Source organism: Patagioenas fasciata, chromosome 5 (assembly GCF_037038585.1).
Source record: "Patagioenas fasciata isolate bPatFas1 chromosome 5, bPatFas1.hap1, whole genome shotgun sequence".
NCBI lineage: Eukaryota > Metazoa > Chordata > Aves > Columbiformes > Columbidae > Patagioenas > Patagioenas fasciata.
The window spans coordinates 70,869,008-70,940,765 of record NC_092524.1 but is presented as its reverse complement, the minus strand read 5'-3'; the positions used below and the strand labels follow the sequence as shown (position 1 = coordinate 70,940,765).

At 49.2% G+C, this 71,758-nt stretch overlaps 2 long non-coding RNA genes across 6 annotated transcripts; one reads left to right on the top strand and one right to left on the bottom strand.

Annotated features, from left to right (window-relative positions):
- Window positions 1–4,853: 4,853 nt before the first annotated feature.
- On the top strand, window positions 4,854–9,211 carry LOC139828158 (uncharacterized). Its single transcript, XR_011739494.1, has 3 exons — window positions 4,854–8,485; window positions 8,886–9,047; window positions 9,146–9,211. It is a non-coding gene; the product is annotated as an uncharacterized lncRNA (long non-coding RNA).
- Window positions 9,212–27,013: 17,802 nt separating this feature from the next.
- On the bottom strand, window positions 27,014–49,655 carry LOC136102528 (uncharacterized). Of its 5 annotated transcripts, XR_011739491.1 has the most exons (12): window positions 49,560–49,655; window positions 48,671–48,736; window positions 47,089–47,215; window positions 46,909–46,982; window positions 43,158–43,283; window positions 41,211–41,356; window positions 40,668–40,774; window positions 35,784–35,872; window positions 34,409–35,124; window positions 31,405–31,567; window positions 27,738–28,305; window positions 27,014–27,447 (listed from the first exon to the last, which is right to left on the bottom strand). It is a non-coding gene; the product is annotated as an uncharacterized lncRNA (long non-coding RNA). The 5 variants fall into 5 exon arrangements; XR_010651448.2 differs by having other exon boundaries at window positions 27,014–28,305; window positions 40,668–40,777; XR_011739490.1 differs by having other exon boundaries at window positions 27,014–28,305.
- Between the last annotated feature and the right edge of the window lie 22,103 nt (window positions 49,656–71,758).

The following is a 71,758-nucleotide window of genomic DNA, read 5'->3' as shown; positions in this document are numbered from 1 at the left end:
TTCAGAGACATCTAATTCATACAGCAAACCGTACTTGAAAGGACCTTGAACCGTTTTGGTCTAACCCAAAAGGAAGCAGCTTTTTTATTTCTTCCGTTGAAGTGAGGGGAAGAGGTGGTTGGAGTGGGGGATATATGACAAATAATTGTCAGCAGATATGCAGGATGTGCATTGAAATGTATTTAGCATTAATGAGATACAACATAGGTCTTCAAATCTGGTAGAAAGGAAATAAAATGTCTTTGTATGTGCCAAAGAAGGGTCTTGAACCCCGCTTTCACTCAGGGCCATCCCAGAGATGAATATTCTTCCCGTTTCGCTCCACAGGAACTCATTTTATCTGCCAAACTGTGTTTCAGAGCAGGGAATGTAAGACAGGCAACAATGAATCAGAAATTTCACTGCTGAGATGCCATTTCCAATGGTCCAGATCCAAGAAATAGTATGTTTTAAATGGTGATCAGTGCAGTTGGGCAATGGCATAGCTCCAGAGGAAAATGGAAATACAAGTAATTAATTACAAGTTCTGCTCTCCATTCAAGTACAGGCAAATAGTCACTCAGTTAACCGTGATATTACTACAGTCAGTCCTCTTATAATAGCCCTGCTATGCCCTTGATCCTTTTAATTAATGGTGTATTTGCTCACTAATTGTGCCCTAGACTGCAGTTAAATTCTCAAGTAGAGTATTTCTATTTTAATCTTTCTTAGAGCCCTGTCAGGTTTGGAGTGTCAACCTCTGTTTTAAAATTAGTTCTGAAATCCCAGTGTTATATTGCATGAGTATGACATGGGAGAACATAAAGGGTAATCTGTACCCGCGGTGTCTCTCACATGTCCGTGCATGCAGGGGCTATGGTAGCTGCAAACCTCCCTTCCTCTCCCTCCTTCACTTCTGAAGGTCTGTTCAAAACTTTTCTCTGGCGTATTGTTAATCTGTTGTTTTCCTAAGATTTCAGTTTCATGGGTGGTTTAAAAGTCATGTTTACTGTACATCAAAGAAAAGGAACCATGCAGAAGGCCGAGCACTCCTGAGATTCAGTGGATCTTTGCTTTGATTTGGTCCAAGAGCTTTTGGAAATGTTCACCCTGGGCCAAGCACAGGAATGCTATTGCGGAAGGACTGACGGGTGTCTCCAGGGCTGGGACAGCCCTGGCTCTGCAGGTCAGCTGCAAATGCCCTACAGAGCTCAGAAGTATGAGCCAGGGAAGAGATGGAGAATGTGTTATACCTGTACTGTGTGTCTGTACCTGTACTGTGTACCTGTACTGTGTGTCTGTACCTGTACTGTGTACCTGTACTGTGTACCTGTACTTTATACTTGTACTGTGTACCTGTACCTGTACTGTGTCCCTGTACTGTGTGTCTGTACCTGTACTGTGTACCTGTACTTTATACTTGTACTGTGTACCTGTACTGTGTACCTGTATTGTGTACCTGTACCTGTACTGTGTCCCTGTACTGTGTGTCTGTACCTGTACTGTGTACCTGTACTGTGTACCTGTACTTTATACTTGTACTGTCTACCTGTACCTGTACTGTGTCCCTGTACTGTGTGTCTGTACCTGTACTGCGTATCTGTACTTTATACTTGTACTGTGTCCCTGTGCTGTGTCCCTGTGCTGTGTGTCTGTCCCTGTAGCTGCCTCTGAGCCCGCAGAGTCCTCGCTGCCCCGTGAAGCCCTGCTGAAATGCAGGGTAGGCACAGAAAGGGATGCAAGCACTGACAGACCGTTTCCAAAGGCTTTGCAAATGCCATTTCAGGAGTAAAGGGCAGCTCCTCTTGGTACATTTGAAGGGCACGTGCTTGGCTTCTGGGGTGCATTCTGCAAGGGCGTCCTGCTGGTGCCTTCTCCCTGGGACAGCGTAACCGCATCCACCCGAAGCACAGCATCCCCAAGGCTGGGACCGTGGTGGCTTCATCTCCACCCACAGTGCGGGGTGAGAGCTGGGACACCAGCCAGGGCTCCTCTGGAGCCGATGGCTACAGACACAGAGCGGCCGCTGCGCATCCGCCGCTCCTTCCGGGTAAAACAGACCTTTGGAATTCCTCCCTGCACAAAAGGTCATTGCCAGCGATTTGTTTTGCCGTAGCCCTGTTTTCCTCTGCCTTCTGATTACAGCACCCAGGGGATGAACAAAGTATGTTCTTACTGCCAAAAAAATGCTCGTCTTCATGTCTTTCAAGGACTCTCTAACTATTTTTATTGCATTACCACACTCAAGCGCTGTACCTGTTCTTCAACATCTGCTGCCAATGTTTGCAGTACACTGAAGAGAAGATGCATAAGGCTTATGAAAGATCAGCTCGTAGAGGGAATACAAATGATATGAGCTTGATATTTATTAAGCTAATTATTCAATGGAACTGGTTCTTCCCTTAAGAATTTCATTTAATCTTCACAGCACAATTTCCTTCAGAAAACACAATGATCTTAATGAGTCAAATCTGAAGTCTTCTGTTCTTTTCAGGTGAGCAGGTTAATCTTCTATGTAATTAGTTAATTGCAAGAACTTGAGCTATTGATAGCAAGTTGGAGGGAAATCAGTACACCACCTTGAACGTATCTCTTGAGGTAAATTGTGTAAGAAGAGGTTGACACTGTATAGATTACAGAAATTTTGAAGGTCTTTGGCACAGAGGCACCCCAAAACAACCCCAAGCAAACAGTAAGCTTAAACTGACTTTAGGTTGAAGAGCATGAAATGTCACTTTTTCTTTGTGCCAATAATGGCCGGAGGCAACAACAGCAGCAGTGTCCTCATTTGGATGCGGCGTTTTCAACAGTTATTTTAACAGGTCAGAAGTGCCAGATCAGAACAGAATTTAACTCATTTCAGTATTGCTGTTGCAGAAATTATTAATGTTGCAGTTCTGTATATGTACAGGCGAGCCCACATCCTCCCAACAGCCCTGTGAAACATGCAGCATTTATCTGAGCTAACAAACCACCACCTCAGCCAAGGGCTGACCTGACCATGGCACCGACCAGTGGCTCAAGCAAAGGAGGAGGTCCGGGACCCCCTGCACCAGTGACTCAGCTCCTAAAGGAGCCCTGGGCACAAGGACGAGCTGTCAGATGCTGTCCAGGGACTGCCCGGGGGGAAGGCAGAGAAGATGCTGGCACTTGGCTCCATGGAGGTCAGCATCTTCGTCCTCCCACCCAGCCCTTGCCCATCACCCTGCAGCTCCACACTCCAGACCAGCCCTTCCGAGCTGGGTTCAGCGCCATCTGCTTAAACAAACCGCTGACCCGTGAGTGCAAACGCCACTGTGAGCGCAAACCCTCAGTGATGTCCCCGCTCCTCAGCGACATGGGAGATGTGGGTGGGAGGCTGGGCAGGTCAGCATCGCACGCTCCGCAGTGCACACAGTGTGTGCTATTCCTGCATGCAGTGTGATATTCCTGCATGCAGCGCGCATTATTCCTGCATGCAGTGTGTGATATTCCTGCATGCAGTGTGTGTTATTCCCGCATGCAGTGTGTTATTCCCAGATGCAGGGTGCGATATTCTTGCATGCAGTGTGTGTTATTCCTGGATGCAGTGTGTGTTATTCCTGCATGCAGTGTGTTATTCCTGCATGCAGTGTGCGATATTCCTGCATGCAGTGTGATATTCCCAGATGCAGTGTGTGTTATTCCTGCATGCAGTGAGTTATTCCCAGATGCAGTGTGCGATATTCCTGCATGCAGTGTGATATTCCCAGATGCAGTGTGTGTTATTCCTGCATGCAGTGTGATATTCCCGGATGCAGTGTGCGATATTCCTGCATGCAGTGTGATATTCCTGGATGCAGTGTGTGTTATTCCTGCATGCAGTGTGATATTCCCGGATGCAGTGTGTGTTATTCCTGCATGCGGTGTGTGTTATTCCTGCATGCAGTGTGTGTTATTCCTGCATGCAGTGTGTGTTATTCCTGCATGCAGTGTGATATTCCCGGATGCAGTGTGCGATATTCCTGCATGCAGTGTGATATTCCTGGATGCAGTGTGTGTTATTCCTGCATGCAGTGTGATATTCCCGGATGCAGTGTGTGTTATTCCTGCATGCGGTGTGTGTTATTCCTGCATGCAGTGTGTGTTATTCCTGCATGCAGTGTGTTATTCCCAGATGCAGTGTCATGTTCCTGCATGCAGTGTGATATTCCCGGATGCAGTGTGCGATATTCCTGCATGCAGTGTGATATTCCTGGATGCAGTGTGTGTTATTCCTGCATGCAGTGTGATATTCCCGGATGCAGTGTGTAATATTCCTGCATGCGGTGTGTGTTATTCCTGCATGCAGTGTGTTATTCCCAGATGCAGTGTGATGTTCCTGCATGCAGTGTGATATTCCCAGATGCAGTGTGTGTTATTCCTGCATGCAGTGTGATATTCCCAGATGCAGTGTGTGTTATTCCTGCATGCAGTGTGATATTCCTGGATGCAGTGTGCAGAAGCACTCTCACAGGCTGGGCTTTTAAACCCTCTTTCCAATGTAACTCCTTATTGGCCCTGGGATATACATTCTCCAGAGGTGATATGCATAGCCCATAAGCACATATGATGAGTTTTCTTAATGGGCATGAATACTGGCATTGTAAATAGAGGCAATTCAGCGTTTACACATTTTTGCTGTAGCACTTTATTCCATACAAATATTCAAATGACAAGCAGCGCTTCTAAATGTGCTTTGATTTAATAAAAAATAAATAATAATAACCTCCCATTGAGACATTTTCAGTGCCTGAAAAATAAAAGATATTACTGAGTGATTTGAGTAAACTCTTCACCCAATTAATGTAAGCAATCATTTCATGCATTTTCTTTCTCAGCTTGGTATCAGGAAAAATCCAAATGGAAATTGTGCACAGGAGAATCTATCCCAGGACACAGGAGATCCTTACAGAAACATCAACAACTGTCGTCAGCTTTAATGTAGGCAGGAACTTGATAAAAAACCTCCTGCAGAATGACCCACCGAGGATCATCATCGTGACTGCAGATAAACCCATACAGACTGGTTCACTGATGAGAAGAGTTTACCACAATGGGCAGCAAAGGAGAAAATCTGCCCTATGGACGGTGTTGTCGTCTCTGCAAACAAGAATGTCCATTCCTGTCCTGTCCACCTGGGAAGCTTCCTTATTTTTAACCACAGCATTTTGGCAGGACTCCACGAAACTGAAGTTTTACACGTCACCTGATTTGTTCCAGTTACACACTTTAAGAAAGTGAATAGATTAAACAATGTGTAGCAAAGGGTTTCAGTAATTCTTCCAAGTGTTTGTTTTAGAAGAAGAGAAGAAAAAGCAAGTTCATCTCACTAAGAACAAGCCCTTTCTTAAGGTGGTAGTGCAAATGTAGAAGATCTTTATTTCTTTTGATGAGAAATCTCTCTTCTTCCTCGTGCTCAGGAAGGCACATTTGGGTTTTGTGTCGCATTTCCCCAGGGCTCAGTTCAGCCTTGGGGGAGCACATACACAGTTGCCCATGAGGTAGAAGCTCATGCAAGACCAGAAGTTGCCCATTATTAAGCAGTAATTGTTTCAACAGAGTGCTGTTCCACTGTATTCGGTGGTCGAGCAGTGCTACATTAATGAACTAAAGGACCTCAGGGCCTGGCACAGATTTCTTGTTTGAAAATGTTTAATTGCATTCCTAACTTTTTTCTCAAAATAATCTTTACATAGGACTCTCTCCAATTAAAAATTATGCAGAATGTGGCATTCAAACTGTTTGAAAATATCCTTTCTAATGCAGCTGAGTGGAAAGCCACGAATCTGAGAGCTTCACATAGGGACAGCTTCGTTTTCCACCCTGTCTTTTGAGAAACAGTTTCCCAAAGTGATTCTGTGCATAGAGAAAAGAAAGAATGTTGGAGAAGAAATATGTTAAGTAAAACCCAGAAGTGTTTTTACCAGGTTGTGGGGTCTTCTTGAGATGGTTACCAAGTACTGTGTGAAATGGTGTGTCCTGTCTACAGTCAGAACAGGCGGAAAACAGAAAAGGTTTCTGAACGACAACCGTAGCCATGGCACAGTTTCAGAAAACTCTGCGTGGTTATTAACCTAATGCAGAGGAAGAAGGGACGTCTGGGGGCGTATGGTCAGAGGAAGATTAGCAATAGGAGGCAGCTTAGCAAAGGAGTATCTAAATGGCCAGTATGACGCAAGGTGTGGAGGCTGCAAGCACCAAAGGGTCTGGTTGGAAACAAGACGCAAGTCCACTCAGCACATGTCCAGCAGCAAGGACAGTCGACGACAGGAATTGTATGATCTGCAACACGGCAAATTCTCCATTGTTGGAAATTACCTTTGCTGTGTGGAAAGCGCCTGTCCTTGAGAAGAGCCACGGCGGCTCAAGCACCGCGTGTCTACTGGAGGTGTCACCAGCTGCGTCCTGGCCCACCAGCCCAGCAGGTCACACAAAGCACCGGGCACGCGGTTCCTCTGAGAAATGTGCTTCCACTCATGAAGAACAAATCTCACGTTAAACACCTTCACATCTGAGTTCTCTACTTCACAGCGATGCAGTTCATCCAGAGCGTGCAGTGAAGTTGTTTCACTAAGGCGCCCGATCTGACGGGCTGAAGTTGGAGAAATTTGGATGCTGACGAAAGAAAGTGCTGCTGAACGAATTTTCACTTTAATTAAAATAACTACAAAATTGTACAGGGATGAACCCTGTCAGAACACGTTCTTTCACAAGATGGGCCTTCAAGGCGGCCAACCCAGCACGGTCAACACGGCACAGCAGGAACCGCTGCACTCAGAATTGTGCTTCTCTACAGCAACTTGCCAGTTTAGTCCATGAAATGTGAAAATGTGACCACATGCCACACGCTACGTCACTTTTCTTCAGCTGCAGATAATAAATGGAGTTCCCCGTGAGAGAATAACCTAACTCAGGTCAGCAGATGTCTGTGATCCTTCAGCAGCTCAGTGCGCTGGGCAATCCAAACTCCTTCCACCCCACAAAAGGCTGCACTGTGTGGATGGAGTCCCGGTCTCACAACAAGTTATTGATACTGGACTTCACAAACTGTGAGTTAACGTTCTTCGCAGAGACAACTCTTACCGAAAAAAAAAAAACTGATTTGTGATTTCACCTCCCCTTGTCATGACTTAATTGCTTCATGTATCCATAGTATTTTAGGACAGAAAGGTTGACACCACAGACTGCATCACCATCTAAATTAAGCACAACCATGGAGGCAGCGCTTGTGCTTTTAATCCAGGAAGATGAAGGTGAAGATGAAGAATTTTCTCTTTCCACATTCAGACTTCAACCACAGTCCCAGCACGAACAGTTGCCCGTCGCTGAAGCGCTGTCTCAATCTGGTTGCTCTCAGTACCAACACAGGTATCTCTATCTGCTTCTATGGATGCACACAAACAGACATGCGACCTTATTCTTCATGTGTAATCTGCTATAGATACCATAGTGAAATAACTCTGTTGCTTCCTGTATCTGCAAGATTGTTTGCCCATCAGAAAGAGCGTTTTTCATTGCACTCCCTTCCTCAATGCATACCAAACACAGCCAAACCCACTGTCTGCTGAACAGAGGAGACTGAGGAGCTCTTCATTGATTTTTTTTTAAATGCATTGCTGCATAGATAGGTCTAACAGCACAGTCAGCTTGGTGTCTCTGGCTCAGCTCTGTCGCCATGAATCAGCAGCCCAGGCTCGATCTCGCTCCGTGCTCAGACTCCGCAGAGCTGGCACGCGGATGCCATAGCAAAGGCTGGAGGGGATGCTGGGGAAGTTTCAGGACATCGCCAGTCATGTTTTCCAGAGATCGTGTTAATCCCACACCAGAACTGTGCTCTAGAGATCGAGGATTTTAATAGACTCCTATGCATCAATAGGATGACAGAAGTTGTGCCAGCACAGGGCAGTCGTGAGGTCACCGCTGTGCACTGAGCATTAGAAACCCTTGAGCTCACCATGGCAAATCCGGTTTCGTTTTAGCTGTCACCATCAAAGCCGCGGCAGCTGGAATTCCTCAGGAAGTAATCAAGAGTGTAGCTATGTTCCATTGCAGCATGTCTAGAGGATCCAAATCCCCCAAGTGTATGTTACAAAACATCTCTGCACCCAGCTGCTGTGTCGCTGGGTGCACTGATGGACCTTGATTGCCCCATGAGCCTCACCTGGCCAGACACACCCCCTGCTCCTGGGCTGGGAGCTCCATTTAAACCCAGGTCTGGGCACTCAGCCCCTTCCTGAGCTGTGCTGTGGGTGTCCCTGCCTGCTGGGTGGGCTTTGGATCCACGTCACAGCCTTGTCTCTGGTCCTGTCTCCAGCTCCCTCCTCTGCTCCTGGATGGACCCTGGGCTGGTTTTGTTACTGCTGTGCCAGCTGAGGTGCTGCCTGGTGATGGACAAGGTGAACTGGATCAGGATAGAAAGCTGTCCATGTCTGCTTTTTGCTGCAAGACAACAGTGTGTTGGTCTCTGAGGAGTTTTCTGTGTTTCAGTGATGGAAAGCTGAAAATGGTAAGTTTGAACATTAATTTTGCTAAGGAGAACTTCCCATGGTGGCCACCTTAACTGCTGTAGTCAGAGAGAACAAACCCATTGTTCACTCGGAGCCTGAGCTGTCAGGAAGGATTTCAATCTCTTCAGTCCTTTAACGTGCAGCACTGAAGACAAGGAGGGGGTAGAGCGCCCCGTGCCCCCGGGCAGGATCAGCTCCGGCTGGGTGGCTCCTGGGGCAGGGCTGGTTCTTGGCCCTGGTGATGAAGCTCTGCAGAGCCCGCAGGCAGCCAGAGCCAGCACTGCTTGTCCCAGCCTTACAGAGTGTCTCTGGATGTTTCTTGCCTGAGTTTACCTTTGTTATGCTTGCCCTATCCATGATGAACACAGAAAACTCATTATTTGTTATTTCTCCTCGAAGGTGAGATTTTCCAGTTTGAGTGGGTTTTTGTGTTGTCTCACGGACTGCTTGACCCACCTCTTCCTTGAAGTACAGCACCAAAACCTGATCACAAGGTGCCAGCTGATACCTTCCCAGCACCCACCAGAGTGGAGGATTTGTTGTGCTTTGTGCATCTCACAGGTAACACACCTCTTCAGAGACCACTTTTCCCCACCACACACGGTTGATCCAGTCTGTTTCAGTGATCCAGCCCTTTCCTGTGTCATATTTAAATGTAGGTTGCTCCTGCTACATATCACGCTTGCAGCATTTACCAGCTGGTAGTCTCCTACCTTTTCAGTCCACCTCATACAGCAAACCCATTCCTAGCTTGGGCTGCTCTCCCATGCATTTGCAGTCCATCTCATGTTGATGCAGTGATCTTGAAGACGTCTCCAGGCTGTTAAAGTACTGGGTTTGGCCAACCTGGGAGATGCACCCCTTCTTCTCGGTAAGAAATAGTAATAACCATTCTGGAAGTATGATTTCCAAGCAGGGTCGCATTTGTCATATATTACTATTATTTTTAAAGTATACTGTACACCTCTAAAAAAATTCTAGTAATTTTAGACCATGCTTCTCTCATTTGCCTAGGAGAGTTCCATGTGAGCTGTTTTGACTGTTATAAAGCTTTTGAAACCATATCAGCTGGCTCTTCATTAGAAATCATGAGGTCGTTACTGTCTTATGGTGAAAAAAGTAAGCTGGTTTGATGCGATTCATTAAAACCAAGCTGTTTCTAGTTTATCATGCTGACTTCCTTTGTGCATTTTCTGAGAAGTAAAACTAATTTCCCCGATTTTTACCTCCTGGTAGTTTCTCTGGCTGAAGATCTGTATAACATTGACCCTTCTCTTGTCTTCTAGTACTTTGCACCTCCACTAATTATGAACTATAATCACTAATAATCCTGAGAGTTCTCCATGGTTTTTATAGTTCTTGTCCATTTTCCCCTTTGTTTTTAAAAGGAGCAGAGATGTGATGATTCCTTTGTTCTATTAACTGTATTAGCCACCTGAGCAGTGATTTTTGTTGCTACTGATTCATTTACCAGTTGCATTCTGCTGGAAGCTTCCTTGCTCCATTGGATACTGGACCAACACTACTGGGGCCATCTTGCTTGATATATATATATATATATATATATATATATATTCCTCATTACCTTTGTTACCAATAGCTACTGTGCTCTGGTCTATGGGATTCTGAGTATGCACATCTGGTGCATTTTTCCTGTGAGCTGTTTGATTCTCTGATTTTTCATGTGGCTTCATTAGTGTGTGAAGTTTAAAAAAAATGTACCTATTTTGTCTTCTACTAAGTTTTCTCCGCTTTGGGATAGTGATTGCTCCTTGACAGCTTTGTGACCTGACTTGTTTCCTGTCAATATATCTGCTGAAGTTAATTGTAACAGGCCCGGTTCATTTTCAAGCAAGTCTAGACAGTGTAAGCTGATTAGTATTGTCAGAAATGGAGATTCCACCCAAGCTTTGCTTCCATCATAACCAAACAGAATTAGCAAACATTGTCGATGTGCCGTTCCAGAGCAGCTTCCAGAAGCAAACCTCGTTAGCTTAGAAAAGGAGAAAACAGCTGACACGGTTAAAGCTGGAAAAACAAATCTCCCTGTTGCTGCCTCCATTTCTGAAACACAGTGAGATACATCAAGCCAGGCTGATTTATGTGCAGTGCGAGGAACGTGTGGCAGGCGCTGGCAGCGGTACCGGGTCCCTAGAACAGCAATTGGCCCGGATCCCAGGGGTGCCCGCGTGTTTCGGGCACTCAGCCTTCCCGCGGGTTGGTGCTGGACCCGTGTGCTGGCGTGGTAACGCTTCATCACAAGGCAGAGGCACTGTTTGCTATCATCCAACTGAGAAAGGTTTCCTAGCAAAGGACAGAAGTGCTGGCTTTTCTTTAAGGAAAGCTCAGTATTTATTTCAGCCGTTACCTGTGTTTTCTCTGGAATTTAACAATGAAATAATCTGATTGAGGTATGTAAGCAAGATTACACTGGGTATTTACCACAGTGCTTAGAGTCTCTGTTAAATTAAAAGCGCAGAAAATCTTAAGCAAAAAGTGTCATACACCAATTTGGCATGAAGAAGTCACAATGACTGTGTAAAAGAATCAGAATTTAAACATATGAAAATCAAGAAGAAATAAAAATATAGCAACCGAATTCCTCCCTTATCCTGTTCTACTTCTTATGTGTGCTTCTCGTGTATTCCACAATCAGCATGTATAGGTTGGTGTGCTGGAACTGCATACGAGTTAATCTCATTTTGCACTGTTGAGAGGGCCTTGAAAAGGATTTTGCCCTAGGTTAGCTCACTGGAACTAAGCCGTGATAAAGAGATGTCTGAGAGGATCATTTATCTGTACTTCTGTGTCAGCTGTCATTTAAAAAATAACTATACTGAATTCCGGTGCCCAAATCTTTTAATGAAAAGCAGGGGGCTCTGCCCAGCTCGGCCAGGTCCCTCGCGGAGCCTGGCTGGGGACACGACTGTGACAGCGAAGCGGGAGAAGATCCAGCAGAGGCTCTGCTGTCAGCGAACTCTGCGTGGTGTGAGAAACATCTGGTCTGGGAAAGGGGCTTTAATGCAGAACTAGCCTTTGTGAGACCAGAAATCACAAGATTATCAAACAATAACGCTAATCAGCCTGAGGAGCAGAGGCAGAGTTGTCTGTCTACAACAGGTCTGAAAGCATCGTAGTAAGATGAGTGAAGAAGCTGAAAGCGAGATGAGACAGAGTGGTGACTCTCGCCACAGGTCCTGTGTGGACAGATAATCATGATCATAAAATCACCTGAGGAGAAGGGTTTGGGGTCTCTTCACAGTCTGACTCTGACGCATTTCAGTCTGGACTGAGAAAGGCGATGGTTCTGTTCGCAGCAGAACGAAAGGCAGGAGCGCGGGCTCTGCGCGGCGGCACGGGCTCTGTGCAGTGGCACCGCAGGCTCTGCACAGTGCTGCGGGAGCAGGGCGAGGATGATGAGGGTCCCGGTACCCAGCCAGGCTGCTCAGCCTTGGGGACACCTCAGGTGGAGCTGCGGAGATCAGTGTGGGTGCCGAAGGTTGCAATCTGCCCCCTGTACAGGTGTGGAAACCAAGGAGGATGAGTGTCTCCCTGTTCCACTGATCTGGAAAGTGGCAGTGTAGGGAATTACCGAATGTTTGTGGAAAGAGGAAAGAATACTGAAGTGTTCATGTAGGGGCTCTGCTACTGGGATAGGAGTTACTACTTCATTTGCCGAACAATTAATAGGAATGTTCGTGCAACCAGTGGGCAACACCGAGCTGCACCCGTGAGCAGGGGTGGCAGGACTTGGGTCCGTGTGCCCCTGGGGCAGGTTTTGCCATGAGCCGGGGCAGCGGTGGCTCCGTGCCTGGGCGGGAGGTACCGTGGGCAGGGAGTGACATGCGGGTACCAAGTGGAGTTGAGTATCCTAGCGAAGGGAGGTGATGAGAGCACTGCACGCAGGTAAACTCCAACCAAGCAGAGCCCTCTGATTGCAGGAGGGTGTAGAGCCTGGGGAACAAACGCGGGGAGGAAAACCAGCGCGGGCAGGCCGGCGGTTACTGCGAGAAACTGCATTAGAGGTACAATGGCAAAGCATCCTTTTGTGCGAGAAAGATGAAAAAAGAACAAGATATATTGAAAAAGGCCAATAGAGGCTGAAGTAATAAAATGTAGCCCGAATATCCACCTTTACCTCCAGTTCTGAAGAACTCGGGGGTGATGAGTAGATCTGTCAAAATATTTTTAATGGAAAAGTTGTGATTTATGAGTTTTTGTTTTTCATCACTTTTTCTCATTTTTTTGACAAATAAAAGCAAAATCTGGTTGGAGAACACTCAGGTTTTCCCATTTCTATTACTCTGAATTGGAAAGGATGTGGAAAAGTGGACGCAGTTTATATATTGATTCTTTAAATATGAGAAAACAAGCCTGCAATTTTTAATTACTAGTTAAAACTGGAAGCAAGCTTTAGTAAAATGGGTGGAAGAGAAATCAGGACCTGTTACCACTTCTGCTTGTATCATGTGGGTTGACTTTTTTGTCAGAGAAAAAATAACACATCTTTCCTGTAGGAGAGAGCTCGGCTATAGGGGAAAAAATTCCCATTTTCCAGCTAGCTCTATTCAAACAGAATCTGCAGCCCCACAGATTAATTGCATTAATTACACGCTTTCAGGCACCTTGCTGTTTCCTGTGGCAACCTGCAGAGAGAAAGCGGGGCTCTGGACCTGGAAGCCGCCTCTGGTGCGCAGTGCCAGCAGCACGGGGCTGATGGGCTCACCTTGCTCTCTGAGGAGGTTTTCTGGCTGTAGGCAGACAATAATAGATATCGTCATTAAATTATTCAGAATATTGCGTACTGGAGATCCTTGGTTTTTCTCTAGGAGTGCTTCTGTTGTCATGCTTTCTTCCTGCCGCGCGGTTGGCATCATGAGGTGTAAGAACGTGTGAGGTGCAGCACATGTTCCGTTCCCCTCTCGTTTGCTGCCACCTGCTCTGCGGACACCCTGAGCACAGACTGGCAGCCCCCGGACCTGCTCTGTGTGTGAAAAATGGGTGATTACAGAGTGCTGAGGTGGGAAGGCACCTACACCAAACCCCAGGTCCAGGACTCTGTCCAGTGGCTTTTGACTGTCCCCAAGGATAGGGAGCAACCGCTCCATGATGTGATGCTAAGACGTGCCCAGCATCCCCAGCCAGGAACCCTGGAATAAGCCAAAACCTTTTAAAACATAAACTATTCCTGGAGACAGGTTACAGGAGGAATTGCTTAGTTGTTTGAAGCTCCTTTGTAAGACACAAGCTGTAAAGAAAAGGGACGTGTGAGTAATGTAGTAGCACCAAGCCAGCACTGTAAAAGCCTCGGTAGCCATAAACCACGCCATGCGGTGTCTCTGGCTGGTGCTGTATTTTCTGGTGGGCTGAGGAGCAGCCCCCCAGTATGGGAGTGTAATTTGTGAGCACGTCTTGTCACCTGCAGGGTGATGGAGGACTCCAGAACAGCTTAAATTCCCCTCTATTCAGCACACGTTCAGGTAGTTAAAAGATGCATCCTACACCTATCCGCTGTTCAGGGAAAGATTCGACGCAAATGGCTTTCCATGAAATGTAATCACACGCTGCTGGCTGCACATGGATCTGCGCTTTATTGCTGTTCTATGAATTCCTGTCTCGGCTGCCACCGGCTGCGCGTTGCCCTGCGTGGTCCTGTGGAGTTTGATGGGACCGCAGTCCTGCGCACAGGATGAGCAGAACCTCATCTCCCGGCTCTCGCTCCCCGCATGGGCTCTGCTGAGCGAACGTGTCTGCAGCTGCTCACTGTTTCACTCTGCGGTGACAATGAACTCTTCTAGCTAAGAGCACTTATTTAATGTATTCAGATGAAGGTAATATTTGACCATGCTTCACTAGTGACCTTTTCAGTATTCTGTATTTTGTTTGAGCAGCCACTTCAGCCGGTCCCCAAAGGTTAGGGGGATGTGGTGTGTAAACACAGGGCAGTTGGAAAAGCCAAGTAATCAAAGTGCACTTTCACAGCAAAGGTCACAAGCCTATTGTACAGTGTATTATTACACACAACATTAATTTCCAGAACTTACAGACAGGAACTTGCACATAGGAGACATCTGGATGCCAAACATAAAAGTTGTCTCCATAAAGAATAACAGCGCAGAGATTACCTGTGAAATATCATGATGCTGGAGGGCGGTGAGCTGGGAGTGTGTTGGATGCTGTATAGATAATAAGACAAAACTGGTTTAAATATGATGGCAAAGATGGTCAGCACCCTCCTGGGCTGTGCTGGGTCAAGGAGGGGTCCTGCCCCTCTGCTCAGCACGGGGGAGGGACAGCCAGGGTGCTGGGACCAGTGCTGGGCTCCCAGTACAGACCTGAGCTTGCTGGAGAGTCCAGTTCAGGGCCACGAAGGAGGAACTGGAGCATCTCTCCTATGGAGAGAGCTGGGACTGCTCAGCCTGGAGAAGAGGCAGCTCAGGGCGTCTTATCCATGCGGATAAACACCGGGTGGGAAGGAGATGGAGCCAGGGTCTTCTCTTGTGTCCGGTGCCTGGACAAGAGGTAGGGACACGCGCTGAAATGCAGGAAATTCCAGCGCAACATCAAAGCCGCTCTTGCTGTGAGGGTGGTCAACACCAGCGGGCTGTCCAGGGACGCTGTGGAGTCCCCAGCCTTGGAGAGATTCAGAGCCCAACAGGTCAGCTGAGCTTTGTGAGACCTGCGAGGTTTATTGAACACCCACAGACACCTGACAGTGAGTGTGAAACACTGCGCTACAGGTGAACACTGGTTTCGAGTGAGTAACTTCAACTAACTTTGCTAATAGGACGGGTAAGAATAAAAAATCGTCTTTTAATTACATTTTCTCCGTTAAAATATTCACTTTGCTCATTCTTGCTAACAGAAAAACAACGTTGTTTTGTAAGAACTATAATAAGATGCCTCTTCTGTGTACACGGATTGTTTTTTCCCAAAGTTACTTAAAAGGCAGTGTTTTACAGACTGAACAGCTACTTTGTGTTTAGAATAAAACTAAAATCAACTTGGTTCTAAGCAGCAGGATTAATCCCACCCACTCATCCATTTGAGATGTTTTCATAGTTTTGCTTTAATTCCTTTCTTCCAGCTTATTTCTTGTTGCATGGTACTGCATCAAGAGACCACATTATACCACCTGTACGCTGCGTAGAAAACACTAATCATCGTGTAGTTTTAATGTCAAAATTGCTACTGAGGCAACGGAACCGAAGTTAAACAACTGACTTCTTGTTTCCAGAGAGCGGCTCTGAACACAAACTGAAGGCATTAATCTGCAGCAGTGGGTGCTGGAGAAGCATGGAGCCCGCCAGTGCCTCGCTGGGACCCAGGTCGGAGCCTCCACAACCTTTTCTTGTTTTTCTCCAGTCTTGTTAGCATTTGACTGCTTTTATTTTTTGAAAGCCTTTCCTTACATGTAATGGGAGCTTCCTGTGTTCCTGCTTGTGTCCATTGCCTCTTGTGCTGCTTCAAAATGAGTCTGTCTCCACCTTCTCTATGGCTTCCCATTGACTCAAGACAGCGCTAAGGTTTCCCCGTGCTTTTGTGAGGCTGAGGGGACACATTTCTCTAGTATCCGACTGCTAGGCCTGTGCTTCAGTGGGTACCAACTGTGTGTTGGTGCAGGTTTTTGTTGATTTTTGCTTTCTCAGTTGGGAAGGGACAAGCCAGATGTGCACCCAGGCTGCAGTCCAGCTAAGCCTGCGGTCCAGCCTGGCCAGTGGCATCAGGCAGGCTGGAACAGAAGACACATTGCTCAGGGATTGTCTCAGCAAAGGGGCATTACCGGGGCATGGTTGATACTGTTGACTCTGCTGTCAGTATTACCGCATTGAAGAGTTATTTGGAGCTTGTTTTTGTCAGCATTTACAATCTGTAATGATCTACCATGCTTAGCAATATCAATATCAGTGCTGTGAGAACATATTTTTATGTACTTTCTCTGCTCACACACGTTTTCCTGCAAACAGTGTTTTTCATACCATTTTTTCCTCTTGCGCACATGTGCTGAGCTATATCAAGAGCAGGACTGTGAAACAGATAAAAAACTGGCCATATGCTTTCTTTATGGTCTCGCAGTGCCTGCAGCCCCTGCAATCTGGCGTGGGCTTCTGAGCAAGTGCGAGCGGCCAAAAGGCCGGTCCGGGCTCTGCTGCGCTCCTCAGCCACCAGCATGACCAGTGCCGAGGACAAGGACACTACTGGGAGGCAACTGCTTCTCCTCAGTGGCTTCTCACCTGGGGCCATGTCATCTATTGGGGCAAGGGGTGGACATGACATCTATTGGGGTAAGGGGTGGACATGACATCTATTGGGGCAAGGGGTGGACGGACACGTCATCCATTGGAGCAAGGGGTGGACGGACACGTCACCCATTGGGGCAAGGGGTGGACGGACATGTCGTCTGTTGGGGCAAGGAGTGGACACACACGTCGCCCATTGGGGCAGAGGGTGGACAGGACAAGTCATCCGTTGGGGCAAGGGGTGGACAGAACACATTGTCCACTGAGGTAAGGGGTGGACACACACGTTGTCCACTGGTGCAGGGGGTGGGCATGTCACCCGTTGAGGCAGGGGGTGGACACACACCTCGTCCGTTGGGGCAGAGGGTGGGCATGTCACCCATTGGGGCGAGGGGTGGACATGTCACCCGTTGAGGCAGGGGGTGGACACACACCTCGTCCGTTGGGGCCAGGGGTGGCTTCAGCTGATGTTCTGCAGCCAAAGCTGCGCCTGCCGGCTCATGACTTCCACCCCCTTGCACCAGTGGAGACCAGTGCATTAGTGCAATTAGGCGAGTAGTGGTACATTTCCTTTTATTGCCATCTTTTTTTTTTTGTCTGACATTATATTGCTGCTCTTATTCTAGGAAACGCTGCATTTTTAGCAATCCAGCTAAGGGTAACTTGTCTGTTTATTTCTTCAATCCTAATGGAAAATTCTCCACATTACACTGAAACCTTCTGCCTGTTTACATTGGTTCTTAATGAAGGCTATTTTAGAGTGAAGTCCTGTTTTCGTGTTTTATTAAAAAGCATTAAAAATATTGCTCATAAAATATATACAGGTTTTTGAACTTTTGCCACTGCTGCGGGGATGGATAAATACTCCGTGTTAATAAGAGCCAAGGAGAAATAAAACAGCGGCTTCCAGCATCTCGACATCTTAGCGTGAGCCAGAAGCGTTTCCCGTCCTGTGGGTGTTTCAGCGTTCCCCCCACGGCGGGGGATGGGACACCCCACAGCGCCACCACCGCGGAGCCTTCGTGAGGAAGCACTGGGCTGATTTGTTCTCCGAGTTTGAGATGAAACAGATAAGACACTTCTAAAATGAAAATGTGAGAGCAATTACATTGTCATTTTCCTTCTCCACCTTCCTTGGAAAGAGGCTTGGAATCAAGATATAACTCTCACTAAACCCTGGTGCTGCAACGTTTGGGCAAGGAAAAGGATTCTTCTCTCAACTGTTTTGTACCAAGGCCAGACCTGCAGATATTAAATAGGATATTTGATATCATGAAGATGAGCTGCACAACTGTATGGTACTGGGGAAAAGAAGTATTAATTAAGAGGTAACTTCTAGGTCTGGGTCATCGCTCCATACACAAAAATATAATACTGAAATTAAAGAAGAGACTAAACATCCTCAGCAGCTATATAATTCTGTCTACTCTCAGCTACACCGTGTGCCCAAACTGTTGCTTCTTCAGCACTGAGATTGATATCAGTCTATTATTTTGATGTTGGCAGGAACCATCAGCAGCTCTTATAGCCGTTTCTAGCATTATAGTATGTAAACTGTGGAGTAAATATATCAAACAATACGAAAAACTTACAAATGTGCTATTTCTAAGGGTTTTTTTTCACACGTTTTAGGCCATTTGTCTGCTCTGCACAGTATTTTTTCACAGCCTATTTCCATCTGTTTCCCGTGGAACTGATAATGTTCTGCACAGCATTTCCTAATCCCATACACAGCGCAGCAATTAAATGCCACTCACAATTCACACCTAATGCCTGCTGAAAACAAATTATATATATATATATAGAACAAAGGTTGTCTTTGGCTTGTTTCTAGCCTAGGTATTTTGGGGATGTTTCTTTCTTCTCGTACTTTGCGCTTGACTTGCAGTGCGATATATTCTCTGCTTTCAGCAGTAAAAATACACTCTCACTTTTTGGGTTTTGATGAAGAAATGATAGTGTGGGGAGAAAATGTATCTGTAAGGGCAAGCATCACCCACAAAAGCCAGTGGACTACTTTGTATTCAAAATACACTGTGGAATTACAGGGTTTTGTGGTCAGCGCTGTGGTCCCTGGGGAGCAGCCGCGGTGTCCGTCCTGCGGCAGTCCAGGGTCTCTCACTGCTTTGCTGGTGCACTAACAGCGTCAGGGTGCTGAGCCAACAGTTGGCCAGCAAAACCTTCTGGAAACAGAAAACTTACCTTGGGAATGACGGTATTTCTTAAGCAACTGGTTTAGTGGGAAATTTTTATTTTGTTATCGAACAAAACTGGTTATCAATTCACCCAAATTCCAAAATCTTAATACTGAAAAATAGATTAATTTGCACCGTGCAGCTGCGTCCCTGCAGCTTGCGCGGGTTCCCGGGACGCTCTGGTCACCTTGCACTGTACCCAGGCTGCCAGAACTGCCCTTTAGGGGTAATTTGTAATGCCCACAGTATGGTATATGAATGCATACATGCATGTATATGTGTGTAAATATGCATGTGGATAACTCATCGTCACTGTCCCCAAGTCCTCCTCCTGGCAGGCCACCTGCCACCCCCTGTGCACAGTTCTTCCTCAGCAGCAGCATCACTGACGATCCTGAGCGTGGTTATATACAGCATTATTTGCCTCTCACGTCTCTCGTTCCCTGGGAACCAGGGGAGCAGCTCTTTAAATCGAGGACCCACTTACCGCTAACAACAATTGCAGCTACCACCACTGTCTTTACTTCCCTTAGCTTGCTCGGCACTCTGCTTTCTCCACTTTCTTTATGAAGCAAATGTGGCTACTTATTCTCTTAGAAGGGAGATCTCCAAATAGAAGTGGACACAGTGATTAAGTTAAGCCCTGTGCTATTTGCACACCTAGGCCTGAGGTTTGCTGAGCAGAGCTGGCTGCTCCAGGGAGCTCAGGCAGCGCTCAAGTCAACATTGACAGTGGCAGAAGCTGGGTGGGCACTGCTATCTCTGTCTCTTTTAATGATTAAATAATATACATGCGGCATCTATGCTACAGCTTTCTGGACATGTTTACTCTGCAAAAGATACATCATATTCTAAAAATAGTTTTAAGAGCAGCCTATAACTCCAGTCTCAGCTTTGCGCTGTTATTGTTTCTCCAGCGCCGGGACTGGCAGTCTTGCCTTGAATGCCATTTTCAGAATGATGGAAAATAATAGAAGCTGCAGCCATAGAGGTGTTGAGAGCACGGTAGGGTCGAACACAGAGGGCATGAGGGATCTCTTGAGAGGACAGACTTAAACAAGGAGGCTTTTACTTAGATTTTCAAAAAGTTAGCAGAAGGTTTTAGAAAAAGTGTTGTCCATGAACGAAATATTGCAGGTAATACCTTTAATACAGATGGATAAAAGAGATTATTAATAAATTGTGGGGTTTTCAGAGGACAGTGCAGAGAAACGGAGGCATTAGTGTAATAGATCCACCAGACAATTTGGGAAGGTCCATGAAAGATGTCGAGCATTCAGCACAACCTTCTTTCAAACCCATGGAAGCTTTAGTCTCCTGCTGGGTCCCGGCTAACCTTCCATCAGCTGATTGCACCATTGAGAGATTTTTCTTAAAAGTCAAGGAAAAACCATTCTGAATTTACTCCACCATCCTCAAGGTGTTTGCCATTGTGGCACACAGCTCCTCAGCCTTCAGTCTCTGGGTAACGTGATTCACTGTTCCCACGGCACAGCTCCTTTTCCTCATAGCCAGCTAGTGTTTCTGTTCCTGCAGCTTGTGTCCACTGCCTCTTCACCTTTCCCAGTCTGACCAGGTTTTGGCTCTGTCTTCTCCATAACTGCCCTTCAGGTAATCAAAGACAGTAATTAAATCACTCCTTCACCTTCTCTCTGTCCAGTTGCACAGGGCCATTCCATCCCAGGTATAAAACTGCCTTTCTCGTTGAACGTTGAAGACTTCACACCACCGAGCTCTGCCCTGTGACGCTGGCATTTCATCCATCTCCAGCCCACATCTCACCAGCTTTGGTCACAAGCCCGCTATGAGGTTGTGCCCAAAGCCTTGCAGATCTCCCAGGCAACCATGATCTGCTGCTCCCCATCATCCCAGAGCCTTTCCATGGGAGGAGGTGAGCGAGTGGGCCAGTTGGGATTTGGCTTTGTAAATCTGTGCTGGATGTGCCCACAGGCTGCTTTGTGCTGCTTCTACCTTGAAATGATAGACAGAGACAAATGTTCTGTATAATTCATGAGGCCACATGAATTCTGCACCTTCTTTATAGCCTCTTGTGTCGTTCACTCCAATGGCCTATGAACTTTCCCTATTGTGCTGTTCCTGGGATCTTCGTTTTGGTCTTTTATTCTGAGCCCACCTCATCTTGGTTTTGCCAGCTTTGCAGGCAGTTCTAAGCTCTTTTGCATACAACGACAAGGAACTCCAGAAGAACCTCCCCAAACCCAACGTGAGGGAAAAAGTGGCAAATGAGCTCCGGCAGAGACCAATGCAAGGGGGGAAAATAATTGAAACCATATCTTCTTATCTGTAAGTTACAAAATGATTTTCAATGTATTATCTTGAATTGGTTATATTACCACAATGAAATAAATATTCAAGTATTCAAATATTCATAAATATTTCTTTACCTACCGTTATTTTTGGTCTGTACGACTTTGCCCACTGGACCCGAACACGTGCAGGCTGGCAGCGCGGTCACCTCCAGCCTCGGTGCTGTGCAGCACCGCGGGGACATTGTTCCTTTAGACACCATCGTAGTCCTTCTCCATGCTGTGCACAAACTCCACGTCTGGCAGCCCCTTCCATAGCAACTTCATCTAGTGAAGTATTTGGATTTTTGGGTGGTTGGTGTTTTGTTGAGTTTGGTTGTTTGGGGGGGTGTTTGTTCGCTGTTGTGTGTGTGGTTTGTGGGTTGTTTCTTTTCAATGCTGAAATTCTCAATAGTTTGCGTTGCTGCCATTCCATCTGCTCCTGTGGACTCCAAATTCGAGCTTGCTGTGCCTTTCACCAACCAGGTTTATTTTCCCAGCGTGTACCTGGGTGCTGTGTCACCCTGCGTGTTGCCCAGTCCTTTGTTATACTGAGTCTGGAACAGGTGAATATATCTGGAATGGGGGAATATACGGATTTCTTTGCAGCAGTTCCTTATTCAGGGGAAGGACTCTTCAGGGCAGTCTCAGAAATGATGCAAAAACGGCCGCAGTTAGTAGTCCATCTGCCGGTTATGTTCTTACATATGGTTGTAATTTGCAAAGTAAAACCCACCGTTGGCTTCATCTGCCTGGTTCTCCTGGAAGTTAACAACATTTGCTTATATTTCTTCAGCAGAACTTTATGAAATAAGATTTTCAGCTTAATTAAACCATTTGGGGATTTCAGCTTCCTATCACCCAAAGATGTGTCTGAAGTGTAAGATGAGGTAATAGCCATAGAACTACAGGATGCATTTATAGAAATTTTTATAACTTCTGTATTGTTTTAAATTTCAATTCTATTTTCTTTTATGATATACTTTAAAGGGAGGGAAAATCCATGCAGCAGTTACTGGGAATTGTGAACCTGACTCCTTTAATAAAATATTAAATTGCAAGTTGTAACTGCATTACATACAGTAGAGAGTACAGTCAGGCCATGGTCATTCAAATGGCACAAACCAAGAAAACAACAGAAAACAACAAACTTCAGGCATTATGCTGGTTTATTACAGATATAAACTTACTTAATCTCCAGAAAACTCAGAGAAAAATGTCCATTTTCCTGGCTGTAAGGAGACATCGTTTAGAAGGCAAAGAGGGACGGACATCCTGGCAAAGGTGGGAGTGAGGATGCAGCGTGGGATTTACTTTGTCTTCCTGAAAAAAACCTTCAACGTGAGCCCGCAGGAAGTAAATGCCTCGGCTGAGCTTTGACGTGGGCAATTTAAAACATCAGATATATACAGAACTGCTGTTTGGAAGAGACGGGTTACCTCTCTAAGACGGTTTGTCATTGGCAGAGCTGATTTACAGCCTGCTTCACCTCAGCACCATTCCTGCTCCACCTCAGCACCGCTCCTGCCTCCACTCACACGCCACTGGCACTGTGGTGCAGAGATTTGTACACCTATCAACGGAACCTGAGCTGGAAAGAAAATATGATGTTAGCATTTATTTACATTGAGTTACCTTAATGATCCAGCTCCAGTGTGACCTCACAAACACTTTTACCAGCAGAGGGGTCACGAACTGTGTCATACAGCTGGAATGGCTGGAAATAGAGGGATTTTATTAAAACTCCTGTAAACAGACACAGTCTTTATTTGTTTCTTGTCTCAGCCATGTTCCACTTATTATTTGTAGTAAACTTTGTTCTCTAAGTGCTCAAAACAAACAGGACTGTTCTGAGATGTATACTTGTCATTATTCTACGTTTTTATATGAGTTTTCCTACATGATATTTCCGATACCTGTGCTGTGTACAGCACAGCATGGTAACAGTGTGGCTCTGTGCACAATAAGTCTTTCTGGTATAAATGAAAAGAAAAAGAAATTATAACTTTATGTATTTGTTTATATCTTCCTTAACAAAAATAGTTGAAACAGCCCATTGAAATTTGTAAAATTTTTCAGTGATGTCTCCTAACGCAAGCACAACAGAAACCGAAATATTTCTCCATACAGATGATAAAGATTCACTTATTATCCCTAGTTATTTCCCACTCGGTTAATTCAAGATCCCTTTCCCCTCGCCTCCCATGAATTAATGCTCCGACTTCCAGGGATGCCTGTGCAAATGATCCTGATCAAAACCACAATCTGTTCGCTTCGCCAGGACACATCTCCTGAGCCTGCGAGATTCATGCCTCAAACTTCGCATCTCACGTTCTATTTTTATCCTTTCTTTTAAGGAAGCATCGCTCATGTATTTCATTTATTCATGAAATGGCATCTTCTCTTGTCCTACGGTGCCACAGTAAGTTTCCGTCACGTCAGTTAACGTGCACCTCTCTCAAACACTGAACGCTTCTGAGCTGGTCGCGAATGATCAGAGCTCTCTAATAACAGATCAGCTAACCCAGCGCTCCCCGGCTCCTGGGCTCTGATGAAACAGAGTCTGCTCACAGGAGACCGAACGTTTCACAGGGTACATCTCCTGAGAAAGGTGGTTCCAGTCCCAATGCGTCTGATGGAAGGCTCTGATGAACGAGCAATAATTCACCGGGATGTATCAGTACCGTATTTCTGACATATTCATGAGTCTGGCTCTGAAAATTCAGCTTTGCCTGGAGCTGCACAAGGTTCTTCTGTTATCTTTTATACACCACACCAATAGGTGAAGTATTGCATTTTTGGGTATTTTGCCCATATCTAGATTTATTCATGTGCTTTTGCAGCTCCACAAAAGCAATGCCCGTGAAGCACGGTGGATTTCGGGTGTGTTACATCAGAGGTTTTCTGTATAGCACCCAGGTTTCCGAATGATTGAGAGAATGCTGAGGCGAATTGATTCAGACTCGTATCAGGAAATCCATCACTGCTTCAGCCAGGCTTCCTCTGCCAGCACTGGGCACCAATTTTCCATCCACGGATGTCCTATTATCTAAAATACTGTACCTTATGTCACCCTTGTGTAGGAAAGCAAGTAGTGGCAGACTTGGCAGTGTTAATGGTTAAACTCCAGGATTTTAACAGGCTTTTCCAACCAAAATTATTCTGTGACTCTATGAGCAGGACAGGAGGAGAAGCGTGGAGCTACTAAAATACTGACAGGGACGGATTCAATAAATACAAGTTTAGCAGATTATTGTGTCCTGTAATAAAGGTGATTATGGCAGTTACTACAACTGTACACCTAAATTTGAGCGTTTTTTTTCCATAGATGTCCTCATTTTTAAAAAGGTCTTGGAAATTGAGTTAAACTATTCAACTGAGTAGTTTTTTAAAGGCAGTTAATTTTTGTTTGTTTGGTTGGTTGGTTTTTTTTTTTACTCTATGAATTATTGTAGGGGCGAATAAATGACCCAGGTCCTTATTTTCAGTTTGGAACGTAGAAGCTGATGAGCAGTAAATATTTCAGTTAACTGAATGTACTCAAGTAGTGAAGAGAGATCACAAGCATGAGTACCGAATATTTGAAATGGAACATCTGGCAGAAAGACTCCGAAAAAGCTTCTTTGCTACCTCTACCTTATTCTTGTTTTTCCTAAATAGGAAATTACCCAAAATCAATAATGAGAGTTGCAAGGTCAGGAAGAAGACCAACTCAAACTCGAGTCTTAATTTCAGGGCCAATTTGCCTTGAATACCAGTAATCCGTTATTTGAGGTTTAGCAGATCTGACAGCTAATTAATTATAAAGGAAGATTGGAGAGTGGACAGCAGCAGTGGCACAAGAGGATTCATCTTTTCTGTCAACTTACTAATGTGTATCCGTTCCCTTGGCACAGCAAAGAATACTTCTAGTAAATCTTTGTCCATCTTCCATCTCCAGAAAGGAAATCAGACATGACATTAGCAATTGCCTCTGTATTCTCTGGGAAATGCACTCTTAAAACCCAGACACGGAAATATATTAACATGTCAGCATCACATATTTCTCCCCAGCTCTGTGGTTCCTGTTATATGAAAAACGTATAAATAATTTTCCAAGGAAAGCTGTGAGCGGTGTGTGGGTGGGCGGGCTGGGCGCGGGCTGTAGGGACAGAGCAGACAGAGGGCTCCGCTGCCACCGGGTCAGTCACCACGGAATTAGCAGCGCTATAAATCTATGAGCTTGACATCAATTATAAACAAGTTTTGTGCGCTGGGACAGGGCTCTTAGCAGCACCATGTCAATGGATAGAGCTATCAAAGCAGAATATTAATGTGGTGGCTGGTCACGTAACGTACTTTCACTCTGCAGGAAAATGCTGTCGGTATTTTCAAGCTCTGCAAAGCTGAGTGTGCAGAGCGTTTCACGAGCACTGTCGTGGCCAGCGTGGTCTTGGGCTTCTCACGTGTTCAGTTTCGGTCTGGACAGTGGCAGGATTGGGGCGAGCAGGGAGCACGGCGCTCGAGGAACAGCACCGTGGGTTCCTCAAACCCGAGTCTGAGCCTCACCAGTCTTAACCATTTCAGATCAAACTCTAAAGTCCCTCACACGTTCCTTCAACTTTATGAAGGATACATGACAATCCTGAGATCTCTTCTACTCATCTACCAAAAGAATATGTGGAACACCAAACTGCCAAAAAAGTGCTGCAAAAGCTCCACCAAGTGAGAATTAAAATTAAAGGAAGTGGGTGTTTCGCAAGGTGGTGTCACTGATGTTAAATGCTCCGGGGCAACCAGAACCTTTTTCTGGACTTATGGTCCCTCAGCTTGTTCACTTTGTTTGTATGCATTCCTAAATGGGAGGGAGGAAGAGAAAGCATCCTCAGCCATGCAAGTTTGGGACGAAGAACTGTCTTGCCTAGAACAGCGCGTTGTCTTCCCTAAGGCTTTTATGTGACTTGTTAGTGCCCACAAAACATCCCCGTGTCATTCCACATCCCTTGCATTGGTCTTTTGCCTTTTATCACATCCCATATGCATTTTCTTTCTAAACCTTTAATATTTCACCCGAATAAAAGAGCCTAGGAAGCACGCAGTCTCTCCATTCATAGTTCAGATGCTCTAACTGTTGGCAGGAAGAGCAGAAGCTCCGCTCTGTTTTCAGTCATACCAGCCCCCACCCCTGCCCAGCCCCACGGGGCCCAGGGCAGAGCACCCCTGGCCAAGCAGCTGCAGTTGTGCACCCCTGGCCGAGCAGCTGCAGTTGTGCACCCCTGGCCGAGCAGCTGCAGTTACGCTGTCGGTACCCGCAGCCGCCGGAGCGCGGGGCTCCAGCGCGGTCCCTGCTCACACTGCTCGCTCAGAGATGGTTATTTCCACTTTCACCACTGCTTCTCGACCCTCACCCACGGACAGTGGTGAGAGAGACTGCCAAACAGTGAGACGAGCGGCATCAGAGTCAGCATGGGGGGAAACCCGTCTGCGAGGTGCAGAGCGCGAGTCACCGATGCAGCAGCCACTGCCGAGCAGGGGCCAGTCCGGGCAGCATTGACCGCATGCGTTCAAAAATGCTGGGTAGCTGTAAGGCCTTTCTCTTTCCCTCTGTTTTGTGCTAATGCCAGTGGTGCTAGAAAGCACTGTCTAAAATGAAATGATCACCTTATAAAATATGACTGGGGAAGGTTCTAAGAATCATGAGAAAAAGAGCAACAACAACAACAAAAAAAAGAAGGAAGAAAAATAGCCCTGACATGAAAGACGGTCTAGGAAGTCAACATTTTATTTACCAAAGAAAATGAGCCATCTTGATCATCGTTTCCAGCCTCTAACAACAAATGGAGCCTGACTTGGACAGAGGATTCTCCAACTTAATAAATGGTAAAAATTATCCAGATAAGAAAGTAAGCTAAATACATCCTTGTTAAGAATAGTTTGAGGTTTGCAGGGTAAAGGCTGTTTTCTTACTTGTATGTTAAAATAATGAGGAATAACGTACAAAGAATTGTAATAAGGTATTCGTTACTTGAACTTTTAAAATGAAATGTCTATTTTTTTTTAAATAAAAAGAAGTGCTCACCTTGCAGCAGAACCATGTTCAGAGAAATCCTGCAGTCATAACTACATGGGAGGGAATGGTCGTGACCAAAATGGTTAAAGCAGCCCTTTAGTATGTGACTGATGGGCTCCGTCTCACCGTGGCCGCACTGGGATATGCTAAACTCACCAAAATCCTCAGATCCTGGATGTGAGGCAAACAAGAGATAAAGTCCCATGAGACGTGCTTTTTCTGATGGAAATTGGAGAACTTCTGCTAGGCTATTGTAACACCTCTCCCCAGCCACTCGAAATTCTAATAATACCTTGCAAGCACCAGATCGCTTTCATTTAAATACATCAGCAATGGTTTTTAAGGACTCCGATAACAACTTGGCAATACAAAATAAACCAGTATTTGATCTGCTTGACAATGTATTGGAAATCTTAAGTTGATCTTAATTCATCATTGCTATAAAGTACAGTATTTGTTACCTCTACGGATTGCTCTATGGAAATATCAAGTTCAGTTTCTATGACAACAAGAGTCATAAATGCCAAAATTCTTCCTGTTCACTTTCTTTTTTTCAGCTTGAGGATGAGTCATGTTTTTTTCATTCTCTCAAATTAACCTATTCCTTTCCCCTGGAAATCAATAATGCAGGCAGCACGTGCCTTCCCTTTTGCACTCACGACGTCCAGTTGTTTCACCACTGCCAACCCGTGCCTGCGGACTTTGAAAAAGCTCCCATCCTTTTCCCCAGGAAATACTCAGAACCTGGAAGTGCGAAGGAAGATGGCGAAGGAAAGCCCAAGGGTAACGCTGTAGAAGCAGGACTCTTCCAATGCAGGACCCTTCCAATGCAGGACCGCGTGGTGCTGAGGGCTGGGCGCTGGTGGCCGAGGACACCCCGAGTGTCCCGTGCCGGAGGCAGCACCGAGGCGTGCGCAGACACAGCTCCTGCCTCTGCGCGCTCGCAGCTCGGGGACGTTGGTGGATCAGCAGGGTGGTCGTGGCGACGGGAGCTGCCCAGAGGTTTGTAGAGAAATACCGAATTGTCACCTGTATCAGGAAAAAAACAACAAAAAATCAGGACATGTATTTTGCAGCTCTCTGTCAGAATATTGGGGTCCATAGCACTTTCAGGATCCACAGCCCCAGAACAGCAGCTCTGTGCTGGTGGACAGGTTGTCTGGCGAGGAACCAGGAGTCCAGAAAGCCAGAAATACATGGGAAAAACCCTTGGTGAACAGTTTCTCCTGTGTTATAGTGGAAATTAAACTCCTCAGACAATCTCCAAAGAGCTGTGGTTTCAGCGAGCCAGGGTGTCCCTCTCTTGATTTAGAGTCCCGATGGCCTGGTGTCTCCAGCTCTGGTAAGCTGGAGCTGGTGTCACGTAGGAATTTCATACATCAGCATTTCCAGGACACGATATTTGAACGTCTTGCTCATGGCATATTCTGGGAAATAACTCTGCGGTCCAATGTGCTGCCCTGTTGAAGATCGAGATCTTCCCTTGCTCTGAGCTGACATGGTCATTCTTATGCTGCAAGGTTTGATGTGATCCAACATTTTCAAAACCAGATTCCTCGTAAATGACAAATCCTGTCTTGGAGTGCCATCAGTGACAAGTGGGGATGCACTCTCCACAGGCCAAATGGACAGGAGGGCTCACCATCCACATCTAATGGTCACAGCACCAAGAAGGTGGTGCCACTGGCCCAGGTGGCCATCAGCCTGGGCTGCAATGAAGAATTAATAGCTCCTTCTCATGTCAAATAAAACTACAGTGGCTACAGGACAGAAGTGGGGAGGGCATGGAAAGCCACCCCAGAGCCACAGATGGGGGGAGTTTATGGTTTCCTACCAAGGAAATCGTTATACATGAGCATCCACCCACCATCCGTTAGTGGTGTCCTGTGCTGTGGGAGGTTTGCCTGAGCTGCCCCAGCACGTCCCCCACGGCCTCACCTCCCACTCCCCTCTGCCATCCGGGAACCTCGCTGCTGCCAGAACAGCAAAACCCATTTCCAGCTTAACTATACAGAAAGGTTACACAGAGTGCTGCAGCCGCACCGTTTATGAGGGTACACAGGACATACATTACATAAGTGGTGGCAGAACAGGGGCCCTTATTGCTTCTGTAGGTTGTAAATTGTAGATATCATTTTTAAATTCCTCTTATATGTCATTTTTTTCTCTCTTCTCTGCAGCCCTGTCTCATTGCAGTTCTTCTCTCTGTGCTACAAAGACATCCTGAGTATAACTGTAGTATTTCCTTGACTTTGAGCAGAATGCGTTGAGATGGGTTCTCATGAAAATGAGTCCCTTTACACGAGAGTTCTGCAATGCAAACGGACCCTGACACGGCACAAGCTCCTTTTTCCTGCAGAAAGAAGCCGTACTTTTAACAAGACCTATTATCCAACTGCTACGTATGGCAGAAGGACTCATGATGTTCAGTGCTCATGACTGAAGTAGGACGATGCTGTGGCTCATAACACAGCACTTCCACTGCACAGGGCTCTTTTTCTTCTTTTGCATCTGTTTTAGACTTGACAAGTTGGCCAGAGAGGCATTATGGCCCTAACTGTGCTTCCACCTGAACAAAGCATGTTTTAAGCTGAATTTTATGGGACAATCAGACCAAAGATGGGTACAAATGAAAATCCTCTCCACTCCGTCATTTCTCCATGACAGTCTGTACTATAAATTTGTAGGTAATAAAGGCAGCTGGTTTCACACCTGGCTATACAAAGCATGGCACATCGTTGCAGAATACCGCTTGTGAACATGGATCTGTGGAGAATTTGTCAAGCCCAAGTGGCAGTTTGCATGGGTTGGCATCACCATCAGACGTATGCGCAAGCAGGCGGAGCTGAGGAGCTCCTGAGACCTTCACTTTGGTATTTGTTGGCTCCCAAGCTTGAATACGCGATATGAATATTCATCCAGGAACAGTTCTCTGGATAAGGACAATATATTAGCTTTCGACATGTAGCATGTATCAAACTTTAAAGAGGTCACACAGCAGTGTTCAATGGAAAGAGTAAGATGTAGAATACAGTTAAATCCCTTGTAAGAAAACATCAGTAACTGAAGTAAGGCTTCTCTCATAGGAAGCTGGAACACAAAGACGTTCAATCACACCAAAGCCCCTGGTACATGCGGAGTCATCATCACCTTGAAGATGTCTCTCAGACCATGAAAAGTGGGGCTTGATACAAGGATTGGTCCTGGTACTTGGTGCATGGAGCACTGAATTGGTCCTGGCACTTGTTTTCTTCTCTGGAACTTGTTTATTGAGCCATTTCATCTGCAGCTTTTAGCTGACTATTCTTTCCCAGCACTTGTCATGGAAACATCTCTTCCCTTCTTGGTTTGTTACCTGTATTTGTGTCTCCTGGAGCCTCACAGGATCACAAACACAATGGAGAGAAACATTTTCACCATTCTGTTTTGTAAGTGAAAACATAAGATGCTTGACTTCTTGCCAATAGTTCTATTGTTAGTTGTGGAAACTTGGAAAAAACATTTTGATACTGTTTGTGTTGCTGTTTACATCTTTGCCCTTCCTTTGTACTGGCATGGTCCACTGAGGTAGTTTAATCTGAAGCCTAACAATTGTGTCTTTAAAGATTTCTTATCTCCTTACTGCGTTGAATACCCCCAGCAGACATTTGGGAATTACTGCATGAAACTAAGTTTAGCCAAAACATGGGAAATCTTCGAATCCAAATCATTTTGTTCTAAAACCCACACGCCTGATAATCTTTCACTTTACAACAGCTCCACCACAGTTTACTCCTGACGTGCTCCGTGTCTCTGGGAGGAAATCCAGGCTGGAAGCAGAAGGCTTTCAATGCAACAGCAAAGGGATGTGAGAACCCCATGTCACGGTGGGGAGAAGCCCAGTGTTGGAGAGATTGATCAGCTAAAGACAGCAATCATACACTGTGAAGGCCTTCGGTGCCAGAGGACTGGATTTTATTGTCCTCATTTTGATGTTCTGAAAAGGTTTGCCTGCCTAGAAAAGTCCAGTACATAGGAATTCATTTTATAATTTAAGGTTTTAGTCCAATTTGTGCTGAAACCTGAACTGGCGATTCCCTTCCCTCCCTTTCAGTTGCATCTTTTACACAGAACTGTGATGATGATTACCTGGCTGCAGACCTTGTCCTCTGCATAGAAGCGCAGTGGTATTGACGTTTTAGGATGGTCCCAGTGCAAAACTCCGCAGAATAAACCTCCACGAGGCTGGGGCATCAGCTGTAACGTGCTTCTCTGCAATGGGGAGGGGATGTCAGGCCTCACACGAGGGCTTCTGTAGAATAAAATTCTGTCTAAATATTTTCCAAAAGTACAACCTGTTCCCATCTTGGCACACGTAATGAGCTGGAGGGACTTAAAGGCCTTGGTTTAATTTTTTCCTGACAACGTAGGAACAGCAATTGTAAATACCTGTTCGACGTAATCAAAATGTTTAATGTCACCAGTTCACGACGAACAGTTCTCCCAAGCTGCACTGAACTCGGGTGGGTGTCCGGGACCCCGTGCCCCGCCACGCCGGGCTGGCCGGCCGCGGCTGCTGCCGGCGCGGCTGTGAGCGGCTGCTGGAGCACAGCGGAGCCACCGGGACTCGCCAGGCGCCAGCTCTCGCACGCGAGCGGATCCGGACCCGCGCACCCGCCCTGTGCTGTGTCAGCGCTGGAGCTGGGAGGCGCGTGCATGTGTGAAAACACCTGCTGTGAAAGGTATGGTTTAGTTTGCCTTATGCTACGAGTACAATAAGTGCATAAGAAATCTGAAAATACAAAACTACCTGGGAAAAAAATGAGCCAGGTCCCAGCACAGAGGTGGGAAATGTGACCGGTGGAGGCTGAGCCCAGAGAGAGCAGGGCTGGGCACGGGGAATCGGGAGATTATTATTAATATTATAAATTACATTATTAAAAAATCCTGCCTGGATTTTTCTCCTTTTCCGCCCAAAGGCAACGCTCTCCAGCCCACGAAAACAGAGAACTGAGGATCTCAGGAGCTATTTGTGTAAGTGGGCAACCCCTGGACAGGGGATAACAGGCTGAAGTACGTGGAGCTCCCGTGAATGGTGGGACCTGAGGAGGGGGAGCAGCTCTGCAGAGCCAAGAACAAGCTGAACCCCAGTGAAACCCGCGAGGAAAGGGCTGGCTTGGCAGTGACAGTGGAGATGGGAACGGCTGGGAAAGCGCTGGTGGGGAAACCTGAGCAAAACCATCACAAAGCCATCGCTCTCAGCACCTCCACAGCCTGCTCAGGGCACCCGCACTCAGCAGGGACATGAGACAAAAGTGCCTGAAATTCCAGCCCTTCACGGGAATTCAGTGCAGCATTTGCTGTGCTACGTGCACACACAGGAGATACTTCAGGAAATCTGGCTCAATTGAAAGGTTATTTGGAGGGCACGGATGACCCAGAGAAAGGCACGGCAAGACTGAGAGCGCTGCTGGCAAAGAGCAGCTGAGTCAGGCCAGAGCACACCTCTTCAATCACAGCCCGAGCGCAAGGACGGCAGCAGGGCAGGCCAATAACACCCTTAATTAACTCTGAGATAGGAGACGTAAAACGAAAAATACTTCACCCGAAAAAGTGAAATCAGATTTTGCTTTTTACAGGTCACGAGGCCTCGTTCATTTTTTAATGTAGATCTATTCTGGCAAAGAAAAAGGAGTCTGATAGGATGGCACGCTACTTCAAAATGATACATCGCCTCACATGCCCCTCACATGCATGTGCTGCATGCATATGGCACAGGATATATTTAACACGATACTGTTACTTGATGCTTTCAAACATCTGAATTCTGAATCTCACTGTGCCCGAAGTGTTAATTGCTGCAGCTGAACAGCATTTTCTGTTGATGTGCTGCAGCAGCCAGTATGCAGGAGAATTTTTATGCCGAAGGGAACCACGTGAATTAAAATTTGATTTGTGACTTGTCTGAGAAGTATTTGCTGTCCAATGTATATTTTTTTACTGTTGAAGTCGCATCCTCCGCCCTGGGGCCGGGTTTGGAGCGATGCCCCGTGCCCCGGGCGAGCTCAGGCTGGTGCAGAACATCCCATCTGTTCAGCAACAGCTCCAGCTCTGCTGTCCCTGGCCCGGTCAGCACAACAGCAGCTGTGCCTTTGGAAAGGACCAGAGTGACCGAGCATCCCGCGTCACACCCGACGTGCTAAATGCAGGCTTCGTGGAGAAACCCTGTCCAAGGACAGCGTGTTTATGAAAACACAGACAGAGGGTTCAGTGAAACATCTTTACAACAGAAAGCTGCAGTGTGTTTGTTTCCCTGAAACAATGATCCGGAAAAACAAAAAATATTTGAAAGGCTGAGGGAGCTGGGGCTCTGGAGCTGGAGAAGAGGAGACTGAGGGGGGACTCATTCCTGGGGATCGATATGGAAAGGGGCAGTGTCAGGAGGATGGAGCCAGGCTCTTCTCGGTGACAACCAGTGACAGGACAAGGGGCAATGGGTGCAAACTGGAACACAGGAGGTTCCACTTGAATTCGAGAAGAAACTTGTTGGGGGTGAGGGTGTCAGAGCCTGGCCCAGGCTGCCCAGGGAGGCTGTGGAGTCTCCTTCTCTGCAGACATTCAAACCCGCCTGGACCCCTTCCTGTGGAACCTCAGCTGGGTGTTCCTGCTCCATGGGGGGATTGCACTGGATGAGCTTTCCAGGTCCCTTCAACCCCTCACATTCTGGGATTCTATGAAAATATTCTAGCAACTTCGAAGAAATGTGGCTGACATAGTCAATCGAAGTTGATACAATTTTTTGAGACACGACACTTACTAGAAAAGGCTCTTCAACATGGAAGTCACTTCGTCCCTACTGACAAGCCTTGCACAACCTTGATACAGAAAGTGCTGAATGTTAGTGCTACCAGCTCAGAAAACCCAGCCTGGTGATGCTGGCTCCCGAGGACGGGCTGGTTGTGCCGGAGCAGCGAGCAGGTGCCACCGCACCTCGGCAGTAAAGCTGCACCCTGGGGCTCCTGTCCCGGTTCTCATTTCCACGAAGAAAACACAAAGATGGGCTTTCATTTAACATGAGTGATCCCACCAGCAGTGACCCCCTCAGACCCACAGCAGGGGTGGAATGGGGCAGTGCTGGGAGCCAGGGACCTACCGCATGGACACATCCCCTGCACCCGCTCCCAGGCAGGACCTTCTGCCCCGGCCCGCTCCGCTTGGCTCGCTGCTTTGTGCAGGACAAACAGGTGGGTTTTTCTACCCATCCATCCATCATGCCAGGAACCTACATTAGAAAAGAACAGTTTAATGCAGTGCTTCTTATACCTGCATCATGCAAAGCACTGCGAGGCAAAGTGCTGTGTGTCTCATGTGCACTCGGCCGCGGTCTGCAGGGGACAGGGAAGGGCAGGGGACGGTGGCACAGGACAGCACGTCCCCCACCACTGTGGATGGGATGCGGTCCGTTCCTGTCACCTCTCCTGGGACAGGGTCTTTCCCTCTCCGTGGGTCGTGGTCCCGCTCCCTCCAGCCTGAGCCTCGGGCGCACTGCCACCCCGCGTGACATGGGACAGGATGCTTGGGGGGACACGGGAGCTGTGTAAGGGACAGTGCTGCTCACAGACCTCTCCCTGCCGTCATCAGCACAAGAGCAACAAAACCTCATCATTTCCGCAGCAAGGGACGGGCAGTGATGGAGGCGGCTGTTAAAGGAACACCCAGAGCTTTATTCGACGCAGAGTGACACCAACAGGCACATGGAAAATACTAATTCTCCATAACAAGGCGAGGTCTCGCTACACAGCCATTCATTCTCGGTGCCTGGATACCCTCGTTAGCACATTCAGCTCGGTCCCCCCGTGGTACGTGCTCCTGAGAACAAAAATGCCAGCAGAAACTCAAAATTAATACTTGCAAACTGTATGACATTCTCCCTGCACGTAAAGCTGTTCCTTTGCTTCAGTTAGAAAGAAATTTGAACAAATAATTTAGAAAAAAGGAGCAGCGTTTTTCATTCTTCCGGAAAGGGAAGAAGCTCACCAGCCGCAGCGGGAGAGGCAGCGACTCAGCGCGGGAGCAAATGACCTCCTGAGGGACTCGAGCGCGCAGGAGCCGCTCCTGCTCTGCTCTGGAGATGGCTCTTTTTTCAGCCACGGCACTCAGCCCCTATGGGGAAGGTATCTGGAATAAAAGAGCCTTCTGTCCTTTGTCCGTGAATGCTTTTTCCACTCCTCTTCAAAGGCTTTTCAGAAAGAAAACTTCTCTTCCTGTGCTTTTGGGCACAGTCTCAGGGGAGCGGTATTGCTCCCGGGATGATGGCGTTGTGTGCTCCAGCCCCACAATGTGGTGCTTGGTTTTGCCTCATTTGCATGAATAAAGGTGCTGTTGAGTGGGGAATTTAGTACTCCAACTCCATCCGTAGTGGTTTTGCATCTTCTGTGCATATACAATAATTTGTACTCTAAGAGCTGTGCAGTGACCTCTTTTTTCAGTGCGAGAAATGTTTGCATTAAAAATAAAATACCAGATACCTCAAGACGTTGCTCTGGTGAAGCCCCAGGTTCTGAATACAAAGCAGGAGCAGCCCATCCCCACTGTGCGCTCTGGTGGTGCCGTGCGGCTGAAATCAGAGAGCAGGTGAGAGGGAGGGAGATCAGGCTGTTGGACAACATCGCTAGAACAAACTTTATAAGCAGCTTCCTAATTTCCATAAATAGATAATTAATAGTAGTGGCAGCAACAAGAACAACAGTAATAAGATCTTCATTTTTGTTTCAACATAGTACTGGGACAAGCCAAGGAGGAAGACAGGATTCCCAATTGTGCCCACAGCAGAGGACATTGCAGTAAAGCCGGGACTGCCCAGGCTCAGCTCACCTAGACCCAGCTCAGCTCTCACCCATCCCAGCCTCGGGCCAGGAACAGGCCTGCGCTCCGGCAAGGCGCTGCTCCCCGCAGGACCAGTGCTCGTGCAGAAACGAGATGGTTTATTCAATGAGAACATTGACTCTGGCCATGCAAGAGCAGTGAGTTCACCCAAAGACACTCATGGGAAGCAGCTTGAGACAGTGTCTGCAGCACAGGGAGCGGGACTAGCGTTAAATACACGGCTCGTTCCACTGAGGCCCAACAGCAACACGTACATGCTTTATGTGAAACATAAAACATGCGCTGGATCAGGACCTGCATATAATTTAGGAACAAAAAGCTCCGTTTTTGTAGCTATTCACTGTGGGCCTTACACCACATTCCTTTTTAGCTGCAGGTATGTGGTCTCATTTGCACTGCGAATATTTATAACTGTGAATTTAAATGATCTCTTTCTCAATAAAGTCTAAGGCTGGTTAAAACATTCGCTGGAAAATATTCACAATGTGAACACAAAATTGGAGCAAAACCTATCCAAACAGATTCACGGAGACAGTCAAAAGAGCACATACAGAATTCACATCAGTTCACCCGATCGGCTGTTGTCTCACCGGTGTCCCGACTACAGCACAACTCAGAAGGCATGGGAATCAGTTGTTCCCTCCATCCTGAGGAGCCGACATTAGTATTGCTGACACCCAGTGCGTGGCTTCTGTAACTAATATGCCTTGTTGGTTGCAAATTGCGTTTGAAATATTCTGAAACGTTAGAGTTGGCTGAATGATCAAAAAACAGAGTTGTTAATATTTTTTACAAATAGAAGCTGTCGGGTTTGCTCAAGATGATTCACAAAATCGCACCACTCTTATCTGACAGAATTCAGATCACTGCCAAATAATGGGCATAATAGCTCACGAGTCCCGGAATTTTCCATTCATCTAGGTTAAAAAATAATTCAGCTCAGAAGTCATACTGCTAATTACTCTGATTTAAAGAGCATTCCAATTACCTAATTGAAGAACAGAAATAGTGCACTCGGTTTAGGTGGTCAGTCACACTTCAGAAATAATGAATAGTAAATGATTAATATGCAGCACACAAACAGTCATAATCCGAAAATGATTCCTGTGCATAATCTAGTGGATTGCTGGCAATGACCGACGCTTGTGATCAATGGCCGGCGCTGGCTGCCACTTCACATCGGGCCAACGTCACTGGGAAAGTGCAGACTTTCACAGATTTTACCTGATTTTACCCAAAATGCCTTCTCTCCCTTAGGAAGGTCACTGGGTGTTTGCCATTGCTGTGGTGCAAGAGGGCATTTTGCTGTCTAACAGAGCAGAAATCTGGGTTATTGTGGCCACATTTTGCCACATGACATCCTGAACTGGGCTTGGGGACAGCGCAGGGCGCACAGGGTCTGAACACCCGCTGCCAGTTCCATTGCTGGGGACAGACATCTGTGTCCTGAGCGGTGACATTGGTGTCTGTGTGGTGTGACTCGTGGCACCACGTCTGGACCAGCTCATGGAAAGTGCTGGAAGCCAAACGCGAGCTCGGGCGGACGGAGCTGCACGTCCTGCCCCCCCAGCGGGTACCGGGGTCACTCTGTGCTTTGAGCTTTGTGGAAGGTGAAGCATCAACACCCCGAGCTGCACGAAAAGCACCAGTAAACCCGGTCAGCCCGCTCCAACTTTACACAGGGCTTTTATCCCAACACAGAGACCTGCTGCAAGCAGGAGGGCAGCGGCTGAGGATGGGTAAAATGAACATCTCCCCCCGGGCTGGTGCCAGGGACCCCTCCCAGGGGAGATGCTCACACACTCCTGTGAGCCCCGCGTGCTGGGCTGGTGTTTGGGACGCGCACGTGGGTGTCCCCAGCTCAGGCAGGAGCTGAGGAGGGGACACGTTTTGTATCTTACATGCAGAATGACCTGGTATTAATAGGTCAAATAAGCACCGGGCTGTTTCCCACAGCCCCGGCTGATCCCACCTGTCCTCAGGACAGAGCATCCCCCGAGGCTCCCTCTGTCCCCAGCCAAGACACTCCCAGCTGGGTCACCCGTGGGGACACTTGGAGGGCTCCCAGTTGGGGACACAAGGGCAGAGGGAGCCCTGCCAGAGCCTGTGGCATCATAAGACCCCTGCGATGTCCCCATGATCCCCCCATGTCCCCACTGTGCCCTGGCACCTGGTCCAGTCACATGGCACAGCAGCTGCCATGGGCACGCTGCTGCATGTTTGATTTTGGAAACATGGCACGCCGGTGTTTCTAAACCAGCTCTTTTTTTCCAGAGAGCATTTGTGAAGGAATGCTCACCCAGACACTGGTGTCAATGGGACAGCTGTGGCCACCCTGGTGTCCCCTGTGGCCTGGCAGGCCCCAGCTGTGCTGCAGCGAGGACGGGAGGATGAAAGAGCCCGAGCTGCTCCCTGCAACCCCATCCAAAGCGGCCCTGGTTCCTCTGCTGGGGATCCCGGGGCTGCTCTGGGCTCGGGCTGCCAAGAAAAGCACAGAATGCCAACAAAGAGTCGCGAGAAATTCTGTAAGAAAGGTGAGAAAAGGGAAATCACACACATTGCAACTGCTGGCAAGCAGCTCCAACCGCTGACCATCAAACCTGAAACAACTGCAGCGCGCGTTTGCCATGTGCACCAAGCAGTGGCTGTGGGTGCCTGTGAGTGGTAACTGCCCTGTGTGTGCTGGGAGAGCAGCTGTCCCTGGCAGAGCCGGTGGGGACATCACGGCCACCAGCTCAGGGACACACTGCCACCAGCGCAGGAACACACTGCCACCAGCTCAGGGACATCACCGCCACCAGCGCAGGGACACACTGCCACCAGCGCAGGAACACACTGCCACCAGCGCAGGGACATCACCGCCACCAGCGCAGGGACACACTGCCACCAGCACAGGGACATCACCGCCACCAGCGCAGGGACACACTGCCACCAGCTCAGGGACACACTGCCACCAGCTCCAGGACCTAACTACCACCAGCGCAGGAACACACTGTCACCAGTGCAGGGACACATTGCCACCAGTTCAGGGACATCACCACCACCAGCACAGGGACATCACTGCCACCAGCGCAGGAACACACTGTCACCAGCGCAGGAACACACTGCCACCAGCTCCAGGACACACTGCCACCAGCTCTGAGACATCACTGCCACTGGCTCCGGGACATCACTGCTGCCAGCTCGGGGACACACTGCCACCAGCTCAGGGACATCACTGCTGCCAGATCGGGGACATCGCTGCCACCAGCTTGGGGACACTGCTGCCACCAGCTCGGGGACGTTGCTGCCAGCAGCTCGGGGACGTCGCTGTCACCAGCTCGGGGACATCGCTGCTGACATGGGCACGGTTGTGCCACGTTGCTCAAAACACCGTGAGAACGAAACGCAGAAGTGATCTATCTAGTGTGTCATTTTGTAATTGCTAGTTTAATTATTCCCATTCTATATTTACTCTTTCCTTAATGTGGCTTAATTAGATTATTTCCTTGTTAAATGGACAGAATGCAAACAAAATGCACCCTTTTCTCGGCAGTTTTCCGTGTCCATTTTTCAGTCTGAACGCTGTGTATGGAGCCCCCAGACCAGCCGGCCAGCACACCCTGTTTGGGTGGCGCAGAGCCGGGGGCTGCGCTCTGCCCAGCGACGGGGCGGCTTTGTGCAGGAGGTGGCTGTTTGTTTCCACACAAAACAACGCTTTTGAAAGGAATGAAAAACAGAAGCGCAGACCCCTTTCTAAGTCTGCAGGAAGTGATAAAGTTTCAAAATGCCAAACAAATTAAGGGAAAGAGCTCCGGGGGAGTGAGAGGAATGTGTGTGCTTAAGCCACAAAACACCTTTCCCTCCAAGCGCTGTGAAACACCGGGCAGTAATCAGTTTGTCGTAATTAATACACTTGGAGCTATAAACCTTTCAGAAAGTGTGAATGGCTGTTTAACTCCAAACCCAATTTCGATGTTACATTCCCAGACTGCTGAACACCAAAGTCACACAAACTGCAGCTGAAAAAATTACCCCAAATTAAACAGAGGCAGCTGTTCGACCCCATCCCCAGGGCCACTGCCCCCCGATGGCTCCGAGATGCGCTCCATGCCTTTGGAGGGCAAGCATGATGTACGGCTGCTTTTCTTTGGGAATTATTAGTGCCAGCCCTTTAATTAGAATGGGAACCTTGTCCAGGTCCACCCCGCCTGCCCCGGTCTCTGCCACCAGCCACACGGCCCGGGGACCCTGCAGCCACCCCTCCTGCTGCCGGCTGACAGCTGGGCAGCGGTGATGAGACTGTACTGCGAGTTACACACTACACCAGGAACCAACTAAGCAACAACCAATCCCTTACATAGCACATGCATTTCACGAGTCAATAAATACAAACCTACGTACTCTAATTAATCACTCACCATACATAAACATAATTAATAACTGGTTACCGTTAGTAACGAAGTGTTCACAACTAAAGCATAGAATTAAGGCAAAGGGTTGGGTTAAAACAGTTCTGAAAATAGCTTCTTTCAGTGAAATGTCACCTTCTGATTGGCCAAAATGTGTTCAAGAATCTTGCCACATCTTCTGACACTTTCCAGGGAAAAGGAGGGAGGGAACGTCTTGTAACAGAAAAGTTCCACAACAACTGCTGCTAGAATAGCAAACGAAATTCCAAAACTGCATTAGAAATCAGAGTGTACAAAATTACAAAATTCCCGTTCAAAATATGAATATAAGAAAAAAACCACCAAAGCAAATTCTGCTGTTGGGGAAAGCAAACAAGGAACATCCCCGCTGCTCAGCGCTCTGAGCGTCAGGAACAAACTCTGCTCTTTGCACCTGCAACTCAGATAACCAAGTGGTGGTGTTATCTGGGTATAGTTTCCCTTCCTTCAGAACACGTATAAATTATTTGCTGTAGTAACTCCCAATGACAATAAGTTGTACAGTTTAATTACACCTCGCATGAAATGATTCCCTTTTGTCAGTTTTCATATTCCCACATAAGAAGTTCTGCTCAAACAAGTCATACCTTGCAGAAAAGGGATTATTTTTGTTTTTACCTTTCTATCTTAATTACCTACCTAGTTATTGTTTAAATACTTCTGCAGCTGGGCTGACACGTCTTGGTGGTGGTGCCAGGGCTGGCTGGAGGTGCAGGATTTGCAGGTCCCCGTGCAGCCAGCCCAGCGGCAGCGAGCAGCTGGCACAAAGTGGCGCTTATTAGGAGCTGTGGAGGGAAAAACCAAACTCATAAAACAACTGGAGATTTTGCAGCGTTTGGTCTCAGCACACGCACAGTGAACACAGTGAGAACACAGTGAACTCATCAGTGTGAGCACAGCGAATGGGACGGGAAACTCCGGCAGCAAAGCCACTGGTGGCTGCTGCTGTGAGCGGTGAAGAGGAGTGGAACGCACTGATTGAACGCGGTATCCCAGCCTCTCCGTGCAACTCCATTAAACACTGTGGAAAACACCCAGCTTAGACACAAACAGTAGGAGACCTATTGTACCCAGCCACAGTTTCCCATCCACACCAGTGTCCTTGTCACCTCCTTGGTCCCGCAGCCCAGATGTGTTACATCCCAGGGGCAGCGGAGCAGTGGCCTCTGCTCCAGCCCCGCTGCCGCAGCATTGCCGCGTCGGCAGAGAGTTCCCCATCCTCAAGTGCTCAGGAGAAAGAGTTAAGTGCTGAAACTTGACATCACCAGTAAACAGCTTCCTGTGAACAATGCAAGAACGAGACGTAGCTGAGGTCTCTATGTGATACAGATATTGGCTTGGAGGCGGCTGTTTTGTGTGTTTTGTCATGGCATAATAAATGACTGAGTACAAGCGAACTCATCCTGCCCATGCTACTGCTGCTTCTTGGTGTCTGTCTGATTCACTTCAGCAGAACAAGCGGACACGACTGGCAGTGGTGGGGACTCAGCTCCACCGCTGCTGCGTCTTCCTCCTTGGAGCTCCTTGTACGAGGGCAGGGTCTGTCCCTTGAGGACATGGGGACAGTGAGAGGACACCCCCTCGGGCCAACAGAAGTGGTGGTGCTCACTCACTTTTTTGGCCCCATGGACGTTGTACAAGAAGGCTCCTACCTGTTAAAGTTTCACAAGAAATGTAAATACCATTTTCCTCTACAGGCACACTCTGCCTTTTGCATGAGTCACAGGAAGCTGCAAAGGCACAGTGCTCACTAATCTGGTTTTGTCTTCGAGGTACTAAAGGCCCTGGCAGCACTCATGACATATTTTAGATTAGTTCTGCGAAGTTCAGGACAGCCTTGACTGCTTGTTCCTTAGCATTATTTAGAAACCAGCACAGCCGACGCCGGAGGTGCAGCGTTGTTATGAGTCACCACATGAGGAAAACCGACCTGACAATCAATTTGACTTTTCCTTTGCTGTTTACACTGATGTGTCAGACAGGTACGCAAGGAATTAGGCAAAAAGTATATTTTAATTTAACGTGCTGTCAGAAACGTCCCTGCCCTCCCCTTCCCACCGGTAGCAGGGCTGTGCTGGGGAAGGCTGCCCGCGGCACCGCAGAGCGGGGACAACGGGGACAACTGCGCCAGCCCCCCTGGTCGTACATCTGCGTCTGATATTGCCAGCGCTTACACAGGGCCTCTTCCATCACTTGATGAAGTATATCATTAGCTGTCCTTAACGTTAAACCTCCTCTTCCCTTCGCCACCCTGAGTCCCCCCGCTGCTGCTGCAGCTGTGGGCTCTCCCCAGGACAGCCGACGTCTCCCAGCGCGGCACACAGGCCGCGAGGCTCCCTGGATGGCCGTGCTCACAGCACGTTGGGTAAGAGGGGCTCCCAGCCCAGGCAGAGCTGGGCTCACAGAACGATGGGAGGCGTCCAGCCCTCCTTGGGTGTCCTCGGCTTTGGACCAAGGGCCATGACCACCTGGGTTGCTGATTCACCCAGCTCAGGGGCTCATGGCTCTCAGTGGACCTGTTTTCTGGAAGCCTTAAAAGAGTCCTTCCCAGCCTGGAATGTTAACCATCTCAAAACAAATATTTACCTTTACATGGGTGCTTTAAATTCTCCTCAATTAATAATTCTGTAGTAACTAATGACTACGTGGTTCTTGGGGTGGGTTGCTCTTCATCATCCACAGCACTGGCTCTGTAGCTCCTTCAGCTTCCCTCTAAAAAAGCAGACAAGGTTCAGTCACACAAATCAGGGAAAGCCATCAGAGATACCGACTGACACGTACAAGCAAACCCATCTACTTCCATCCTATGGCACCTGGTGGGTCACTTCTGTTCTGGAAGGACAGAAGCCTCTCTTTGCACAAGAGGCGCCAAGCGTGTCAGGAATCCAGGTAGAATAGAACAGAGGGACCTTCAGATGCTAAGGGGCTGTCTCGGGGTCGCTGGCTGAGAAGCAGGAGCTGGCGCCGGCCGGGGGCGCCGGGAGGGACCCCTCCTGCAGGCACGGGCGAGCAGAGCCGGCTAATTGAATCCAGCGCTAATCCTGAAACGTTCTTGTTCCACCTAACAGCTCTCCTGGTTCCCGATTCACCACCATGCTTAAACTCTAATGACGCTGGTTGCTCTGAGACTTCAAGTAAGGAAATTTTAATAAAAGCTTGACTTGATGTTATTCCACTACAAGCCCCGCACTGAATTAAACATGAGGCTGAGGAGATATGTTGACAGTGCATCAGCGCGGAGCCCTGCTGGCCACTGCTGAACGCAGGTAAATAGTTTTATGTCATTTTCTTTAAGGCTCATTTCCAGCTTTCAATCCATCTCACACAGAACATGGCTGAAGCGCTGTGGCAAAGCATCTTATCGCGGCCAGTTGTCTGAAACGTGGGGATATGACTAATTTTGAGAAATGAAGGACTTGTCTTTCCCCTTTTCATCTATACAGTGTCAGCCCATGCTGAAACACAGGCATCCAGCCAGAGTATGCTGTGCTTAATACACGCAGGCTACCACAGAAAGTAGCTACGGGAGAAAACAATACCTGAATAATCTGTGATAAAGGGCAAACAGCCCTGCAGAGCTGCGCTTACCCACATCCAGGAGACGCTAAATTCAACCTGACCAAGTCCGTGAGACAGGGAGGAAAGACCCGGTTATTAACAGGGCAGCACTGGGAGAGTGGCAGAGCAGACACGGTGTCAGACGGGGCGCGTCACCCTGCGGAAAGCGCTGTGGTCCGTGTTTGTCCACGGCAGCGTGAGATTGCACTTGGCTCGGGCGCTCTTGCCGCTGCCCTAGTCCAGTTAATTTAAGAAACATATTGATTTGCACAGTTGATAAATCTCTCTCTCAGCACAGCAGCGTGTACCGCTGTAATCCAGCAGGATTTCCGTGCAGGGGACAGTCACCGGGCAAACAGGGTGATACCCCTGCTTGTCTAAGACAGCGGGAAGTTTAACTGGATTTTACCCAAGCGTTATGACCTAAATATGAGCAGCTACAGTCAGACACAGGGCTGCCTGTACCCACCCCACCTGGTGCATGGGCTGTCCCCGGGATGCTGCAGCAACAGCATCCGATGTGCAGCACACAGCATCCGAACCACGAGGAGCAGGAGACGTTCAGCCGCCAGGTGCTGCTGCTACAGGAACAACTGGGGAGGTGACAGGGCACGGGACAATGTCGGGAGGTGACAGGGCACGGGACAATGTCGGTGCTTCATGCCCAGGGCTGCAGACACCTGGTGGAAGACACCGAAAGAGGCAGAGTTTCCCTGTGGAAAGTCCACCAGTCCCTATGAAATGTGAATGGCTGTTGCCACTGCACAAAAAATAGGAACAAAAATCAATTCTGAAGGGTCTGTTAATTAATAATCGCAGCACAGGCTGGAGGCAGTGAAGTGAATTAACTTGCTAAGGTGAAAGTGGGGAAAGAAAGGTGCTGACAGCCATTACTGAGTCAGGAAAAAAACTCCAACAACATGAAGGTTTATTAACATTTTTCCATTGGAATTAAAAGGTTCTCTCCTCTTAAGGATTAGAATGAAATTGGTTTGAGGGGACAGCTTTACTGAATTGAAAGTAAGCTTCTAAAATGTTCACATCACTAGTGGTTTTTGGAGGTAAATATCAGTGTGACACTTCCCTTGCCTGCAGTTCCCCCCAAGAAGTACGGTTCCAGCAATGGGTTCTCACTCTGGGTGGGGCTCCCACAATATTCTGCATCCCTCGGTAGAATGCCGGTGTCACGGTGCCCACCGTGGTGTTAACTCACACAGCATCTCTGCCACCCTGAGCCAGAGGAGCTGGAGCCGGATGGTGCTGGCGCCTCCAGCGCGGGTGACAGCGGCGGCTCCCCCGCCACCTGGGCTTGGCCGTGCGCAGCCCCACACCGCGGGAAGCTGGCAGTGGCAAACAAGCCATTCGGATCCTTCGCACCAGATGTTAACACTCAGACAGGTGTCTCCTTCACAGCAGCCCTGATCAGCAGCACCTCCCACGCCACCCAGATCGATTCTTTCCTTTGGTCTCTCTGTTCTGTTTGCCGCCTGTCTTTAGCAGCCTGATTTATTTATTTTCGGAGGTGATAAATTGCAGTATATTAAGATAATGGTATAACATCTGTAGCTATTAAGATGTATACAGCAAAAAAATTAAATGCAATTTAATTTTAAGTGGAAAATAATGATCACTGTTTGGAATGCCCAAAGACAACTTATTACGCATCCCACATCAACATTTTAATAAATAGGAATTAAACAGAAAAAGACTCAGTAAAATTATTCTGAATATATGCTGTATTAATGGTCAATCATAGTAGAAAATATATCAACGCTTTTTTTTAGAAAAATGCACGAGTTTATCTTTAGCTGCTCAGTTTGCCATCAAAATGATTTGTTGATATAAAAGCACATTTCCTGTATAAGTGATTATTGAACTGCATTACAGCATTTGGATCCAATCTAGCCCCTCGCTGCCTGCATTATCGCTGTGACAGAAGCCTCAGCAGTTGCACCTGCCCACGTGTCCCCCGGCTGCGTCCCGCGATGTCCCCGCCCTGGGACCAGGAAACTGTCCCAGGGACCCTGTGGCCCTGGAGGCTGCGCTCTGCGAGGTGGGAACCTCAGCTGAGAGACAGGAGAAAGCAAAGCACCTCCATTTCTACGGAAGAGCCGTGCTCGTTAACATTTTTAATCTATTTTTCTGAATTATTCAACACACGTACATACAGATGAAGTATTTTGATATTGATAAAAGCCCAACAGAAGATGGAAACGAGCATTGTATGTTTTGCTCTGCTATTAGTATTGATTGTCTTCACATTATGCAGCACAGCCTTTTATCTTCATTGATGAAATAACATATTCAGTTACTGCGTGCGTGATGGGGGGATTCGTGTGGAATGGCTCCAAGTGCCAAAACACACCGCTCAGGCACGGTAGCCAAAGTTTGTTTACTAAACCGAGCATCACAGCAGGACCAGGATTTCTTGGCTACCGTTCCTGTTCTGTGCCAGCCATATAAGTCATGCTCACCCAGGGACCGTCCAGCAAAGCATCCCAGGCACCCCCGGACCGTCCAACAAAGCATCCCAGGCACCCCAGGACCGTCCGACAAAGCGTCCCTGGCACCCCAGGACCGTCCAACAAAGCGTCCCCATCACCCAGGGACTGTCCAGCAAAGTGTCCCCATCACCCCAGGACCATCCAGCAAAGCATCCCCGGCACCCCCGGACCGCCCAACAAAGCGTCCCTGGCACCCCAGGACCATCCAGCAAAGCATCCCCGGCACCCCCGGACCGCCCAACAAAGCGTCCCCAGCACCCCGGGACTGTCCCCACCTTCTGTTTGCTGGACCCAGCTGGCAGTCCCGTTTCCACACGGCGCAGATCCACCCCAGGCTCAACTCCTCCTCCTAAAGTTAGAATAAAGGAAAACAACACACACTGAAAACCCCACACAGCAACAAACCACAACTGATAAGCAGCCCTAACTGTCAAATACATTGATGACTAACGTACGTTTAAGACCAAGCCTCATGATGGAGTGATGCTTGGCATCTGTTTCCCTGTGATCGTTGCCACCACCTCCGCTCCGGGCCACCCGGTCCCAGCTGAGCTGTCACCCACCTCACGGCAACTGCCAGACCTGGGAATGCAGAGAAGCAGGGGCTAAATGTGTTATTTACCTGTATGACTGAATATTTTTTCAAGGAGCAAAACCATGCAAAATCCTAATAGAGAAAAACAGTGGTTAAAAAAACATAAAGATCAGTGTCTTCACTTGATTTGCTCATCAGATACATTTCCCTGGTTTCTTCAGTGGTGTTGCATCTCCAAGTTTTGGGAGGGGGAAGCGGTTTTGCGACCTGGAGTCACTGGTCCTTCCCCCAGTCCTGCATTATGTATGACAAGCAGAAGCCGCTCTCGTTCCTTGTGGTTGCCATACCCACGGCCTGTCTGCGCGCTCCCTGCCAAGCCTGCCGAGAAGCACCATTTGTGAGATTGTAAGGCACTCCACTTGAAGCATAAACCATTCAAGTGGATCTGTCGAGTGGGCTGGATGCGATGGAAGGACATAGAAATCATTCTTCAGGCTCTGAAAGGCTCCATGTCCTGATTTTCTTCCTTAATGGCCTCTAAAGGTTTAAATGGTGAAGAGTAAAGTGACCAAGAAGTGAAGCGGCAGAAAAAAAAAGAAAAAAATCAACAATCCAGTGCAGTATATTTTCAATATACCATCCAAAAGGGGCCTGTGTGCAGCGCGGGAGCTTCAGCAGAGCTGCAGGGGGCCCAGGGGTGCAGAGCGTCCCTGTGGGGTGCAGAGCGTCCCTGTGGGGGGCAGAGCGTCCCTGTGGGGGGCAGAGCGTCCCCGCGGGGGGCAGAGCGTCCCTGCGGGGGGCAGAGCGTCCCTGCGGGGGGCAGAGCGTCCCTGTGGGGTGCAGAGCGTCCCTGCGGGGGGCAGAGCGTCCCTGCGGGGGGCAGAGCGTCCCCGTGGGGTGCAGAGCGTCCCTGCGGGGTGCAGAGCGTCCCCGCGGAGGAAGCGGTGACAGGAGCGGGGAAGGTCAAGGTGACACCTGCCCAAGCGCCTTCACTCCGTGTTTGCTTGGGCTGGTTAGAGCACAAGCAGCTGATGTACAAAAGATCAAAAGCAACTGCAAAGTAAGAAGTTGTGTTTCTAGTTTAACAAACTAAGATGCTTAAGAGAAAGGTAAAGGATTGCTGACTAAGAATTACAAGTGCGAAAACGAACGTGGCGGCTTTTAAAGCCTGAAACCAGTTTGTGAAGTGCACAGTACGGATTTTATCCAGCACTCGCTTCCCTCTGGAGCTTCGCACCTCTTGTGCATTTACATTCAAACCAAGTTCTGTGCCTGGGTTGCAAAACAGGGAATTCCCAAGTGAAGCCTGCTAGTAAATTACTGTTTGGTTCCCTGAGCGATTCACAAGTTCTCTGTGGGTGTGCACGAGGGACTCAGTGGTTGAAGTGGCTGCTGATACCCACATAAAGAAGAGCCTGTTCTGCACTGAGTAACTGTGCTCATCTCACCTGGGTTTGACACCGTTAGCCAAGAAGAGGCCCAAGCAAAGAACAAAGTCCCACCTGGCTCATCCATTTCAGCTCAGCTGCTCCTTAGTCACTGCCGTCTCTTGGTCCATTTATTGGTTACTTGGGAAAAGGCAGAGGTACACATTTGAGCAAAGACCAATAAAAACCCCTAATGCCAGTTAAATTAATGTATGTTTGCAGTGATATAAATGAGGTCCTCTAATGAGAGTAAGGGACAGGTAACATGGTCAGATGACTCCTTTTGCTCATTGCAGTTCTTATGCTCATCTGACCACCACCCATGGCATCACTCAGTGCCCGATGAGAGCACGGCATGGTCCTCAGGCCCTGAAAGGGGCATCAGAGCCAAGCACCAGGTCACATTTGTCACATAAGGTGACTTAGTACCTTGGTGACCTCCATGCTTCAGGTCGCATCACCACTCAGACACATTTTTCCACTCCTACAAATATTCAAGCGATGGACTCCCAGTGTCCTCTGAGTACAGGTTACAGCTCTTCTGAGCAAACCAGCGAGTGACGCTCCATGTCACTGTCCCCAGTGCCACGTGCGGTGTGGCCAGGGTGCCCAGAGCCAGCGGTGACAGTGGGGAGCCCCCGTCACCCTGCTCAGCGCTGCTGGGCTTTGGGGGTGCTCAGCCGTTTCCTTCTGCCCTCCCTACCCAGAACACCATAAATTGAGTATAACCATCCTGCACTTCTTTTTCCTGGTGACATCGGTTTTGGGGGAAGATTTATGACAACCCCTGAAAATGAAGCAGTGCTTACCCTGGCCTGCCATTCAGGATTTAAACCTCTGAAGAACAGCAAACGAAGAATCACAGTTCAGCAAAAGATCCTACTTCACTGCAGAATTATTACGCTTCTCAAGCTCCTGTCACCTCCCTTTTTTAGGGGAGAAAGAAAGAGACGCCAGCACTCACCAGCCACGCAAGGGAGCAGAACTGCTGCTGCTCAGGCCCCCGGATCTCACACCACGGCTCCAGCATTTGCAGCTCAGCTCCCGAGGGAAGGCAGAGAGCCTGGAGAGTTGAGGAAAACACTGTTATACACAGGTACGGTTTGCACGTCGGTTCCCAGGCCCGGGAGGCCCCGGAGGATGGAGGTGGCGGATTGTTGCTGCAGCCAGTCCGCTCGGCCTCCAGCGCAACAGGGACGGCTGGAGACGGGAGCTGCTCATCAGCTTTGAAGGTATGCAAAACATGTCTTAGCTTTTTCAATTCAACACCAGAAACAACACCACTGGCAAAATCTGGAGTACCTGAAGTTACTCCTTCACAGCAACCAGCCCTTGACTTGTCTCAAAGTTAGAAATATGAGGAATCAGTTAATACATAGAAAATATTGCTGTAGATATAGTTGATGAAAGTTCTTGATTTATGAGTAGTGAAGGTACTTGGCGTTGCAGCAGAGCAGCACCGTACAGCAGTGCACCAGTTTGCGTTTTGGCTTTTGACAATTCTGAAACATGAACAATTTAAGAAGATGAAAATAGAAAAGTTCCGCTGACTTGTAAGCAAAAATCAAGTTATATTTTAAAACTCAGAGGGTAAATATGACTGAATTCTTACATAGAAAAGAGACTCATTTAGAGAAAAGCTTGGCAGATTCAAAGTGTTGTTTCTGTACCATTTCAGTGTATTTTAACAAGCACAGCACAGCACTAAGCACCAGTTGCAGTTGTGCTCACATCGTATGGGTGTGCAGTACACACGCTGCAGCTGTTTGATATTTACAATTCTGAAATTGGGAGCATCTGCTTTGAAATAAGCATTATCCTAAGAAGACAAACCCGAACGACTGAGAAAACAAGAAATCCCTTTGTATCCAGATCTGGAGCGTTCCCAGTGCACCAGGAGGGGTCCCCTCCACCCTCACCCCTGGGCAGGGTCCTGCCTCCTGTCCCTTCTGCTGCTTCTCCCCATCAACCACATAACCAGCTCAATCTTCACAAACAACCGTTCTCAATGGAAATGTCACTGATCCATTTGTCCATACATATATACATGGTTCTCCCATAAACAGAGCTTGCTACAACCAAGCCCTCCAAGCCATCATTTTAAACCCTGCATCCTGGCAGCGCTGTGCCTGGACAAGGATGTCTGGAACACGATCAACATCTCCCCGTACTTGTAGGACCCTCTCGCTTGAGGGGCTCACTACCCAAAATATGCTTTCGGCAAATTCAGTTTCTAAAACATTAGCGTGGACAAAGTCAAACCATGGGAGAGAAACAGATGCCGGAGTTTTCTATGCACAGAGGTTGCAAGGACGTTTCTGGAAGTACATTTTTTCAGATAGCAGCACAAGCATTTGTTACAGCTTGGTGCCTTTCCACTGGCAGGGTCACATCTGCCATTAAAGCTGCTTTATTGTTGCTCTGCTCCCAGGTGCTGGCCGTGCGCTGGAGCTGCCCGGTGCTGCGGCGCTGCGAGCAGGAGAGGATCGTTAGCGCTGACAACGCAATTAGTGCTGGAAACTCATGTTTAGATGGAAAATTTTATCTTGACTGGGATATGTATTTCCTTCTAGCTCATCAAGAGCCTGTATAAAGTCTATAGCAATTTCTTTTTATTAGAGATGTAAAGCCTAACTTTATGGAGCCCACAATTTCAGGTTTCAAATGTTCTCCTACCCAACTGTATCCAATGTCCTTAGCTCTCAAATACCATAAGTGTACTGCAGGAATAATCATCTCTTAAGCAGGTTTTTTTAAAAAATATACAAAAATGAATGATAGTGACTATGGCATTGCCAAGAGTGGCTCTTCCTGGGTACCTGCAGCCATCAGACCCTTCCCCAGCTGTTCTGGAGCAGAGGGATTAGGTGCTGAACAGCAGCACCGCTGGCACAAGTGCAGCTGGGGTAGTGCTGCCAACAGGAACAAACTGCAAGAGGTCTAACTTGGAGGGTTTTGGTTTTGTTTCCCACCCCACAAAGGCACCAGGGCAGCTCCTCACCTCCCACACCCGGCTCCAGCACCTCCTTGGCACAGAAATGGGGCAAACGCCCACGGAAAGGCGCTGACACGGGGCTGAGTGTGTAAACCAGCAGCAGCCAGGTAGCATTTGCCTTTAAGCCTTGTGGAGCTTTTTTCCACAAGGAAGAGCCACTTAAACCTCCTTTAAGAAAACCCAAATACACTCATCAGTTCTGATGAATTGTTGATAGGTGACTTATTCCTTTCTTTGCTTTTGTAATACATAGAAAGCCTCCAGTGAAACCAGCATTTACCCAGGTGTCTACAGCTGAATTAGTAAATGCATCATCAACAATATATATCAGCTAACATGTTGATAGCTGTTGGTTTGACTAAGGTAATTCCATAACTGAGACAAAATAGGTGCTAAGCAAAAACAACGACAACAAGCACAGTAAAATAGAAACGAACTTTTTCATTTCCCTAATCCTGGCATAATCCTTGTGCTGATTTGTTTCCATACCAGTTGAACTAATACTTCACAATCAAATCAGAAGAGAAACTGAAACCTCAGTGCCTCGAATCATCCACAGTCACTTCACCTATTAAAGCAGCTGTCTGAGCAGAGATGTCTGGTTAGTTCTGCAGGATTCCCTCTGCTGGAGTAGCTTTACCCTTATCTCGCCTTATATTGGTACACCCATATCTTTAATAACTCTTACCTTAAATGATCACCAGCAGCGTGCCCGGATGGATGTGCGGAGACAGGGACGTGTTTGTGTTCTGGCCACATGTGGAGTTACAGAGAGGACACAACTCCTGTGAACTCCTGACTGAGGAACGCGCCTCAGCCTTCCGTGTGCCCCAGGGTGACACTCATCTTCAGCTCTTGGCCTCAGCCCAAATTCATTCCCAAAACGGGATCTGCCACACCTTGACCATGCCAAATCACAGCATGGGCTGGGTTGGAAAAGCCCTCACAGCTCATCCAGTCCAACCCTTGGTCCAACTCCAGCCCAACCCTTGGTCCAACTCCAGCCCATTGACCAGATCACGGCACTGAGTGCCATGGCCAATCTCAGTTTAAAACCCTCCAGGGCCGGTGAGTCCAGCACCTCCCTGGGCAGCCATTCCAATGCTGACCACTCTCTCTGCACAGAATTGCTTTCTCATCTCCAGCCTCAATTTCCCCTGGCAGAGTTGAAGCCCATGCCCCCTTGTCCTATTGCTGAGTGCCTGGGAGAAGAGCCCAATCCCCCCTGGCTAGAACTGCCCTTCAGGTCGTTCTAGAGAGTGCTGAGCTCACCTCTAAGCCTCCTCTGCTCCAGACTGAACAAGCCCAGCTCCCTCAGCCTCTCCCCATAGGTCCTGTGTGCCGCTGACGGAGGGATATGTGCTCAGGCTGGAGCTCAGTGAGGAAGCTCCGGAGACTCCCAGACTTTGTTTTGGTTTCTGCAGCTGCAGGAAATGCTGAATGGTGATTCACAGGTGCCTTTCCCAGTTCCTTCCAGAGAGCCTGTGCTAAGGTGGATGCATTCCCAGTTTTGTCTGAACACTTTTTCCAGCAGAAATTGCCCCCGGTTCTCCTGTCCGGTTCCAGCTGTATCTGCAGTGGGCCAGGGGCGCTGGGCAGCTGCAGACGAGCTTTCCCAAATGTTTATATTGGGAGATAGAAATGATTTGGGAAAGAGATTTTCAAAGCAATGTATCTTTGAATATTTTTCTCTCTCTAACAAATAGAGCATTCCAAATTCGAGCCACTATTCCAAATTTACTTGCAGTATGTATTTATACTGGAAGCCTTGCGAGCGTCCCCATAGTATTTGACACAGATATTCCTGGGGTATAACCCGCTTTTTCTTCAAGTGAATGAAATTCACAGACATTAGGTTGTATAATCTACTTTTACTTGAAGAAACTGAACACTGGAAGCTGATTTTTTCCAAGTCTCTGCATCCTTTCCTGCAACTCACAGGAGATTAAAGCAGAGGATGGAAATCCCAAGCAAGAAAAACGCTCAGAGCCCAAGGACTCGGGTGATGTTTTCTCTTGGAACACTCTGCTTGCAGATACCCTTGAAACGGGAAAATCTCGCTCTTTCCAGAGACCAGTTTTACCTAAAACTAAACTTTGATCTGCAGTTTTCATTGACTGTTCATGAGGGGGGAAAAGGAAATTTTGCACAGGGTGTCCAGGGAATAAGGAGAAAAAATATCAATAGCATAACACAGAACTGTATCTGAGGTCGATCTGCAACGCTCGGACTCTTTAAGTGAAGCTGTGCAAAGGGACATTCCTGGATGCCAAGAGGGACTGAGGGAATTGGTGATAAGCAGTCCTAATGTGCTTAAGCTGGTGATAATCCAGAAATCTTTTGTATATTGACCAGAACTTACCATCAGTAAGACCTGAGGAAAGAGAACTTTTAGAAGGGAAAAATGAAAAGTCTCATGGGAAAAGGGAAAAAACTATTTCAAAATAATGGAAGTATGGATTTTTTTTTTTTCTCAGTATTGTGAAATGCATTGTGAAACCTATGGGGAGAGGCTGAGGGAGCTGGGCTTGTTCAGTCTGGAGCAGAGGAGGCTTAGAGCTGAGCTCAGCACTCTCTAGAACGACCTGAAGGGCAGTTCTAGCCAGGGGGGATTGGGCTCTTCTCCCAGGCACTCAGCAATAGGACAAGGGGGCAGGGGCTTCAACTCTGCCAGGGGAAATTGAGGCTGGAGATTCGAGAGCAATTCTGTGCAGAGAGAGTGGTCAGCATTGGAATGGCTGCCCAGGGAGGTGCTGGACTCACCGGCCATGGAGGTTTGTAAACTGAGATTGGCCATGGCACTTAGTGCCATGATCTGGTCAATGGGCTGGAGTTGGACCAAGGGTTGGACTGGATGATCTCTGAGGGCTTTTCCAACCCAGTCCATACTGTGATTCTGTGGTCCCTGGGCCACCACCAGCTCCACACCCTGGCGGTGTTTCTGCCAGAAAACTGCCTGCAACGCAGTTTGTCAGCCAGCACCAGGGAACCCAACCCTCACTGGGACCTCACCTGAGCACCAGGACATCTGGAATCGCAGCAGACACTGCACACAGCGATACACACGCTGTTCCATGTGTTAGTGCATTACTCCTGCCTCCCATCCTCGACTTGCAAAGTTGACTGCTCTAGCCAGAAAGCAGTTTCACATTATCTTGAATTTCATCTTACTTCTACCCCAAACACATCCTATTTGTCAAGCTCATTTTTAAGTCTAATCCTATCCTCTAAATGGCCCAAATCTCCTCTGAACAAGGTGTTACACTGAAATTTTAATCCATAGATAGGCTATGTAGCTCATCCTGTGTGCAGAAGGCTTAACATCAAGCTTACCAGGATCCACATAGAAAGATTAATTAAAAATTGCAGGGCCAGAATACAGTTACTGGGGTGGTCAAGGAGCAGAGACCCACTCATACGGGTGAGCAGCGTATGGGCTGACAGTGCGTGAGAGGGCTCTGTATAAACACATCACAGATAACACTGGGAGAGAATAATTGTACTTAGGTCGAACAGCAAGTTTAACATCAGCGAGCATGAATATATAAGGCTGAAAACTAAAATACAGTGAGCTTCTGGAACACATGCATAGCCAGGAATGTAGGGAGCAAACAGTCAAGTTATTTTTCAGATGCAAGTTGAACCAAGTTGTACATATACACTTGGGCTGCTGGTGGCAAAACAGACTCACAGTGACCTTCCTCCTCCCTCCCCAAGCTCTGCTGTCACCCTGCCTGCTGCCTCTCGAATGCCTCAGAACTGACAGGTTTTTGCTCAACAGATCACTGATGAAGTGGCAGGTTGGTGACAATAACCTCTCTTGGCAGGACACTTGTGACCTGCTGTGCTCCTGACAGCATCACCGGGCTGGGGACAGCATCCCTGAGCTGGGGACAGCAGCCCCGGGCTGGACCCCTGGGACCGCATCCCTGGGCTGGGGACAGCAGCCCCGGGCTGGACCCCTGGGACCGCATCCCCAAGCTGGGGACAGCATCCCCAAGCTGGGGACAGCATCCCCAAGCTGGTACCTCACATGGAGGGGACAGGGACCAGGGCCACCAGCACCCTCTGTTCCACCCCAGGGTACACACACCTTCTGCTCCACTTCTTTTGCTGCTGCAACACATTTTCATTAGGAAACTGGGGAAAACCACAGTTTTGTGCTGCTCACAGAGCGAGGTTTGCAGGGCATCAGGAGCCTGCGGGTCTGTCACCCTGTTCATCCAGAGCCCTGGGGACAGCAGTGCTGGGACCCGCTGGGACACCGCGCCGGGCACAGACCTGGCTTTGCCAACACGCATCTCCAAGTGGGCTGATGTCCAGAGGGAAGCAAAGTTGTACAGGTTGGGGACAACCAAGAGCTTGAGGAAAAGCCATTTTATATCTTCTAGGCAATTTTTTTTCTGAATGCAAAAAAATTACTTGGAATATTTGTCAGCAGTCTAAAATAATTTCTTCCATAAATTAGTCTGACATTGGAGTCCGTGGAATTACTTATCCTTAAAAAAAACACCACAGTATTGTGCCTTTGTATGCAAATTCCCCAGAGAAAGCTCTGGTTCTGCAGAGGTTTTGGGGAGCAGTATCCTGAATTTTATAGCTTTCAAAAATGCCAAAGTTTAAGCTGCTGCATTTGTATGCTATTTATACTGCTGCATCTCTCCTACTGTCTTCTTAATTCTGGCTTTGACAGCAGGAGAAAGGATCACTTAGTTTTCCCAAGGATTTTGATCTGTGATGACAAGTCTATCTTCGCGGAGTGCTGATGTCTATTCTGCCCAGGAATCAGCCAGCATTACTGTAAAACTTACTGTCACCGCGCTCGGCTTTGATGGATGACCAAAGTAGCTGCTATTCTATTCAAAGGTAAGCAGGAAACTTATAAGAAATTACTCAAGAGAGAGTGAGAAAATAATGTGCAGTTCCAAGCGTCATGACAGGGCGATCTGCTTAAGCTCAGCACTTACCTGGCTGCGAACAGGAGCGAGAAGAACCTCTCATCCATATTTGAATAGCTGATCACGTAACTGCCTTGACAGGCCATTTATATGGGGAGATGAGACCGCCGTATCATAAACGGAAGGCTCTGCTCTGCCCTCAGCTCCACCTCGCTCAGCGCGGCTTCACGGGGCCATAAAACGAAGAGACGGGACGAGGTGTCTGGGTTCACTTGGCACACGCTGCGCTCCCGCAAGAATCTGCGGCTTGCGCTGAACGAAAAAGTAATGCAGCAAATAGAGATATTCAACGGGCATTTGCCAGGACTACCAATTACAAATTAGTGTATGTTTGTGTAACAGAAATCCCATTAACATACTAATGTCTTAAGGAAAAAAGATAAAGAGAAGATATGCATAACTACAGATCACCTTAGCTTCAAGCACAGGAAACTCGGAAGAGATGCACAAACAAGAGCTCGCAAGCCCCAGGACATCACAAGGTGATGAGCAGCAGCCAAGCTGGATTTGCCAAGAGCGAGTCCTGCCAAACGAGCCTGATGTTCCATAATGAGACAGCACGGCTGCTGCGACGGAAAGCGAACACCCCATAGCTTTTTTGGCAAGGATTGCGACCAGCTTAAAACACTTCCATGCCAACCCGAACCTGGCGGGATCCCGGTGTGGAGATGGGGTATGGGAACGCAGGGGCTGGGCGCAGGTCTGTGCTGCGTCTCTGCCGCGGGTGCGGACGATGGAGAACACACTGAGCTTCTCCATTGACGGCATCACGACGCGAGTCGTTCAACAGGGTGAGATTGCAGTGTGTGAATAGCTTGAGAAATTGGACAAATAGGAAAAAGTAGGATAAAAAAAATAAATCAGTGGCACTGAAATCAGAGAAGAAAAACGGCAAAGAAGTGGTTTCAGCAGATGGTCCAGGAGGTAAACGGGAAACCTTAATCCTAGTGAGGTATGTTCAGTAGAGGAAGAAGAGTTGTTAGGCACAGTTTAAGTCTTGAACTGCCTGTTCTTTAGAGCCAGCAAAGTTTCAAAGTGCAAAACTAGAAATGCTTGCATCTGTGTGATGATGGGAATCAGACAGCGCTTGTGAGTGTGGAGTAAATCCTGGTTTATTCTTTGTTATGTGTTAATCTTGCCATAACAAGCACATCCTCACATAGTATATGAAGGCATTTAATGTCCTAACACCTGTGTATGAGTACAAATCTCACCAAGATAATCAGGTATGTGGACATATTAACATCTTGGGCACAGAACAGAGTGCTGGAGCTCCAGTGCAACTAAAAGCAGCCAGCACAGGCACCAACATCCTCTGTGTGCAAAGCAGCTCTACAGCCTCGTTTAACAATTGCCATTTAGAGTTTACTCCACAGTATCAACATTGTCTAGTCTGCAACATCACACCATGTAATTAGGAGTTAAATTCAGCTACCCACAGCAACAACAGAAAAGTACGGAGAAAACCCAGACCTGCGTATAAGCTAGGTCCTTAATTCCCTTTTTTATCTGAGGCTAAATGACTGTTTTCTATTACCAAAGGAATATTGAGACAGAAAGGAAAAGCGGAGGGATGCTCGGGAGTAGGCAGCTGTTCAGGAAAGCAGTTTAACAGAAATAGCTCTTGGCCGTCCTCCAGAGCCGCGCGGGGAGCTGCACACGCGCCGTTTGGGAGAGAGGGACACCCCCACCGTCCCCTCCAGGACCACGTTCCCCTCGCTCTCCCACTCCTCACCAGCTCCATCCTCCAGTTGCACACAACGCCTCCGCTCCCCAGGAGATCGGGCAGAAGGGTCTTCAAAGGAACCTCACGCAAACCAAATGCATTCTTGGCTAATACATAATAAAATGTATGCAGCTCGCCGCTGGTAGATGTCACAGATATACACGGATTCAAAAGGAATTTGGGGATAAGGCCAGTGCACTGGTGGCTATCAAACCCCACTAAATCCATTCCCCTCGCACCTAAAAGAGAAGCCAGCCCACCCTTCAGGAAACACCATAAAAGCTACAGGAATAAGTTATCTACGTTTTGTACTTAAATAACACAAGCTGAGCTAAAAGTAACAAAACCTAATGGCCTGTTTTGCAGTTTTCCTCAGGGAGCAACACGACGCTCACGGTGTCGGAGCCAACAGAGCCCAGCAAGGCTCAGACACTGGCCACGAGTCCCCCACCTCATGGGCTGGGACCCATAACACCTCACAGGATGCAGCACCAGATCTTCCTTAAGGCTGAGCTCAAGTTATAAACCTCAGATTCACACTTCAGAAACTCAGCTCACGGTCACACTGAGCTGTGCACAGAGGGCACTGGGGCAGCACCAGCTGCTTCCCCCCAATTCCTTACAGCACAGAGCAGCCCCAGCCACCTCAGCACTGCAGCTGAACTGGGAGGCCAGCCTTATAAAAACAGCGAGATGAGAACCTCCTGTGCAGCCGCCTAAATTCCCATCCGTGTCAGCTGTGTAGTGGTAATGAGCTACTAAACACAGATATTATTAATCAATGTGTGATCAACACTCACTACAAAATGGCCCCAGGAGCAATGGTCCTCCCTTTGATTATCACCAAGCAAAGTGTCAGGTGTAGCAAAGGCATAAGTTACAGCAAAATTTGGCTTGAAGGATTATTAAATGGTAAGATGTAGGGCTCTGTTTGCAGTGTGTCAGTGCCGCTCTGCTGAGCGGGACTGTCTGCGTGGGACAGCTGAAGGCGGCACAGCCTGGGTGCCCAGCAGGCACTGCCCCGCCAGCACATCCATCACTCGCCCCGCTGAATGCCACTTCACTCTAGCATTTCCCTAACAAGTTGTTTCTCTCACACAGATTTTATCTCCAGTCCGTTCTGACATCTCCAGGGATTTGTCAAATCGCCATTTGTGAGTGCTGTGAAACAGCTGCTCTTAGTGCTAATAGCAATGGCTCCTCTTAAAAACCCCACAGCCCTCCAAACCACCCCATTCTGTAGCTCAGGGGTGTCAAACTCCTTGTCACAGGGGCCACATCAGCCTCGCAGTTGCCTTCAAAGGGCCAAATGTACTTTTGGGACTGTAAAAGTGTAGGAGTGGTTACATTCATATGGCCCTAAAATTACATAAACCTCTGCGGTATCTCTTTCAGATCAAACTGAAGGCTGTTTGAAATGGGGTTTCCGGTCACTATGGGCTGCACACACAGGCAGTATCCAGCGCTGTGTTTTCCCCAGGCCCTGGGGAGGCTAAAACCCAGGACGGTTCTCTGGGGATGGGGACACCAGGATGCAGGAGGATGTTGTGTGGGATGCAGGAGGATGCTGTGCGGGGTGCGGGGAGGATGCTGTGTGGGATGGAGGAGGATACTGTGCGGGGTGTAGGAGGATGCTGTGTGGGATGCGGGATGATGCTGTGCGGGATGCGGGAGGATGATGTACAGGATGTGGGAGGATGATGTACAGGATGCGGGAGGCTGCTGTGCAGGGTGCGGGAGGATGATGTACAGGATGCAGGAGGATGATGTGTGGGGTGCGGGAGGATGATGTGCGGGATGCGGGAGGATGCTGTGCGGGGTGTAGGAGGATGCTGTGCAGGATGCAGGAGGATGCCGTACGGGATGCGGGAGGATGCTGTGCAGGAGGATGCTGTGTGGGATGCGGGAGGATGCTGTGTGGGATGCAAGAGGATGCTGTGCAGGATGCGGGAGGATGCTGTGCGGGATGCGGGAGGATGCTGTGTGGGATGCAAGAGGATGATGTACGGGATGTGGGAGGATGATGTACAGGATGCGGGAGGCTGCTGTGCAGGGTGCGGGAGGATGATGTACAGGATGCAGGAGGATGATGTGTGGGGTGCGGGAGGATGATGTGCGGGATGCGGGAGGATGCTGTGCGGGATGCGGGAGGATGCTGTGCGGGAGGATGCTGTGCAGGGTGTCGGAGGATGCTATGCAGGATGCGGGAGGATGCTGTGCAGGGTGCAGAAGGATGCTGTGCAGGATGCGGGAGGATGCTGTGCGGGATGCGGGAGGATGCTGTGCAGGATGCGGGAGGATGATGTACGGGATACGGGAGGATGCTTTGTGGGATGCGGGCATCCTGGTTCGGGAGTCCCTGCGCAGAGGTGTTCACACGTCAGAAGCTCCCCCCAGCATGGCAGGGCTGTTCACCTCCAGGATGCCGGTTTAATTGTCCAGCGCCTGCTGCTGCCGGGGTTTCCCATGTTCCTGGTGTCCCGCGGCGGGTGCGCAGGGACAGCTTTCGTGGGCAGGAGCACCGCCGGGACGCTGCTCCCGCAGCAGCGCTCGCTGCCATCTGCGCTGCGCAGTTTGTTTGCAGAGCACGGCTACCTTCTGTTTGCCACCTTCAGAAATGAAATTGCACAATGCAGGAACAATCACAGAGAAACGATTCTGTCATCTTCGCCAGCACCCTCAGCTCTACGGCCTCCAGAATGTGAATTAGTGTCTTAAGCAGTTTATTCATTCATGACAACCTGTTCATTTACTTTCAAGAGATTCTTTAGCTCTGGGAAGCCTTGCATGGTTTGGTTTTTGTTTCGTTGGTTTTTTTTCCTCTCTAAGATATTCTTTCTTTGTTTTTCTCAGATCATTTTGCTTCTCCTCTGCTGGGCTGATGTGCAGGACAGCTCTTGTTTCAGAATGGAAGGTGTAGGCAGTGCTGGCTGCTTTACCCCCCGGAGGAGGCACAGGTGTGACACAGGGTGGACCCCGGCGTCCTTTGAAATCAGCTGCAGCAGAAAAACAACCCCAAATTCCATCTCCTGGGAAAACGAACTTTCCAGAAGGTGCCAGCTCTCCCTGGCTCTGCAGGGCCGGTCCTTCCCCTCTGGCACAAAACAATACACATCTTCCAAAGCCTAGATAAATGTTGGTTTTGCAGGATGGACAACAGCCAAGTTGAGCTTTCGGGGTGCTTTTCTTTCCTGGATCGTTGTTATTTTTTGAGAATTTTGAAAAAGGAAAGAAAAACGACAAACCAAGCCAAAGCATCAGCAGAAATGCAGCAAGGTGTGCTGAGGGGATGGCAAACGGCGGGACTGCATCCAGGCACGGCTGAGGGAGCACAGCGTTGGTCTGAGTGGGCAGCCAGAGCAGAACTTGGCAGCACCGGTCCTGCTGCTCCCGTTTGCAGCATTAGCGGCGCTGCAGCACAGCTCACCTTGCGCTCCGCTCCTGCTCCGCAGCACAGCTCGCCTTGCGCTCCGCTCCTGCTCCGCAGCACAGCTCGCCTTGCGCTCCGCTCCACAGCACAGCTCACCTTGCGCTCCGCTCCTGCTCCGCAGCACAGCTCACCTTGCGCTCCGCTCCTGCTCCGCAGCACAGCTCACCTTGCGCTCCGCTCCTGCTCCACAGCACAGCTCACCTTGCGCTCCGCTCCTGCTCCGCAGCACAGCTCGCCTTGCGCTCCGCTCCTGCTCCGCAGCACAGCTCGCCTTGCGCTCCGCTCCTGCTCCGCAGCACAGCTCGCCTTGCGCTCCGCTCCTGCTCCGCAGCACAGCTCACCTTGCGCTCCGCTCCTGCTCCGCAGCACAGCTCACCTTGCGCTCCGCTCCCACGCTGCAGCACAGCTCACCTTGCGCTCCGCTCCTGCTCCGCAGCACAGCTCACCTTGCGCTCCGCTCCCGCGCTGCAGCACAGCTCACCTTGCGCTCCGCTCCTGCTCCACAGCACAGCTCACCTTGCGCTCCGCTCCTGCTCCGCAGCACAGCTCACCTTGCGCTCCGCTCCTGCTCCACAGCACAGCTCACCTTGCGCTCCGCTCCTGCTCCGCAGCACAGCTCACCTTGCGCTCCGCTCCTGCTCCCCAGCACAGCTCACCTTGCGCTCCGCTCCCACGCTGCAGCACAGCTCACCTTGCGCTCCGCTCCTGCTCCGCAGCACAGCTCACCTTGCGCTCCGCTCCTGCTCCGCAGCACAACTCACCTTGCGCTCCGCTCCTGCTCCGCGGCACAACTCACCTTGCGCTCCGCTCCTGCTCCGCAGCACAACTCACCTTGCGCTCCGCTCCTGCTCCGCAGCACAGCTCACCTTGCGCTCCGCTCCTGCTCCGCAGCACAGCTCGCCTTGCGCTCCGCTCCTGCTCCGCAGCACAGCTCACCTTGCGCTCCGCTCCTGCTCCACAGCACAGCTCACCTTGCGCTCCGCTCCTGCTCCACTGCACCCACCTCCTGCCACCGGCTCGCGAAGAAACACTCTCATTAAATCTGGGTTTGTTTTCTGTTCCTGGGGTTCCTTCCCTCCTCGCGGGGGCTCAGAAGGGCTGTAAACACCAAAGCGCATCCACTTCTAGTTGGTTTGTCCAGAACTAAATTTTAGTGTTGCAGAGCAGAGCTTTGGCAGAAAGCTCGTCTGTGCTGCCCTATGGATCAGTGTGCTCACCTGAGAGGGCAGAGAGCCCTCCAAACCGCGTCATTCTGCTCTAAACACAGGGTGTTATCTGCAGAGAAGAGAGTTCCCTGGTGCTGGCAGCGGTGTGAAAATGTGCAGCTGCATCTGACTTCTCATATTTCCAAATAGACTTTTCTGGCTTATGTTATTTGATCCATTCATCGTATATTTCCCTGAGCCTAGAAATAATATTAAAAATGTCTATATAGTTATGGTTTATTAGGGTAAAATCGCTTTCCAAATGGCTTTATTAATTTCTATCATGTTTTTCTGAGGACAATCCAACTGTTATTCTTTCATCTACTATTTCCTGCAAGCTAAACTGGACATTGCCCACCACTCCAGAGTGTTCTTGCTGGCTTCCCAGAAGTTATTTCAATTTCACAGATGCTGAAAAACATGAACATTTGATGGAGATGCTCATGTTCACTTGCAAGTCCAGGAACTTGCACACTGCTGCTGTTGCTGATGATTTTGCTGTTTCCCCCTGAGCTCTCAGAGCTGACAGCGCTGCTCTGCATCCCCGGGCCAGGAGGGCTGGTAATGAGCAGCCAAACTGATCGGCCCCTAAGAGTCTCAGGAGCTAAACCTTTAGCTGATGTTGAAAATCTGGCTTTTTAGTTCTATTTTAATGGATTCGACCCATAGAATAAGCAAGCAGTAAAAGAAAAAGCTGATGTTAAAACTAAGAGTATAGAAATGTAACGTGAGAGATTTAAAATTAGGGATTTGTAGAAATGACATTATTTTTGACTAGAAACACAGTCCACAGGTTCTTTATCGTCCTCCCTAGCAGGAGACAAAATGCATTTGAAGAAATCAAACGCAGGTCAGCAATAACCTGGGAGCAAGTGCTGAATCCGCAGTAAACAGAGATTTCAGGCAATTCTGCTGAAAATAACAGACTGTTGAATGGGGCATGAGATGGGAAAGGAGGAGAGCAAACAGTAGAAAGAGACTCGGGAAAGCCCAGGGACAGCGTTGGCAAGTTCCCTCGCACCTGCTGTGGCAATAGAACCGTGGCAATGAGGACAGGCTGGAACAGACTGCAAACCTGAGCTTTTGGGTCATTCCCGAGGTCCTGGGAGGGTCCTTGTCTTCCTGTCCGTGAAATCCCTTTGTAAATGTATAGAAAGTTCAGAGAAAACAAAGTAAAATTGCAACCAGAGCCTGGAGTGGGAGCCTCTCCTGGGCACTCTCAGCAGGCTGCTCGACCCAACGCGCAGAAAAAGCACTTCTTGCTTGAATTATGCATCCCCGTTTGTCTCCAGGTAGACTTTGAAGTGCTTTTGCTAGGAGAACTGTCTTCGGAATGAGTTTCTCACCTTATTGCTGAGCAGACACGAAGCAAAAGCAGCACCGCGCGTTGGTTCGGGAGTTCCTGGCGATGCAGCACACGCCGCTGCGGCTGCGGGAGAGGATTCGGTGGCTCGTGTGAGGAACCTGCCTTCGAATGGGGTGGATCCCCGGGTGGACCCCCAGCCCCGCTCCACACCAGGGGCTTCTGGAGGCTTCTCCCATCCCTGGGCACCCGAAGCAATGGGGACATGAACACAATGAGGAAAGGATCTGCCAAAAACCTCATGGACGGTGCCTTGTGGGGATGCGAGGCACATCCACACCTTGCTGGAAACGCGACGTTCCCCAGGGTAGAAGTTGTTGTTATTGATGTTCTCTGTCCGGCTCAGGACACAAAATAACTGCAAAACATCGATATTTTCTACAGAAAAAAAAAAAATAATCTATTTTTTACAAAATATTTTGGTTTTTTTCAGGTCTAGAAAAAGTTGCTATGGCAAGAACAGAAACTTGTATTCCCTATGGCTGTGTCCCAGCCACTTCCTGGGGCAAACACCGTGTGAAGAGGGTGCGATCAGGAGGCAGCAGGGCCCTGCGGAGCGGCTGCCGGTGGTGCCGCTGAGCACCAGCCCGTGTGGAGCAGCACAGGTCAGTGTTCTGGCACAGGTGCCCTGACCTTCTCCGGTAACTGCAAAACCAACGCTCTTAACCCGCGCCTGATCTCCTGAAGAAACTCATTTTCAACATTCAGCTCCATTTGATGCCACAGGCATGGGAGCCAGAAGCTCAGATCTCCAGATTGTCATTGGGTGACAGAAATATAAAAGAGCAAAATGGAGCCCACCCCAGTTTTTAAAGGGCAATGTTGTAAAATATTCATGAGCAACATTGTTCAGATCTTCCTGTACCCTTCTTCAGCTGCTATTCAGTCGTTCTCTCTAAAAACACCTCCCCAGCTACAAGCAGCCTGCCAAATTTCAGCGTATCGTTCACGCTAACCCTGGAAAGAGGAGGTGCCCCAGTAACCCGGGATCCTCCTCCCCGCACCAGCCACCTGGGATCCAACCTTCCTTTCTCACACCCACAATTATGTAATGGTAAAGAAAGGCAATCTTGATGTGCAAGGAGCTGATGAGTTGGCGCTCGCAGGGACGCAGGCAGCAGAGCAGCACTGAGCACTGGCCTTCGCCTCCTTCTCGAGTACATCATCGGAGTAACCTTTAAAACCTGACAAAGCCATTTAGGCCGCGGTGCACAGCGCATCCCTGCGCCAGGCTGCGGTGCCGCAGAGCGCTGCAAACAGGGAAAGATCGCCAGCTGCTCGGAAATGACCCTCGAGGTCTCCGTTTGCATTAAAAACAGTGTACACTTAACTCAAATACAGGTGTAGCCAACAGAGGATAATATGAGTTTATCAGTTGGAGAGCTGTCAATATTACTTCTAAGTTGATTCAAAAGTTTTGAATTATAGTCATTACGGCTAATCTTTTATTTAAACTAGAGAGCACTTTCTGAACACTGACTTATCATTTCTTCCAAAAAAGGAAATACTGATAAATAGAAAACCTAACCTGAGAATCTTGAGGCAGGTGTCATCATCGATTCCCGTTATCCTCGCCACTGAGAGTTTGCTCGTGTTACGGGGCCAGTGTTGAACAGTGCAGGGGCACATCCTGCCGAAAAGCGGGGCCTGGGCGGGACTGGGAGCCAACTGGTTAGGTCTGGCCTTAACCGAGGTGGAGCGGACACCTATTGCTCATTCTCAGGAGGGGTCTGGCAGCCAGGATTTGCTGGGGAAGTGTTGCAGGTGAAGTTTGAGGCTCTCTGATGCTGGTTTCCATGACTTTCCCACCACATCTTTCCCCCCAGAGCATCAACCAGCACCAGACACGGGAGAACCAGAGCACGTGGTGCTGCTGGCACCAGGCTCCTGCCCTCTGACGTCTCAGTAGCCTCACTCCTGCGAAGAGAGCAAAGGTGTCATAGCCCTCTCATGCTCTCTAAGAGCTCAACATCGTGTAAGTCCATCTTCGTTGGCAAGGCTTCTCCTGGGATGATGTGGATCTGCAAACCAGGCCACAGGCGAGATTTGAACTGAGGGATTCCCAGCACAGAATGTGCGTCAGCTGGTGACAAGTGATGGAGCTGTCACTGTTATCACGGTGTGGGTGAGCACGGCGGGCAGGGGAAGGCAGAGCGCGGTCCTGCTCCAGGGTGCACAGCGCAGGCAGCGGGGGTCTCAGCCCCACCGTGCGGCTCCTCCACTCGCCACCTCCTCCTCCTCCTCGCCATGGGGCAGGAGCCTCCCAAGGGCCATCACTGCATGCATCAGCTTTCTGTGTGGTACCTGCTTTGCATCACCCGAGTACAGCACTCAAAACTGCACGTGGGCAAGACGAACAGGGCTTGAAGCAGCTTTGCTTGGCTTGACTTTCCTCCAGCCCCATCTGGCCCCACCGTCCCCTGGGGGGCTCAGCCAGCGTGGCCAGCAGGTCCTGAGGTGTCTGCCAGGCCTGCCCAGCTGCCCCCTGTGCCAGGTGTTGGACCAGCTCCCCGCAGGGGGTGGCCGGCAGGAGAACCCCTATGGAGGAGAAGCCGTGAACAGCAGCTCTGCTCAGGGGTCATGTTCTCGTGGGAACCACCCACATTCAGCTCCTTGGGCTTGAAAGCTTAATGTCCTGGACCGAGGCCATCAGCTTACAGGGGGAAGGGGTGCTGAGCAGGGCAAATGCTGTAAATCTTCACAATTTTCAGATATAAAAGATTGAAAGGAGTTGTTTAACCTCACGGGATAAAATGACACTTTTGTTCAAGCCTGGCAAAGTTCTCCTGAAGGATGATAAGGCAGAGGTGAGTCCCGGGAGCAGCAGGAGAAGGCACCTGGACAGCGTCCCAGGCTGCAGCGGCCGCAGGCAGACCTGAGCCATGCTGCTTGGTGTGCCGGGGCAAGGCAGCAGCAGGAGAGGACCGGAGCGCCGCTTTGTCACATCGATCAGCCTCGCTATATCTCGTTGTGCCTCCAGCGCGTTGCTGCTCTATATCGGCTTTGGCATTTTCACGCAAGAGAACAAGATGGTCTGACAGTCACGGGCAGCAAGGACACCAGCTCGGGCTGCAGAGGGACCCCCCCACAGCACGAGCAAACCGCTGCTGTAGCCCACACCAGGCAGGGCTGTGCTTCAGGGTAAGAACGACCTTTGCCAGGTGCCCCCCAAAGCTTCCCGAGCTGACACCCACGCTCGTGTTTTTAAGACACTCTTCTGAGGCAAAAGCACTACTACTGATGGTCATCCTGAAACACCAAGCAGAAAACAGAGCCCTATTTTGCTGAGTTCTGGACAAATCCAGATCAGAAATGTAACCCAGGTCTAAGGACTGGCTCTGAGAAGCGGATACAGAAGCAAACATGAGCCTCGAGGGTTCATGGGTGCTGAAGATCCAGTGCTGGGGGTGATTCCTCTCCATGAGCATCAAAGGGGCAGAATGAACATTCCAGATCCATCCTGCCATGAAGTGAAGTCCTTTCATGCCCTGACATGATCTCAGTGCAGTGACACAGTGCACGAATGAAGGTCTGTGCCAGGAGAAAACAGCCTCCCCGCGGCTCATCTGCCATCCCCAGCCCTTCGGTCCTGGTTCTCATGGGAGCCGTGCAGCCTGGGAGCTGCAGGGACAGCGGCCGCCAAGCTGGGGCTGAGGGCAGGGACAGCCCAGAGGTGGAATCGTCCCTGTCCCAGAGGTGGGATCGTCCCAGAGGTGGGATCGCCCCAGAGGTGGGATCGCCCCAGAGGTGGGATGGTTCCAGATGTGGGTTCATCACAGAGGTGGGATGGTCCCAGATGTGGGATCGCCCAACATGTGGGATTGTCCCAGAGGTAGGATTGTCCCAGAGGTGGGATCAACCCAGAGGTGGGATCATCCCAGAGGTGGGAATGATCCCAGATGTGGACTCGTCCCAGGGGTGTGATGGTCCCAGACGTAGGCTCATGCCAGCTGTGGGGCCTCCAGATGCGGGGTTATCCCAGCAGCTGCTGCAGCCTGGAGCACACACCGGGCAGGCTGGCTCACCAGCGCATCCATTCAGGGCTATCGGTGCTGATTGGGTTCATACAATCACACATTCACTGTCTGGTATTTTGACCATGAGCATTTTAAAAGCCATCTGTGTGATCTGTGACGATTCCAGTCCCCTTGCTTTCCAGCTGTATTTAGCACAGAGCTCGTTAACTCATCCCGACCCGGAGCTGCATCTCCCAGCACGGTGGAGCCGAGACCCCACACCAGCCGACCCTCCTGCTCCCCCAGGGACACCTCAGCCGCTGCCACACAAAGCAGATCCCTGAATCTCCTTCTTGCTGCAATTATTTTTGACTTACCCTTTTCAGCAGCCCCCAGACACGCCTCCCTCGCTATTCTGTACCTCTCTCTCCATCACTGGTAATGGGTCTCGGGACTCTCTCTGTGAAGTCTGTGGCAGAACGTTTAAGATAATTCCTCCCTCTCTCTTACCTGCACAAAAGGTCTGGGGAGTCAAGTGATTTCAGCTTTAAAAATAACACCCAGCTGCTACACAGCATTTCCTGGAGCAGCCCATGCAATGCGAGGAGCGCTTTGTGTATCTGCAGAATCCAAAGCATTTCGGGTGTGCGGCTAGCATCCTAATTTCCTGAGAGAAATAACCATTCTATTTCCTTCCATGGCTGGTTATAAATATTTGAACACATGACAGATAGTACTAGAAAGTTATCTATTGTTCAAAAATAAAAATAGAAATATGTATCTCTGTCACGGTAAAAACTTCAGGTCTTTATGACTGTAGCTTTATAAAACACAGTTGTGTGGAAGAAATATGTATAAACAGCATACAAGGGGGTTTGCTTCTCAAATGTGTAAAGGATTTGGCCAGTAAATAATATATTCAATTATCAAGTCATGAATAATAACGTAAGTAACTTTTGTCCTACAAACGGCGCTTATTGAATAGTGGAAAAACAAATTTTACCTTCGCTTTATTGCCCTCTGGTGTAGAAGTGGGGACATGCACCACCAGCAGCGCCAGGGCCACCACCTCCGCTGTCACCTCCACTGCCAGCACCGCCAGGGCCACCACCGCCACTGACACCTCCACTACCAGCACCGCCACGGCCACCACCGCTACTGACACCTCCACTGCCAGCACCGCCAGGGCCACCACCTCCGCTGTCACCTGCACTGCCAGCACCGCCAGGGCCACCACCTCCGCTGTCACCTCCACTGCCAGCACCACCAGGGCCACCACCGCCACTGACACCTCCACTGCCAGCACCGCCAGGGCCACCACCTCCGCTGACACCTCCACTGCCAGCACCGCCAGGGCCACCACCGCCACTGACACCTCCACTGCCAGCACCGCCAGGGCCACCACCTCCGCTGTCACCTCCACTGCCAGCACCGCCAGGGCCACCACCTCCGCTGTCACCTCCACTGCCAGCACCGCCAGGGCCACCACCGCCACTGACACCTCCACTGCCAGCACCGCCAGGGCCACCACCGCCACTGACACCTCCACTGCCAGCACCGCCAGGGCCACCACCTCCGCTGTCACCTCCACTGCCAGCACCGCCAGGGCCACCACCTCCGCTGTCACCTCCACTGCCAGCACCACCAGGGCCACCACCGCCACTGACACCTCCACTGCCAGCACCGCCAGGGCCACCACCTCCGCTGACACCTCCACTGCCAGCACCGCCAGGGCCACCACCGCCACTGACACCTCCACTGCCAGCACCGCCAGGGCCACCACCTCCGCTGTCACCTCCACTGCCAGCACCGCCAGGGCCACCACCGCCACTGACACCTCCACTGCCAGCACCGCCAGGGCCACCACCTCCGCTGACACCTCCACTGCCAGCACCGCCAGGGCCACCACCGCCACTGACACCTCCACTGCCAGCACCGCCAGGGCCACCACCGCCACTGACACCTCCACTGCCAGCACCGCCAGGGCCACCACCTCCGCTGTCACCTCCACTGCCAGCACCGCCAGGGCCACCACCGCCACTGACACCTCCACTGCCAGCACCGCCAGGGCCACCACCGCCACTGACACCTCCACTGCCAGCACCGCCAGGGCCACCACCGCCACTGACACCTCCACTGCCAGCACCGCCAGGGCCACCACCGCCACTGACACCTCCACTGCCAGCACCGCCAGGGCCACCACCTCCGCTGTCACCTCCACTGCCAGCACCGCCAGGGCCACCACCGCCACTGACACCTCCACTGCCAGCACCGCCAGGGCCACCACCTCCGCTGACACCTCCACCACCTCCGCTGACACCTCCACCACCACCGCTGTCCCCGGTCAGGTCCCTTCCCTCAGCTGCCCCGGATGCTCATCGCCGCTCTCATAGGGTTCCTCTGGATTAAATTAATTAACAAACGGGGTATTTATAGAAGGTGCTGAATTAAAATACAAGTTGTCTTTCAAATCTAATGCGATATTATAATAAAATATGTCATTAATAGTTATAAGGAGAGAAAAAAAATCTTTAAAAATAGCAACAGCTATAAATATTCCAATGAGATTTTTTTACTTAGATAGCCCCTTGGGGCAATAAAGATCCCCTCCCACTGTTTTTTTCACATGAATTGTTTATTGTGCCTTTGATCAGCACCGGCTCCCCAGTCTAAGAGCCTGTTGGGTCATCTCTGGGTAAGGCAGCCGAGCCATTGAGGACAACAAACCCTTGGTGGCACACGGTGCCTGATGCAGACTGCGATCAGAGCCGACACAAAAATATGGAACACACAGGAAAAGTAAGTGTTGTTCCCCATAATTTGATGGGAAGGACTTTTTCAAGGATTACCATGTTTTATTCAGATCAACTTATCTCTGTGTTCCATAGAGACCCGAAGAGCTGGAGGGAAGCAAGAAGTCAACTCAGTGATTAAACAAACAAGTAAACAAATAAATAAACACAAGATGATTCAGTTTTTGCATTCGGATTTTACCAAGAGCAAAAACAAAAGGGTATTTGAAATGTTGTTGCGCACAAACAGCTCCGTCAAAGCAAACACTACAATTTCAAATATGTGGTTTTGGAGTGAGGGTGCTGAGGTCCAGCACTCCCTGTGCCGCAGGGCCGGGTACGTACCCCTGTCTTTGGGAAGGGGTCACAGCGTCTCCCCGGCTGCCCTGGGCGATCAGGAACATCCCCCCATACCCCTCTCTTTGGGAAGGGGTCACAGTGTGTCCCCCCATACCCCTGTCTTTGGGAAGGGGTCACAGCGTGTCCCCGGCTGCCCTGGGTGATCAGGAACATCCCCCCATACCCCTCTCTTTGGGAAGGGGTCACAGTGTGTCCCCCCATATCCCTGTCTTTGGGAAGGGGTCACAGCGTGTCCCTGGCTGCCCTGGGGGATCAGGAATGTCCCCCATACCCCTGTCTTTGGGAAGGGGTCACAGCGTGTCCCCGGCTGCCCTGGGTGATCAGGAACATCCCCCCATACCCCTCTCTTTGGGAAGGGGTCACAGTGTGTCCCCCCAT